This window comes from Anolis sagrei, chromosome 1, assembly GCF_037176765.1.
Source record: "Anolis sagrei isolate rAnoSag1 chromosome 1, rAnoSag1.mat, whole genome shotgun sequence".
NCBI lineage: Eukaryota > Metazoa > Chordata > Lepidosauria > Squamata > Dactyloidae > Anolis > Anolis sagrei.
The window spans coordinates 170,572,706-170,644,794 of record NC_090021.1 but is presented as its reverse complement, the minus strand read 5'-3'; the positions used below and the strand labels follow the sequence as shown (position 1 = coordinate 170,644,794).

The window sequence follows — 72,089 nt, the reverse complement described above, 5'->3', positions numbered from 1 at the left end:
GTCGGGCGGCTTACATGGGGACAAGCCCGAGAATCACAGATTAAACACAACAGCATTAAAAACATTCAGATAAAAACACAACACAATCACAACAACAACAACAACAACATGAAAACAATATCATGGCTGAAAAACAGAATCAGGATGGGTCTAGGCTCAGGTAGTGCCATGAATTCTTAAGGAGAGCTGAGGAAAGGTGCAAAATTCAAGATTCGGGGATTCCGAATCTTTTCATTCCAATCCAGGTGTGTCACTGATGCCTATGATGCCTAACACTTCTTGGCTATTCAAAAAGATCATTGCTTAAATTGATGACTTCAGTTGTGTATGAAAATTCTCCATGGGAAAAATTTTTAACACCTTTTACAAATTATCTTGTTTGTCAGCAAGACTCTAATGCAGTGGTATTGTTTTTCTTGATTTTCAGAACCCGTAACATTAAAGCAGGGTGAAGCTGAAATCCAGCTTAAAGGAACACTTGCTCCACCTGTAAGTAAAACCTACACTACAAAAAATACTTTGATACTAATATTGGTCAAAATGAACGCAGGTAAAGCATAAAGATACCTTACAGTTTTAGTTGATCTTTGTTGCTGGGCTTTCAATTGATTTATTCATTTGTTTGTGCAATTGTGAGTTTTAGTTTGTATTTTGTTTTTAAATGACTGCATGGTTTTAATGATGTTGATGGAAGCAAACAGTCGATATTCCAGTATGTTCTACTGACAACACAGAAGCTGAAGGGTTCTTTCAACAACCAGCAACTCCTTTTACCTCAAGCTGAGGTCCTCCTTCTACTGCAAGTAATCCATATACCTGTGGTTTGGAAGGAAGGGAATGTCAGGTTATCCCATGGAAAGGGCAGTGAAAATGCTTCTCTTTGTGATAAATAGGATGCAATGAGGCCTTCCTATACAACATTAGCAAAGCCTCCTTTGGCACAGCATCTGCTTGGAGGAGCCAAGAGAATTTCTGCAGCACCCCCTTTCTCCACAAGATTTTTCAACCCGTGTCAAATATATGCTAGCCTTCACCTAACCATTATGGTGGAATTCATGATGATTGCCGCCCCCCAAATACAATGTGTATTTTCTCAACATTTTAAAAATATCTTGTTCCCTATTGGCTTCTTGGGGTTGAGTGGAACATTTACACCATGTTTTGTGACCTCCTGGGTCAATTCATGCCCAAGAGAGCGACCCCCAGCCCCCCCCCCCCCATAATATAGAAGGGAACAAAAAGGGACTTCTGCCACTTCTCATTGTTGGAAAAGGGTCTCTCTAGGGTCTAAGATGGAAGAGAAAGGCCCCAAACTGCAAAGAGAGTGCTCCTCATGTCCCCTAGAGAGTATTTCAGTACACATCTAGTTTGTTTTCTTTGCTGGAGCTGTGAGACGTACCCGCTAAGGTCTCCTGGGTGTGAGGGCGTAGCCTTCCAGATGACAGACTAAAGTTGCTCAACCCTGTTTTACAAGATGGTTAGTTGGCTTCCGCTTTTCTGTTGTGTTGATTTGCCATAAAGCTCCTCTCAAAATGCAGTGAGAACTTATGGGATTTCTTTGTTCACTGTGATTCTCTGTATCCATATATTGCTACTAGAAGCAACCCAAATTAAATGTGAGCAAAAGTGAAAGTTCCTTCTCAGCCCCATTTTGGCATAGGTGAATCAATATGTTTTCCCTTCCCCTTCTCCCTTCCTTCCTTCCTTCCTTCCTTCCTTTTCTTTTAATATACCAGAGCTCTTTTTCACATTTCAAAAATCTAGGGAAAATGGCCAATAATATAGAAACCAAGCTCTACAAGGAATGGCTTAAGTACTTTGATATGTAGTTTAATGAGAAGATCGAGAGCTGATAATGATCGTCATGTTGAAATATCAGAAGGGATATAACATAGGAGGTGGAACATACTCACATGAAAAACAGCAGCTCCTCCTTCTCTATTTATTTATATTCCAGCTTTCCCCCAGTTCCTGAACCGAGGTAGTTTACAACAATTGATATGAATGTGAAAATAATCAAAACTGAAAAAATGAAAACCAGTGACAAACATAAACTATTAAGAAAGCAAGAAACAGAAAAACAAGCACATCCAGTAATAGGAGACCTGACTCCTTCCCCCATCGAAACAACCAATCCATTGAACCAAAAGATGGAAATAGCAAGACAAACTATTCCACTTAAGTATTAGAAATAACTTTCTCATAGTAAGGACTTGTTTTCCAGTGGAACGGAGTGCGTCAGAAAGCAGTGGAGTGTCCTTCACAGGATATCTTTAAGTAGAGCTTGATCGGCCATATTGGGGGTGATTCAATTGTGTGTTTATTTGTATCAGACATTCGGACCAGATAACCCTCGGAGTCCTTTCAGGCTCAATGATTCTATGTAATAAAATGGGGCAATTGCTTTTTACTTTATCCCACCTTCTATTTTTTAAAAGTCTTATTTGACATAGTCACCTAGACCCATCAAGGGTTTTTGACTGTCATGCTCAAAAAGAGCTTTAAGATATTCCTTTCTTTTTAAAACTCAATTTCACAGTGGACTTTGGCATATTTCTGCAGCATCTTGGAAACAAGTTCCATCTATCAAATCAGTCCACTTAGAAGTGAAGAATGGGAAATTTCAGTCCTGGCAGCATGTAAAAAAATGAAATTGCTAAGGATGCTTTAGATAAATCAGACCAAGATGAATCTTAGTACCTGTTGTTGTTGTTGTTTTTATTTTTTACTAAACAACATTGTTAGATGTGAGCCAAAATGATTCAGAACATGATCTAGGAATTCAGCCTACAGAGAATTACAGTAATCAATTGTAACCATAACAAAAGGACAAGGTCTCCAGTGGGTAATGTTCCAAAATAGAGAATACAGCTTTTGACATGGACCGTTTAATGTATTCCTTATAGGTTGTTAAAATCAACAACTACACTGAGATTCTTGACAGAACTGGTAGATAATAATCGGATATTGGCCATAGCATTCACAAGAATCAATAAGCAATTCTGACGGATATGTCAGTAGCATAATTCTGACACCGGAGTTCATTTTAGGATCGTTGGCGATACAAGGTGTAACACTTGCTTATGATACAACCTTTCAGTAGGGAATAATCTTGTTCTCATGCACTGCCTTTAGCTGTCTGGTACAAACATCTGGGAATGTATTTTGCTGCCTGTCATTCAGGAGACGTCAAACCGGATTTCATTATTGGCTCCTCCTCTAAGTACAGACAAACATATCTCTTTCTCTAAGAAGCTTTATCTGGGCAGCTGTCTGTCATTCATATTAACTATACATGCAAGCCCTGTGCTATTAGAGCAGTCCAATAGTGAGCAACAAGGGGGGAAACCCTGAACCATTACAACAATGTCCTTTAGTTTACACACGTTATGTTGTTATCCACATTTTGGCAAAGACATGTGTAAGCTGAAAAATTGTAATGTATGTAGACAAATTCATCAACTTTGCCCTTTAGATTTTCTGAGGCTAAAAGCATTTATCAGTCCTTTACAAAAGTGGAAAAATGATTAAACAATCTTAGCTATATTTTGCTATAGATAATATCAGAGTCTATAAGCATCTTCTCTTTATTACACTTCTAGGACAGATTTTTGTTTTTGTGGAGATAGGAATATTGAGAGCACTTCCCAAGTGATGCACAGATCATATTAGGATACATAAGAGGAATGTATTTTACGGTACATATTGCCTTCATATGTATAGCCATCTTGACCATGGAACAAAATACAAAAATTCAAAATGTTTGAATACCTTTATTAGCCAACCAAAAAAAACAATCAGAAAATACTTTATGCAAGCTTTTGAAGAAAGACAAATCTGAGTAATAAATAATATCTATGTACTTGCTAAAGGAAAAGGCTTGCATAGGCTGTGCTCTAACAATAAAAGCAGAACAATGAAAAAGGTGGTCAGTCGTTTTGCCTATGTCTTATCCATCTCAGCTTCTCCCCTTCCTTGTAATTCTTTTCTTCCTTAACTTTCTTCTCTATCGCCTGATAAAGTAGGGTGAACACAAATATATATATTCTCCTTGCAATATCAGTTCCCTTGTAGATTCAAGGAGATGATCACTATAAGTGAGTGTTTGGTCAAGATACTTAATGGGCAAAAATCGAACTTTTCTATGTCGTCTGCTGAATGAAGTGACCCTAGTTCTTCAGTCCCTACCCTGCAATGCTTGAGTTGCTATTCTAGGGCATAATTATTTGATGGTACCCATTGAGGTGAAGCCCATACCCAAGCAGGTTGTGTGCTTGGTCCAATCCCTGAAGCCCCTGGAGAAGTGCTGGCACCCGGCCCGTAGCCAGGATTTTGATTCGGGGGGAGCTGAGTTTGATTGGGGGATCTGAGTCTGTGTGAAAGAGGGTCTACCCTAGCAAACCTTTTGTTTTGTTACCCCAATACCCCCATACATATGAGATCACTATGCTCAAACCCCCAAGCCCCCCAAGCCCCCCCCCCCCCCCGGCTACATGCCTGGCTGGCACCCGACATATTAAGGTGCCTTACCCCAGCACTTCATGATCCCCAGGGCCTGCTATAATGAAGAACAGATCAGCAACATTATGTAAAGCCACTTGAGGTCTAAGTGGCTCTGTGCAGTCCTTTAATGAAACTACGATCACGGCATCATCATGATTAGGGTCCTGTGGGCTCCTTGTGTTGTCCCTGTCTCTCTAAGGTATCATAGCAGCCAAGATTTGATTATTGATCCTCTATTTGGTAGATACTCCGGGCGCCCTTTTGGGAAGAGGGAGTGATGGCTTTTGGAAAGCCTTGGATTTTTATAAGCTAGACCAGAATGGCCACTAAAGTCTAACAATCCCCGAACAACCTCAGATGATGGATACCTCCAAGTCAGGAATTTCAGCAGCTGTTGCTTTTTGAAACCCTTTGCTTTTGATTCCATGCTGCCTTTTGGGGAATGAGATGAAATGGCAGGACGCAAGTCAGCCAAGAGCTATTCGTTTACACGTAACTTCAGGTGATGGGGGAGGCCGACTGAACTACTGGAGTTCCAAAGGCCAACCCACAATGCTCTAAAGAGGCCTCGTGCCGTAATGAGGGCATACACTTTCCCTTAGCTCTCTCTAGGAATTTGCACAAACCCAGAGCCCTCTGAACTCAGCACTTTTATCGTTCTGTATGGTACTGTTTTTACGATGTTATATTTTATTGTGATATGTTTTTATTTGGGTTGGTTTTGATGCTATCTTATTGTGCTGTCCCTTTCTAAGCCATCCCAAGTTCCTTAGAGGAGATGGAGGCAGGGTATAAAATTATTATTATTATTATTATTATTATTATTATTTAGGTCAAATATCCCCTCCCCCCAAAATAATGATAAACTGGACACTGGGCCTTATAATATCCAAACTGGGTCTGCTTCAAAGCTATGACTCAACAGCTTGATGTACTCCCAAGTCTGATCCCAATAAAAATGGCAGGTATCAGCAGGATGGCTGACATCTCCCCATCCTATGAATGCCCACTGTGGTCTCTCCGGGCTTATAGGTCTGTGGAGGGGCATGGCCTTTGACTATTCAGATATCTGAACACACTTCTAGATGTCATGCCAGAAATCTTCCCATTCCCAAACTGGGACACTGAATGTCAGCCAATCACCCCATGGTGAAATCTGTAAAACGTCACCGCAGCATCACCATGTCCCCATTTTATAGCTAGCCAGCCAGCCTTCAAGCTATTCATTGCTTGTCTGCTCACTGGTACGGCATGTTTTCTGACCCAGCAGGGCTCTTATGTTTGCCGTCATGTCAGAGAGCAGACATGGGCTACGACATGAGACAGAGTGTGTTTGATTCTATAAAGTGAATCTGAAAGCTTTTATCTAGAAAATACAGGTCTGTTTGTGAAGATATTTCAGAGACAATCAAGTCTTTCAAAGAGTGCCAAGAAAGTCAGGTGTCCAGTATGACAGAAAAATCAGGCAGCTATGAATGGGAACTAGAAAAGTAGAAACCAGGGGGAGAGCTTGCATAAGCTTGGCTCCTACAGCAGGAGCCCTGCCCAGGCTCAAAGTAGAGATCTGCTAAAGTCCACTGATGATGACCAGTTCTAGTATATGAGGCCAATTCTCTGGGAGAGCTGAGCCAGACACAACTGCCTCCTGTTGAGCTGCTAGACCAGGGAATGGATAAGCTCTTACTCCTTTCTGAATCCCTGGAGACGATGGACAAGTGATAAGATATAAGGTAGAGCAAAACTATTTGGTGTAGGAGATGTGTACTTTTTATTAAAATAAAATGGTATGATATTGTGATCTGATCTATTAAAGTGTCTCCTATACCAAATATGACATGCATCTTAAAAAAGAAGGAATGAACATATTTGCTCGAGTCTAATGCTCACCTTTTTTGGCTAAATTATATCACTAAAATAGAAGTGCACATTAGATTTGATGGCATGTTAGAATTGCACACGTAAACCCACCTCTGTGAAAAGGCCAGGAACTCAGAGAGCCTGGATGGGGAGGCAGACAGGCCGTATATTCCATGATCTGATCCCAGATTTTCTGCTTTAGACTGGATTATTTGTCTCCGCACTGCCAGATAATCTGGGATAAACAGAAAACCTGGGATCAGATCCTGGGAGAGAGGGCCTGTCTGGAAGGGCCCTAAGAGGCTGTTTCTGGTGATGGTGGCAGCCTCAGGGCTCCTTGGCACCCAGAGGAGGAACTCCTGGTTGGTGACCCAATCATTCCTGCACTTAGCCGCTTTCACCAGGAAGACTTTCAGCTCTTTCTGGTCAAAGGAGCATTAAACATCAGCCTTGCCACATCCCTCTAGACCAGGGCTTGGCCACTCATCTTGCTTTCATTGTGGTTCCCAAGTAGCCTAATTCACAAGGCCTTCAAAAACTCCCATTCAGGTTTGATGGCCTCATGAAAGAGGCCAGTTGGGAACTGCATGAGACCCTTGTGTTTGTCAGCCTCAGCCTGACGGAAGGGCATGCTTCCCAACTGGCCTCATTTATGCTGCCAGCCTCCCTGATGCACTATGCCTACATCATTGGCCACATTACGTTTCCTTTTTTTGTAATCACACCTTCAAAATTGGAATGTGTATTACATTTGTTGGCACATTAAATATGATATATAAACAAATTTCAACAAGCTGCTAAAAACTTATGTTGTTGGGGTTTTTTTTGGGGGGGGGGGTCAAAAGACACATAGCAAGTTGAGTTCCTGATCTATAGTTGGCATCTACATGAGCTAAAATGACTAATATGACTATAAAGACATTGAGTAAACAAACACGGACAGCTAGCAGAAAGACACCACCATGCCTGCGTGACACATCCCTTCTTCCCTTTAATAATGTGAGCTCCCATTGGGCTGTTACGGTGTGGTAGAGGTTAGTGAAAAGCAGGTATCAATAGGAGGGCAAAGGCACGGATTACTCCTGGAGTCAGATCTCCACCGCTTTATGATTAACCAAGCTCTCCCCCAGCCTTGCTTTACATCTTTTTCTCTTTTTGTACTTCTAAGAAAGTAACAACATAGTAGATACTTCAAGGTTTCTGTACAGATTTATCAGGCATGGTGAACATGTTATGGAAACCTACTTGAAGTTGTAACAGAAACAGATAAAAACCAAGTAAAATGGAATCATTTAGATCATATTGGTTTGTTTTGTCAATGTGCAACAGAGAGGTGTGGATCTCTTTCCACTCTCAACCCCTGTGGCAGCCCTTCTTAGCCTTGGGTGGTATAGGTCTTCTAAATACATAAATCAAGGTGATTTGGAAGTAATTCTTCTCACTGCTTCCACTGGGACATATTTCCACGCAAGGATGCCTGGGCTTACAGTCTGATATTCACATCTATTTTGCATAAATTGAAAGATTTCCATGACAGACGGCAGCAAATGCTTCAGGAGAGTAACAAAACCTCTAAGTGTCTTTTGAATATTCTTCTATTGTCTGCTTTGTGTCTTGCATTGATGCGTGTCAGTGGCATTCCCCAAACTAGAAGTGACAATTAGCACGGAGCATTTCCAATGTTATAAAGTGATGTCCTGGATGGCATAACATGAAAGGCATTACACAGGATATAAATGGCCTTGCAATAATCGAATATAGAACTGACAGATCCTCTTGTAACTGATATCCCAAAATGCTTTCTGGGTTGACAGTTTTGGCAGAATCATCTGCCAGCTTTTGCTGCTATTGCTGCATGGATGTATATATGCCTTCAAGGCACCTGGCAACTTATGGTGATCCCTTGATTCATAGGGTTTTCTTAGTCAAGGAATACTCTGAGGTGGTTTTGCCTGTTCCTCCCACTGAATCAAAGCATGAAATACCTGGTGTTCATGGTTGGTCTTTTGTCCCAATATTAATGAGGGCTAACTTTGCTTCACTTCCAAGTTCAGATGGATCTGGTTCCTTCATGGTATTTAGGCTTTGGTGCTCACATTTAGTTATATTTTGGAATGTACCTGTGTTGGGAATAAGGGTAAACAATTAATCTGGTTCCTTGAGTATACTAATCAGGAAAGAAATTAAGTTTAAAGATTTACCAATGAGACTGTAAAGAAAATTATTAAGATGTGCTAAATAGGCTTTTTTCAACTTTAATAAGGAAAAAAGTTCCATTTTGTAAAGTACTCACAAAAATCAAATTACTGTAATATTAATTTTATTCAGTATGCACTTGTAATGGGAATTTCAATTGCTTTAGCAAGAAAGTTAATTTGATTTTTAAAAGAAAGCCACTAAAAAGAACATGTATGGATGTTCAGATGGATTATTTAGCGGCATGATAAATAATGCCAGGCATTTTTTCTTTTTTTTTTAGCCAGTAGTGCCTGTTTCAAGGGGAGTGAGCAACATCATGGACAGTAAGTACAATGCACTAGCTGTTTTGGGATACACTGTTATTAAATACTAGCTGTACCCGCCACGCGTTGCTGTGGCCAACCTTTCCTCCCTTCTTCTTTCTCTCTTTCCTTCCCTCTTTTTCTTTTCCTTCTTCTTTCTTCCTTCTCTACCTGTTTCTTTCCTCCTTTCCTTTGCTCTTTGGTTCCATCTTTCCTTGTCTCTTTCCTTCCTCATTCCCTCCCTCTTTCTCTCTTTCGTTCCTTCTGTCCTTTCTTCCCTCTCTCTTTCTTTCCTTCTTTCACTTTTTTCCTTCTTCCTTCCTTCTCTACCTTTCTTTCTTTCCTTCATTCTCTCCCTCCTTCTCTACTTCCTTGCTTTCTGTGTATATGGTGTATATATGCATATACATGTGTATATATTTCTGTATATGTGTGTTTGTGTATATATGTAGTTTGTGCATGCGTTGTAATGTTTTGTTTTGTTTTTTACTTTTATAGTCTCTTCTGCTGCGTTTTTCAATATTTTAATGAGTGGTGGTCACTCATTGGCCTGATAGGTGTATAGTGTCCAAATTTGGTGTGCAGTGTTTTTGAGTTACGTTAATCCCACAAACGAACATGAGATTTTTATTTAGAGAGCGGGCCAGGGGACAGTTCCATCTTGTCTCCTGCATATGTCATCGTTGGGGACATATGCAACTGCTGCTCTGGGCCAGAATGAAAGGGGGGGGGGGAGAAGACAGTTCCACCTTGTCTCCTGTGGCACGTGTTGCTGTGGCCTCGGGAAACAGGAATCGCAGACATGAAGCAATCCGGGCTAGGGACGACCACCCCACAAAGATTTCCTGTATGTATGTGTGCATGTGTATATATGTGTATAGTTGTGTGTGCTTGTGTATATGTATATATGTGTGGTTTGCATGTGTATATATATGTATGTGTATATGTTTATGTATGTGCATATGTATATGTGTGTGCATGTGTATATATGTGTTATGTATGTGTATGTATATATGAGTGGATATGTGTTTGTGTAGATATGTGCATGTGTGTGTTGTTTGTATATGTGTGTAGGCCTGGGCTTACTTGGGCCCTCCAGACGTTTTGGACTGCAGTTCCCACAATTCCTAACAGCCAGAACAGCATGGCTGTTAGGAATTATGGGAGTTGAAGTCCAAAATGCCTGGAGGGCCAAGTAGGCCCAGGCTTGTTATAATCTCAATTGCCACCTTCTTTCTGTGAAACTAAACTTGATCAATTCCATGTGTTAATCCAGAGTTTCAGTGAGTTACAATAATAATAATAATAATAATAATAATAATAATAATAATAACAACTTTATTTTTATACCCCACCATCTTCTCCCCAAAGGGACTGGGGGGGGGGGCTTAAATGGGGACAAGCCCGAGAATCACAGATTAAAAACAACAGCATTAAAAACATTCAGATAAAAACACAACCCAATCACAACAACAACAACATGACAACGATATCATGGCTGAAAAACAGAATCAGGATGGGTCTACGCTCAGGTAGTGCAATGAATTCTTAAGTAGAGCTGAGGAAAGGTGCAAAATTCATGTGTGCCCATCTAGACAGAATACAAGTCAAAAATTTGAAATATTGCCACCTTGCATTCTAAATGCAGGTGCAAATGATGATGGTGGTGATGATGATGACGACGACGATGATGATGTACCAGCATAGTACTTGATGCTTTAAGAGAACAAGAAAATAGTCCCCCTATCTACAGGCTTACAGTCTAATTTAGACATGAAACAAAAGGCAAAGGTAGAGAATTGAGTTCAGTAGGTACTGCCGCCTTCTCTCCTTCTGAGGTCATGGCAGCAGAAACTGAAATGGATGGAGGACTTTTCATCTGCTTCTGGTACATAACATAATGGTTCTTGTCTTCCTCTGAGTCTAGAACAATGACAGTTGGGATATGGGAAAGATTTTCATCAGCTTCTTGGCCTAGGCATGATAGAGCTGTGTCTGCTTTCTTCTGTCCCTCTGAGGCCTGGCCAGCCATATTAGCATCTTCTAACTGATTAAGGAAGGAGGACTGATTAATAGGCCTGGGTAACAAAGGAAAAATTTGTTTCTAAAATCGATTTGTATTTGGGGTTTTTTTTTGTTTCGATATTTAAAATAATTACAAAATTTTCCTTTTAAAAAGTTCGATATTTTCGAAATTTCGTAAATGGTAAAAAATTAACGAATCGATTTCCGAAACAATAACGAATCGATTCGTTAATGGCGGACGCGACCGAGAAATACGCTAAAAAACCTCCAAAACCTTCTGAAGCTTCCCTCTCCCTCTGTTGTTGACTGTTGGTGTGATATTATAATTTTTTTTCACTAATTAAACCATAAAACTGACCCAGACATGCGGAAATAATCACGAAACGACCTCTAAACAATAACGAAACGAATACAATATCGAAATACGAAGCATTTACAAAACGTTTTTGAAAATTCGTTTTTTTTAATAATTGCTCCAGAATGGTTCGTTATCGTTTTGTAATTGAAAAAATTAACGAATTATTAACGAATTATGAATTAACGAAACGAAACCACCCAGCCCTACTGATTAAGAGCTGTGTCTGCTTTCTTCTGTCCCTCTGAGACCTGGCCAGCCATATTAGCTTCTTCTTACTGATTAAGGAAGGAGGACTGATTAAGTCAAGGGAACTCCAAATGCAGTGATATTGTTTTTCTTGATTTTCAGAACCTACAAAACCAAAGCCGGCCCCGGAGCCAGAAGTCAAGGAAGAAAGAATCATCCCACCAGTAAGTAAAACTATACACTAGAAGAAATAATTCCATACCAATATTGGTCAAAATGAACTCACATAAAGCATAAAGATACCTTACAGTTTTATTTGAGCTTTGTTGCTGGGCTTTCAATTCCTTCATTTTCTTGTGGAGTAAAGAATATTGAATTTGCAATTCCGGTTTTACTAGAACCTACTGCCCATGTTTTAATTGAGTTATCCCATTTCTTTATTATTTTAGGTGGAATGCTATATGGGAGGCATTGCAATAAGTACAAAAATTTGGGCAGTATCATTATTTTATATGGCTTTACCCTTGTTGTTATATCCCAATTCCATTTTTTCCAATTCTTGATTTGTTTGCTTGTTTCCTTCCTTACTTTGTTATAATTGTGGAACTCATTGCCTCCATATATATTGAGCAATGTCGGAGTTGTGACCTTTTGCAAAGGTGCTCAAGACTTGGCTGTTTGTTTGTGCATTTAAGTAACCGGATCAAATTTTGCCATAGTCACTGCTGAATGTTTTTATGTTGAATGTTTTTATATTGAATCTTTTATATTGTGTATAAACTGTTTCAAATTGTAAGTCGCTCAGAGCACCTTGGTGGAGAACGACTAATTAAGAAATAAAGTGATGATGATGATGATAATAATTTATCTGAATTATATTATTTAAAATTTTAGGTATATACACCCCTAAGTATTTTATGGAAACCTACTTCAAGTTGTAACAGAAACAGATAAAAACCAAGTAAAATAGAATCGTTTAGACCATATTTGGTGTGGATCTCTTTCCACTCTCAACCCCTGTGGCAGCAGAGATGCAGTCGGGAAACAGTATAAAAGAGGCATGCCCATCGGTTTCATTAACAAGGACGGCTAACTGTATTTTTCGCGAGAAAAAGATGGATCTCTTTCTTGTGGATAGAGCATCCTACCAGAACCGATGGAGAGTTTCTATTTTGATATGATGCTTTTGCATTTTTCTGTCTTATTCCTCTGAGAATCAAAGAAATTACATGAAAATTGTTTCGCACTAATTTGCAGCCGGATTACACAGAAATCTTATGGTAACTACTTAGCTGAAATCTCAGGGCTGAAATCTGCCTCATATCCTTCAGGGCTGCTGTTGAAAGTCTTCCTGAAATATTTCACTCATCATTAAGATGTGCTAAATAGGCTCCCCCCCCCCCCAACTTTAATAAGGAAAAAGTCCCATTTTGTAAAGTACTCACAAAATTCAAATTAATATTAATTTTATTCAGTATGCACTTGCAAAGGGAATTTCAACCACTTTAGCAAGAAAGTTAATTTCATTTTTAAAGGAAAGTGACTAAAAAGAACATGTAGGGGTCATTTATTTATTCAGATGGATTATTTAGCGGCATGATAAATAATGTCATGCATTTTTTCCTTTTCAGTCCACACAAGGTCCAAAGTGGGTCACCTATTATAGGGCACAATATGGAGGTAAGTACAATGCACTAGCTGTTTTGGGGTACACTGTTATTAATTATAAAGGAGGGGTGATTGCCCATTATTGTGTCTAAGGGAAGGATCTTGTTTCTTGCCCAGTTTGATGCTCTAATAATCCTTCATAACCAGGGCATCCTGTCAAAAGGTTTCCTACTGAAATTACCACAAGGTCTTCCAGGGATAGGAAAAAATATTCTTGGGCTGTGCGGATTAACGCTGCAGTTTGGGAGGTCGCATTTAAAATGCTCCCTGCACAGACTTTGACTTATCATGCAATTGTGCCCTCCCTTCACCAACTTGTCTTCTACAAATAGATGTTTCTGCCAGTGGTAGTCTACTAGGACAGTGGAAACCTCTTACATGTTAACATAAATATAAAGAGGGTTCCTGATCCCATGGAATATCTACAACCAGTTGGATATTGTTGTTGTTGATAAAAATTCTCCATGGGAATCAATTTTAACATCTTTCTTCACAATATTTTTACAAATTTTACAATAATTTTACAAATTATGTTGTTTGTCAGCAAGACTCAATTACAGTGATATTGTTTTTCTTGATTTTCAGAAGCTACAACATCAACAGAAGCTCCCAGGCCACAAAGGGCAGTTCCATCAGTAAGTACAACTATACACTACAAGATATACTTCCATACCAATATTGATCAAAATGAACGGAGGTGAAGCATAAAGATACCTTACAGTTTTAGTTGAGCTTTGTTGCTGGGCTTTTATGTTGACATAATAGCTGGACATAGCTATGTAAAAAGAGTGTATTGTGGTCCGAAACTGCTCAGAATACACTTGGTGCTGTTTTATTTCACTCGGGAACTTTCATACTAGACTGTTCTAGCACTAAGATGCTACTTTCATTGCCGTGTCAACATCCTATGAAATGTGGCATTCCAGGGCAGGATCCCCTCTGGCTCTCTACATCATACAGTTGAGTTACAAATAGCAAGCAGTTCATTGAAAATAGTAAAAGCCACAGCAAATAAAGTAATCCACAGCAAAAAGGTAAATCCAATAGATTTGGAAGTAAAAAGAGCAATGAATCCACAAAGAAAGAGTCCCGGAAAATACAATGAACCGGAGGCAAAAAACAACAGCAAAGGTATTTAAACAGGAATCAATCAAATAACAAGGTCCAGGAGCATAACATACAGAACTATCCCTAGAATCCAACGATGCTTTGTCTGAAGTTAAGCTCCGTACTTGACACTATATATTTACTTTGTTTCCCAAACAGCAAGAAATGGATTTTTTCTTAGTTTGGTTTGTCTACTAGCGTCTGTCGCAATCTGGCTGAGCGCCATAGATTCTCATTTGTTTGTCTCTGCTGTCTGAAAGCTCTTTGTCTATTCAAGGCCTCATTAAATTTTACACCTGGTGATAACTGACCCTGTGACTGTCGCTCAGAGCTTCTCCCAGGCTCAAGACCTTGAGATTCCCTTTGCCGCAACACAGGCCTGTCTAAGACATCAACTGAACTCTATTCAGGCCCCACACCCTGAAAACCAGGCCCAGGAGAGTGACTATCATCCCCGTTCCCATCACATTCCCTTCAGGAACATCTACATGAACAGCATCCCCATTCCCATCACAGGAATCAACTTGAGCATGAACATCATTGTCATTCCCATCAATCACAGGCTGAACAGGCTGACATACAACATGAAATCATTTTCAAACCCCTAAGCTGATCTGAGAGTGCCTTGGACAGCGAGAAGATCCAACCAGTCCATACTTCAAGAAATAAAGCCTGACTGCTCATTGGAGGGAAGAATAGTAGAGGCCAAGATGAAGTACTTTGGCCACATAATGAGAAGGAAGGAAAGCTTAGAGAAGACAATTATGCTGTGGAAAACTGAAGGAAAAAAGGAAGAGGGGCCGACCAAGGGCAAGATGGATGGATGGGATCCTTGAATTGACTGAATTGACCTTGAAGGAGCTGGGAGTGGTGACGACCAAGGACTGAATTGACCTTGAAGGAGATGGGAGTGGTGACGACCAACAGGGAGCTCTGGCGTGGACTGGTCCCTGAAGTCACAAAGAGTCGGAAACGACTGAACGAATGAACAACAACAACAAGCTGATCATGGAGTTTTCTGGACAAGAATTATTCAGAAGAGGTTCACCACTGCGTAAACAGATGAACCGTACCTCTCAATAAGAATTATATACAAAGGATGATACGTTTATAGTAGAGTACTAATGTTTTCCAATAAACTAAAAAGCAGAGACATCACTCATGGCATATCCAAAAATATGTATTTATTTTATTTACATCATTTATATTCTGCCCTTCGCACCCTGAAGGGGACTCAGAGCGGATCACAGAACACTTACATGGCAAACATCAATGCCGTTAAACAGGACAGACAACAGATAGAGGCATTTTTCCCAACTTTGGCCTCTTGGAGGCTGTGCTCTACTCTGTCAAAAGGGGGGTGCTGTCACTCCATCCTCTATGATGAAGAGCCTTAATCACAGACTTCCTCCTTCCTTTGGCCACCCGCATTTTTCTGGTATTTCCTTTATAAAATACCTCCCTGCTCAAGCAGTGCCTAATTTCTCTACTCACAGCTCACAGCTGTTTTTGAACTGCTTAGGTGAACAGTAAGCTGGGTTGAAGGTCAGGTACTCACCCTGACTTGGACTTCGAACTGGCAACAAGGGATGGACACCACTATATCTCCTGTGGCGGTGTCACATAGTGAAAATGGCCAAAGAGATGTATGGGTAGATAAGGCTGTTTCTTAATAAGAGTCCTTTTAGAGAAATATAGGTTACAGCCCTGTAACACTTCTCCAGGGGAGATCAAGTTATACCCAAAAAGTTACTTTTCCAAGGTCTGTTTCACAGGCCTTCTTGAAATCAACTTTTCATATCAAGGGAGATGAAGATTTCCTTCAAATCAAGGAAATATTACAGGGCATGACCTGTTGTTTATTCTGGGAAGACTATGCCATCAAACACCTCCCCCCCCCCCCCTCTTTGATGAGCATGCTGTTTCTCAGGCACCTGAATTTTCATTAGCATTTTCAGGAATAAAATATCATTATGTTATATAATACATTATTAGTATTAATATTGTTGTAGTAGTTATAGTTACCTTTATTTTATCATTTTATTATAGATGATTTAAGATAACACAATATATTATAAATAATACATCATTTTGAGTAAAAATAAACACTTAAAATTAGAAATGTGGACCAAAAATATCCTCCAACAATTCTTCCCCATTAACTTTGGGAATTAGTGGATAAATGTGATTTGTTACACTTTAGAAATACAGCTAGCTGTCACTGTATTAATTCACAGAAGGAAATGTGATAAGTAACCTAAGAAATAAATTGTTGCTTCAAAGCTGTGTTGTAGAGAAGAAAGAGATGAGAATATTAATCATGGAGTCTGAGAACTAGTATTTACATCTAGGAGTAGAAGCATGATGTAGCATGGATATAAGGGAAGCAGGATTAAGTACTATATATCGCATTGGTGAGAAAGTTTCCTTTCCTTTCCTGTCCTTTCTAAAATCTATAATGACTGCTCAGTATTCACTCATTTAGTTCCAGGATTGAATCAGTGAATCCACTGAAAACTGAATTAATTCTTATTTTGCGTTTTTTTAGTTGTAGTTTTAATAGTTTGTAGTTTGTAACATAACTAAGTAATACTACTAGTAGTAATGTGATATATCTCTGCATCACATGTATTGTTTTCATTTTTGTATGTAATTTTAGCTTTTAAAAGTTTTAGAAAGCTATAATGCAGACATAGAAGGATTTCTAGATGTATTTGGTGGGGGCATTTGTAACAGATCTTCTCTCTAGGCTGGCCCTACAGCTCCACTCCTTGGACTCCTATCCCTCTCCTTGGATCCCTATCCCACCCTCTTAAGATCACATGTTGGATCAGACAATTGTGCCTCAAGGTGATCTCAGCATGAACCAATGGAAGTGTTGTTCTGTGGGTTTACTGTTGTAATTGATAGATTCCTCGATCCAAACTTAAAACAGAAACAGACAGACACAATTTTAAATAAAATAAAATAAACAGAGAATTCTATAAATATGCAGTTAAATCACGAATTAGCCCTAGAACTATTTAATCATTCACAGCTTCTCCAAAAACAATTCAGTTCTTCCTCTGATTGATTTTCCTACGTGATGTTCCCTGGGCTCTCCAGGGATATCAAAATCCAAGGATGCCCAAGTTCTGCTAGATCCAATGGCATAGTAAAATGGTGAGCAATTCAAACAAGTGCATCTGATCATTGCCTTCACCCCATCTCTGTCCAAGTCTTTTGGGAGCATGACACGGCAGGCTCTGAACTTGTGGGCCTTGCAGTAGCTGAGATCATGTAACGTCCCTATCTCCTTTCTTTGTAAGCATAGTAGAAAATGCCATCGTAATAGCTTATAAATTAGTTGAAAGGTTTCTGAATAGATTAATTAATAAGCCTTGGATGGGACAAAGCTTGTGTTGTTTCCTAATACAACAAAAGCGAGTTAACAGGAGCCATTATTGCAAGAGCGGAGGAGAGGGTTCTAATATATTAGCGAACACGGCAATGCAAAATTACTGCTTCTTATTTGACCTCCAGATATACATTAAGTAGTAGGTTGGACTCCCAAGTACAGTGAATAATTTATCAGTAGATTAAATATGAGGCTTCTGCATAATCTGCTGGTGGTTTGTGGCTTGGGATATTTTTACTGTCCATGCATCTGTATTAATCTTCACTTCACTTTATTTCTTAATTAGTCGCTCTCCACCAAGGTGCTCCGAGCGACTTACAATTTGAAATAGCATTTCACAATATAAAAACATTCAACAGTGACTATTTGGCAAATTAGATCTGATTACTTAAATGAACAACCAAACAGCCAAGTCTTGAGCGCTTTTACAAAAGGTCGCAACTCCGAAATTGCTCTAACATTTGGAGGCAACATTTGGAGGCAACATTTGGAGTTCCACAGAATTGGAGCATAGGTAAAAAAAGCTCTACACCTTGTAGCTTCCAGGTGTACCTCCCTAGGGCCCAGTATGTATAGGAGATTTTCCTGGGCAGATCGAGGTAACCACTGATGGAAAAAAGGAATGAGGCGGTCCCTAAGATATAAAGGTCCTTGGCCATTTTGAGCTCTAAATGTCAGGATCAGTATCTTGTAAGAGATCCGATGTTCTATTGGTAACCAATGCAGTTGTTGCAGAATCGGTGTAATATGGGATCTTATAGATGATCCTGCTTCAGAAGGTTGGCATATAAGGCGTTACAGTAGTCCAACCTAGTGGTGACTGTTGCGTGGATTACCTTTGCCAATGCTTCTACCAGAAGGTAGGATGCCAATTTCCTTGCCTAGCGAAGTTGAAAAAAGGCCTGCTTAATCTGACTTCTAAACAAGGTGAAAGAAGAAAGCGCAAAAGCTGGGTTGCAGCTAAACATCAAAAAAACCAAGATTATGGCAACAAGAATGATTGACAACTGGAAAATAGGGGGAGAAAATGTGGATGCCACGACAGACTTTGTATTTCTAGTTGCAAAGATTTCTGCAGATGCAGACTGTGGCCAGGAAATCAGAAGACGCTTACTTCTTGGGAGGAGAGCAATGTCCAATCTCGATAAAATAGTAAAGAGTAGAGACATCACACGTAACCTACGGATGTGAGAGCTGGACCTTAGGGAAGGCTGAGCGAAGGAAGATAGATGCTTTTGAGATGTGGTGCTGGAGGAAACTGCTGAGAGTGCCCTGGGCTGCGAGAAGATCCATCCAGTCCATCCTCCAGGAAATAAAGCCCGACTGCTCATAGGAGGGAAGGATACTAGAGACAAAGTTGAAGTACTTTGGTCACATCATGAGGAGACAGCAAAGCCTAGAGAAGAAAATTATGCTGGGGAAAGTGGAAGGTAAAAGGAAGAGGGGCCGACCAAGGGCAAGATGGATGGATGGCATCCTTGAAGTGACTGAACTGACCTTGAAGGAGTTGGGGGTGGCGACGGCCGACAGGGAGCACTGGTGTGGGCTGGTCCATGAGGTCATGAAGAGTCGGAGACGACTGAACGAATGAACAACACCAACAAATCTGACTGATGGAGGCAGTTCAGATCATTGGTATTCAGCTAAGCATCTTGAATAAGTAAATAAAGTTAGAATTACAACTTCACTGCCAAATATTCACAACTATGTAAAGCCATATGAAGAAATTATTTATTCCATTCTGAATCTTGATGAGATTGCATAGCTAATGTTGATGTTTCTAAGATACTCTATACACTGGCACATAAATTGACCTCCTGTATAAGTCGAGGACAGGCCTGCTAGCCACATTTATGAAATTTGATATAACTTGTGGATATAAGTCAAAGGCCATTTCATACAGAAGGAAAAGCTTCAGGAGTCTAGTTGTTTCTGGTGGCAATGGCCACCATTCTCCTGCCCAGTGGAAAGAAGAGAGGGAATCGGTGCTTCTTTTAGATGATTCCAGGATACACTAAGACCTCGCCTTTCGACATTCTGCTCAGAGAAATTTCCTTCTTAAATAAAAATTGAGGAATGGTACTTACAAAGACCTATGGCTAAGTCGACCCAGTTCTTGAGCCATTTTTTTGAGTAAAAAATTTAGATTTGTGCCATTGTGTAGTAGCAGTAACCTTTATCTGTATCCCGCCTTTTTTCTTACAAAGGGGCCCAAAGTGGCTTCCAACATCTAAAATACATTGAAATACAATACAAAATCAGCACCAATCAAAATACAAACACAAAACATAATAAGCAATCAATAAAACAAACATAAATAAACATTTTAAACGTTGGGACCTATAAAACCTAACTAAAACCATGTTCAATGTATTGTCGAAGGCTTTCATGGCTGGAATCACTCAGTTCTTGTGGGGTTTTTTCGGGCTATATGGCCATGTTCTAGAAGCATTTCTCCTGACGTTTCGCCTGCATCTATGGCAAGCTTCCTCAGAGGTGAGGTCATCACCTCTGAGGAAGCTTGCCATAGATGCAGGCGAAACGTCAGGAGAAATGCTTCTAGAACATGGCCATATAGCCCGAAAAAACCCACAAGAACTGAGTAAAACCATGTTCTTCTCACATTTTACTGCAGACTTACCTAATTTCACACTTTTCTAAATTTTGCAACTAAGTTTTCAAAATTAGAAAAGAACATTTATATTCACTACTTCAGGGGAAAATATTCAGGAGAAATGACTTGCCCAAGTGTGTATTTTAGGCAAAATTACAAAAAAAAAATTCAATATGAGAAAAGCATAAAAACACTTCCTCCCTTTCATGCAAACCAAGCAGGTTTCCCCCCAAAGCATTTAGTACAGTTCCACAAGTGGAGGTTATGCATCCCTTCTCCAAAATACTTGGGACCAGAAGTGTTTGAAATTTTAGGAGATTTTGGAATTACAATATTTGCATAATATGATATCTTGGAGATGAGATCTAAGTCTCAACCAAAAATTCATTTATGTTTCATATGCACCTTATAAACATAGCTGGAAGTTATTGTAGACAATATTTTTTTAACAATTTTGTGCATGAAACAAAGTTTATGTACATTGGTACCATCATAGAGCAAAGGTGTCACTATGTGAGTTGCCCATGTAGAAAAAAATGCATTTCAGAGTATTTTGGAATTAAGAATTACAGATAAATGATGTTTAACCTGTATAGGCAGCTGCCAGTCATACAGAATAGAGCTTCAGTTCTGATCTCAGGTGAGATGGAAACAATAAATATGTTCCTTTTCTTCTTTATTTTCAGCGCTCTAAGTGGCATTTCCCTCCTGTGGTTACAAAAGAAGAGATAGAAATGCAGGAAAGAAAAAAAATGGAGCTTCTGGAGCTTATCAAAACGGAAGTAAGTTGGATCTATATATGTTTAGGTAATAAATGCTTACCATGCGTGGCTATCAGAATATGCATACTATGATATTATGATAGCCTATGCACACTATGGAAATTTCTGGTCCTTAATTAGTCTCAAGGATACAGTTGATATATTTTAAAAATAGATAGAAGACACTATCAACTGAGCCTAATTTTGTATAGAAGAATTTCACCATTCCAGAAAAACTTCCTTACCGTGGAGAAACCCCATTTGCAAGAATTCTAGTCACACAAATATTTATTTATTTTATTTTATTTTATTTATTTACTTTACTTATATACCGCTGTTCTCAGCCCGAAAGCGACGCACAGCGGTTCACAACAGATAAGAATACACACACACAAAATCCAATATTCAAATGTTTTGATAGTAAAGCAATATCTTGGACAAATAAACACAAAATTCAAAATCAACATTTTGATTTCAAAAAGATTGATATCATAACTATGTCCTACTAAATTTAATTAAGCTTATTTTCTGGAGTGTACCTTAAGCCTTCTATGTTCAGTGGGACATTCTGCTAAGGAAATACATTGCATTTTTAGATGGCAGTCTAAGAAGAAGTGCCATTGAATCCCATCGGGATGACTCTTATGTACGCTACTTTGGGTTGCAATTGAAAACTGCAGAGCTGCATCCCGATGGTTAACTGGGGCTGGTGACAGGGAGTATATGGCTCTATGGTTGCAGTATCTCCACTGCCTGGTCCATTTCTGGGTATGATTCAAAGTGATCATACCCAGCTTGATGACCTATCAAGCTATTTCAAGAATTGAATCTCCTTTTTTTGAGCCCACTAGAGACCTAAGATCTTGTGGAGAGGCTCTTCTCTCTATCCTGCCATTTTCTGAGGTTTGTTAGTTGGGAACAAGGGAGGGGGCCTCCTTGGTTGGTGTCCCCATTCCCTCCCAAGGGAGACCCTGTCCTTGATCTCCTTCCATCAGCAAATTAAAACATTTATTACCACCATGATTTTAGAAACTGACTGAGATAGGCTGTAATGTTGTATGGTGCTGTTTTAAAGATGTATATATAGTCTTTGAATTTGTTTATTGATTTATTTACCTTATTTATACCCTGCCTTTCTCAGCCCTGTAGGGGACTCAAGGGAGCTTACATATAGGGCAACGATTCAATGCCATGTTGGTATAACTAATTTAAGTGGTGTAGTTTTCAGTGTTTTTAACTATATAATTTTTATTTGTTTTTTTAAATATGGTACATTTATATTTCATTGAAACTTTTGTACAGTTTTAAACCATTGTTTTAAATATATTGTTGAATTTCATTATTGAGATGATGATGATGATGATGATGATTATTATTATTGAGTCTTGTAAATGAATAAAACAACAACTCAAGGGAATCCGCATCACATAAGAATGCTGTCAGCCAACAACAATTGGAAACTCTTCTTTCCTTTAGGAATAAATAGACAAAAACAAAGACCAGTACATCATAAATATTGTTCAAAGTCTATATTTAAAACAGTCTTCTTTCACCCCAATCAAAACAATTAAGCCCTCATATTTAAAACAGTCCAGCTGAATGTTTTCTGAAAAACCTACATAATGACATTACAAAGTCCATACAATCCTATTCTCATTAATGTAATATCCTGTAGCTTTAAAACAGTCCCTTGGAAACCTTTTACCTTCTCTCTGCACTATTGGCCGATATGACAGGCCTTAATTAGCACAGATTTTTCACGTTCATGGATAGATTGAAATTTGGAAGCACTTAATGAGAAAGGTCTATTACCTTGACCAGGCTAAAATTACAGTTAGAGGACATTTCCTTGCTCTAAAGCCTGACTGCATACAAATATTTGATTATTAACATACTGCATGCAAAAAAAGAAAAAGAAAACACGTGATCTTAAACAATGAAGGGCCAGATGCTCAGTGTCAGTTAATCTGTGTTTAGTTTGTCTCCTTCATTATTGGTGTCGTAAAGCAATGGCAGGCTCTTAAGCAAAAGGACTTTGTGTTTCGTAGGGACCATAACATACACCCCAACTCCCTTGTTCCTTCTGACCTTATCTGCAGTCTTATAATAGCTAAAGGGAAAAATATTTTTCCCACACCAATTTGTCATAATACAAAGCATTTTTTGGCATCTAGGTCTTGATCTGATAAGACCTTCAACCCTCAGGAACATCTAGTGGTCTTTCTAAGATATGAACACTCCTAGAAATTGTTGATGATTTCCATAGCTGACGGCAGTTTTGGAGACGGTGTAGAAATGTGCCTCATGGCTCTTGTTGCTCTGTGCCTTCAAATTGATGCTGTCGTAGAAGTGATCTTTGACTGAACGTTTCTGGCAAGATTTATCAAGGGGAGGTTTACCGTTCCCTTTCTCTGAAGCTGAGAGAGAATGATTTACCAAAGGTTACTCAGCAGGTTTCTATGGCTGAGCAAGGATTTGACCCCAGTCACATATCAATGCTACTCAACGTGGTTGTTTTTGGACTGTTGTTGGTCCTTGAGCAATTGATAGTCAGTCCCTGGATATCAGGATTTCAGTAAGGCCTTCAACAAGGTCCCCCATGACCTTCTGGCAAATAAACTAGTCCAATGTGGGCTAGGCAAAACTACGGTTAGGTGGATCTGTAATTGGTTAAATGGACGAACCCAGAGGGTGATTCTCACCAATGCTTTCTCTTCATCCTGGAAAGGAGTGACGAGTGGAGTGCCACAAGCAGGGCTCCGTCCTGGGCCCGGTCCTGTTCAACATCTTAATTAATGACTTAGACGAAGGGTTAGAAGACAGGATCAAGTTTTGAGATGACACCAAATTGGGAGGGAGAGCCAATACTCTAGAGGACAGGAGCAGAATTCAATACAATCTTAACAGATTAGAGAGATGGGCCAAAACTAACAAAATGAGATTCAACAGGGACAAATGCAAGATACTCCACTTAGGCAGGAAAAAAAATGAAATGCAAAGATACAGAATGGGGGACACCTGGCTCGAGAGCAGTACGTGTGAAAAAGATCTTGGAGTCCTCATGGACAACAAGTTAAACATGAGCCAACAATGTGATGTGGCGGCAAAAAAAAAAAAACCAATGGGATTTTGGCTTGCATCAATAGGAGCATAGTGTTTAGATCCAGGGAAGTCATGCTACCCGTGCTCTATTCTACCTTGGTTAGACCACACCTGGAATATTGTGTCCAATTTAGGGCACCACAATTGAAGAGAGATATTGACAAGCTGGAATGTGTCCAGAGGAGGGCAGCTAAAATGATCAGGGGTCTGGAGAACAAGCCCTATGAAGAGTGGCTTAAAGAGCTGGGCATGTTTAGGCTTCAGAAGAGAAGGCTGAGAGGAGATATGATAGCCATATATGAATATGTGACAGGAAGTCATAGAGAGGAAGGAGCAAGCTTGTTTTCTGCTGCCCTGGAGACTAGGATGCAATGGAGCAATGGCTTCAAACTACAAGAAAGGAGATTCCATCTGAGCATGAGGAAGAACTTCCTGACTGTGAGAGCCGTTCAGCAGTGGAACTCTCTGCCCCAGAGTGTGGTGGAGGCTCCTTCTTTGGAGGCTTTTAAGCAGAGGCTGGATGGCCATATGTTGGGGGTGCTTTGAATGCAATATTCCTGCTTCTTGGCAGGGGGTTGGACTGGATGGCCCATGAGCTCTCTTCCAACTCTTTGATTCTATGATGCTTGGGAAGTGTGACTTGTGATTTTGTGATGTGAAATCCAGCATATAGAGCTCATTTGCTGTGACATGCTGTGTTTTTGTGTCAGTGAAATAATAATAATAATCCAACATATAGATCTCATTTGCTGTGACATAAAGTGTTTTTTTTTTTGGTCAGTCAAATAATAATGTTGTATGATACAACTTTGACTGGCATGGCTCATTCCTGTGGAATCACGAGAGTTCTTGTTCAGTCAGCTATCACTGCTATTTGGCAGAGAAGGCCAAAAAGTCTTGTAAAAAGTATAGCTCCCACGATTCCATAACATTAAACCATGGCAGTTCGTGGTGTCAATCTACCTTCTTTGCATAGTGTAGATGTATCCAAATTTAAAGGAGTCAACTCTCTCCACCTGGAAAGTTTGCCACGTTTGATGTTTGACATCTTTCCCAAAATCTTCCTTGAAAAGGAAGATGAGGTGATCGAAAAGCTATTCCATGGTGAAGAGAGCCAAGATAGAAATATTTTAACTCAATAGAAGTTGAAGTGTGTAATAGGAGGAGGAGGAGGAGGAGGGGAAAAGAGAGAGGGGGCGGGGGCAGAGAGATCTCTATTACTGACTGAGTCATGGAAATCTCTTCATTGTCCCACAGCTAAGACCAGAACCTTAACAATAGTGTCTCTGCACATTTCCCTTATTAAGAATTAGTAGCAGTAACACCGAGGCTTTCAGTTTGTCTAATCCCAGTATTCTTGCTTACAGGGCATCAGAGCCCAGATGAGATGGGAGCGGCTTCTGGAGGAGAATTTTAAAAAAGCCACACTTCCTCCAATAACCCCTCCAGGTACAGTATCACTTTTTTTTTTTAAGGCAGTGCCAGTAGCTAACACACTTACATAAACCTTACATTATGTTTTAGTAGAAAAGGGGATGTTTATTACACATATGTTAATTATATATTGGCAGTTAAATTTATATTACATTGCTACACTAAACGGTAAAGTTGATGAATCCTTTCTGTTCTGCTATCCTCCCTGTTTTCAGGCTGGGGATAAAAGTAAGCAGATCCATGAATCACTGAGAATTCCCTTTCTCATCCGTCTAACCTACTGGAAGGGAATGAGTGAAGTTCCCAATTTGATCAATACTGCATGACTCATACATTTGATTGAAAAATATTATTTTTGAAAAACAACAACAACCGCCAGTATTCTCTTATTCACAGTACCAAATACTCTGGAGAAATAGCAACTGAAAATTTAAATTTCTCAGTTTCTGCTGTTTTACTGGTGGGCTATCACGCGACTCTTGCTCAACTCCAGTCCTGTATTCCCCTTTCCTCCTGAGACCCTGATTTTCTCCAAAAATCAGAAAGAAAGAAAATCTGACAATACATTGAAAGGAAACTTACTGTATATACTCGAGTATAAGCCTAGTTTTTCATCCCTTTTATTAGGCTGAAAAAGTCCGTCTTGGTTTATACTTGAGTCAAGGTTATTTATTATTTTACTCTGTTATTGTTATTATTATTTTACATTTATTATTTTACTCTTTTATTATTACTTTTATTATTTTACTTTATTATTGTTATTATTACATATATTATTTTACTCTATTATTACTGTTATTATGTTTCCCTTATTTTACTCTATTATTATTAATTTTATAACATTTATGATTTTCCTCTCTTTATTATTATTATTATTATGAGTCGCCTTCGGGCTGATATGGGCGGGATACATATGTTGTAAATAAATAAAATGAATAATTGGAAGGATACTTAAGCAGATTTACATCGGAGAAGCTTAGAATAATGGTTTAATGAGAGTTGGACAGTCTTATCTTAAATTCCAGTTTTATGTAAATATTCAAAAACATTTCACTTCCTGATGTCTCAATTAATATAATTTTATTGGTATCTATTTTTATTTTTAAATTTGCCGGTAGCTGCTGCCTTTCCCACCCTTGGCTTATACTTGAGTCAATCAGTTTTCCCAGTTTTTAGTGGTAAAATTGGATGCATCAGCTTATATTCGGGTCGGCTTATACTTGAGTATATACGGTAATTCACATTTACACATTTAAAATACCAAATTCATTTTTCATTGTCACATATGAAATCCAGAAGCAACCTAGAGGAAGGCCATCGCTCTAAGACTTAGGCCCCTTCTACACAGCTGTATAAAATCCACACTGAACTGGATTATATGGCAGTGTGGACTCAGATATCCCAGTTCAAAGCAAATATTGTGCCTTATTTGCCTTGATATTCTGGGTTAATTGGCTGTGTAGAAGGGCCCTAAATTAAAAAAAACGGCTCCACCTTGAGTGATGTACCTACCATTGCACGAATGGCCATTTATTTATACTGGGTGATAGGGAAAGCCACATTTCATTAGCAGTTCTCCCATCTTCTGGTTTATCAAGGTGATCGCTGCTCCATATGTGCATCAGATATGAGAGAATGATTATGACCTCTTCTTTTCTCAATTGATGCCTGGAATGACAGCAGCAACAACATCTGGAAAAGAAATTAGACAAATTGACTTTTCTACATCAAGGCATTTATTTTTCACAATAATAAATAATCACAGTACGATCAGGTCCTAAAATAAAGATTATTATACCAAACAGCATTTTAAAAATGACTTATGTTTAAAAATAACTTGTGTTTTAATCCCCATCTGGATGGAGTGAACTATCCTTGAAATAAATTAATACAGCATCCAAATTTTCCTTAACTCCCTGGAAAAACACAGTTTCATAATAATATTAGCACTTCCATCCCTTAAAAAATTGTTTTAAACCTCCAAAGTGGACATATCTGTAACTGTAATTTTTTTAAAAAAAAATGTAATCTGTGTTTCTGGGAGGAAATACACTTGCTAAAATATTGGAAATCAGTTACATTAACAAGATTTCAGGGAGTTGTAGGCCAAAACACTTGGGGACCCACAGGTTGAGAACCACTGCTCTAGAGTCAGATATGCGGCTCCCCCGGGTCTATGGTGTGAACTACCTCTTGTGTGAGCTAAATTCCCCGTCTGACTGTCCATGCATTCCAACTATTTGTAGTCCAACTTTCGCTAGTCACCTCTTCTCCATTTTCCTCAATTCCTTAAGCTGTCTCTACGCTTTGTGTATTTGTTTAGGTATGGCCATATTCAAAATTCATTGAAATGTCCGAAATGCATTCTGAATTTTCATATTTGGAGTATGTTTTCACATTCTGAGTAGCATTTTCCAAGCTAGTTGCATGAGGATATTATTGCACAAAGTTGATTTGGTGCATGTGTGTTAGCAGATTCTTAACAATGAGTGTTAACACTGTTTATCCCATGATACCATTTCAAAGCAATGGCTTTCTAGTTTTCCCTTGTCGTTTGGCCATATCTTTGAATGCAAAGGGAAACCCATGAAAAGTCTTATTCCAGTTTTTTCAGAGGAATCAGAAGCCCTGCTGCAGCAACATTGGAAAAATAGATATTGTTTTGAGTATGTTGTGGGCATTACTTTTCTCTGCTCCACTTTCTTGATCCCAAGCAGGGGACTCCCAGAAATCCTAACACCAGGTAAACAGACTGGGATTTCTGAGAGTTGTAAGTTAAAACATCTGGGGACCCACAGGTTGAGAACAACTGCCCTATCTGAACAGCAAGCTTCTTGGTTCCCATAGAAAGGTAGAGCTTCCTTTCAATACAAGGCTTTGTAAATTATGTCACACTACCTGGAATGCAGGACTCACCACCTATATGTTATGGCATACCACAATCCCCTTGGCAATCAAACAGGCCAAAAGGCAGAAAAATGTGAGCTTATGTAATTTGAAAGGTTCGTTATACATATTGGTTAGTAAAGTATAGGGTGCTTCAAAAAGATAGACCCAGTTTGAAATCACTATATTTCTGCAACCCCAAACTGTCCATGAATGGCACCTTTACCACTTGTCATGTTTTGTGTAATTCTAACATATGTCCATCATGAAATAGACTGCTTTGAAACTGGGTCCATCATTTTGAAATACCCTTTACATTTGGCATGCTAAACCACTACAATTAAGGGACAATGGTAGTTTGCTTTTAAGTTCAACTATATGGAAGTCCCCCTCTCTCCTTCTGCAAATACCAGAGGAAAGGATTGCAACTCTTGCGGTCGGTCGTGTTAAAGTAGCACGCCCAGTTCAATCTTCTTCTTTTCCTGTCGACAGGTGACTTAGTCTGCAGGAGAGCTTGCTTTGTATTTGTTGACTGAATACAGTTTGCAATTGTCGTGGGGAAGGATAAGAGGGGCTTGGCAAGCAGAGATCCAAAGGTCTTCTCTACTGCCTTGAACCATTCACATTGTCTGACCCTTGCCTCTCCCTGCAGTGGATTCCCTGCACAGCTAAGCTGGCCAGCTGTCTGTTTTTTCCACCTTCATTTCAATTCTGCCCAGAGGCTTTTGAAAGACTAGCAGCTGCCTTGATTTAAGTTAGTTTGTGCATGAGGTGGTGCAATACCAATTCTGTTGGTCTTTTTACAAACAAACTTTCTGACATTTGAAGAAATGTCAGAATTGTAGTGGCACTGGAGTCATGGGGCCATGTCCCTAAAACAAGTCAGCATTGTGTCGAAGTGTAGCAAAACAAAGTGGATTATTTTTTGCCATTATGTCTCCAATAGAACCCCCTGCTCCGAAAGTGACGAAGAAGAAATGGTGCTCGTCACGGTTAGAAGAGCTAGCAAAACCAAGACAAAGGTGAGAATAAAACAGGTGATACAAATCAAGGTTATGGTTGGCTCAGCCTTTCCACTACTCTCCTCCATCTTTATTTATTTATTTACTATAATTATACAGTACATGGAGAGAGAGTTGCCAGATGTACAAGCTGGGTTTAGAAAAGGCAGAAGAACGAGAGACCAAATTGCAAATATTTGCAGGATAATGGAGAAAGGCAGGGAGTTTCAGAAAAACGTCTATTTCTGTTTTATTGACTATTCTAAAGCCTTTGACTGTGTGGATCATAATAAATTGTGGCAAGTTCTTGGTGGTATGGGCATACCAAATCACCTTTTCTCTCTCCTGAGGAATCTGTATAAGGACCGAGTAGCAACAGTCAGAACTGACTATGGAACAACAGACTGGTTCAAGATTGGGAAAGGTGTCCAGCAAGGCTGTATACTCTCACCAACCTATTCAACTTGTATGCAGAACACATCGTGCGATGTGCGGGGCTTAAGGAATGCAAGGCTGGGGTGAAAATTGCTGGAAGAAACATTAACAACCTTAGCTATGCAGATGACACCACTTTGATGGCTGAAAGTGAGGAGGAGTGGAGGAGCCTTCTAATCAAGGTGAAAGAAGAAAGCACAAAAGCTGGGTTGCAGTTAAACATAAAAAAACCAAGGTTAGGCAACAAGACTGATTGACAACTGGGAAATCAAGGGAGAAAACGTGGAGGCAATGACAGACTTTGTATTTCTAGGTGCAAAGATTACTGCATACGCAAACTGCAGCCAGGAAATCAGGAGACACTTACTTCTTGGAAGGAGAGCAATGACCAATCTTGATAAAATAGTAAAGAGTAGAGACATCACACTGGCAACAAAGATCCGCATAGTTAAAGCAATGGTATTCCCTGTAGTCACCTACAGATGTGAGAGCTGGACCTTAGGGAAGGCTGAGCGAAGGAAGATAGAGACTTTTGAGCTGTGGTGTTGGAGGAAAGTTCTGAGAGTGCCTTGGACAGCGAGAAGATGCAACCAGTCCATACTTCAAGAAATAAAGCCCAACTGCTCATTGGAGAGAAGAATAGTAGAATAGTAGAGGCCAAGATGAAGTACATCATGAGAAGGAAGGAAAGCTTAGAGAAAAGTATGACGCTGGGGAAAGTGGAAGGAAAAAGGAAGAGGGGCCGACCAAAGGCAAGATGGATGGATGGTATCCTTGAAATGACTGGATTGACCTTGAAGGAGCTGGGGGTGGCGACAACCAACAGGGAGCTCTGGCGTGGACTGGTCCATGAAGTCACAAAGAGTTGTGACTTCATGGACCAGTCTGAACAAATGAACAACATTCGAAATGACTGAACAACAAAATATTTATATACCGTCCCTCTCAGTCCGCAGGCGACTCGGGGCAGTTTACTAAGTTGGACTATGTGAATAAGGGTTTCCTTTTGCAAGCTTTAGGAGAAGGGAACTACATAAGACTCCCAGTTAAGTGGAACTCAGGCAACCCAAATTCCTAATCAATCAACAAAAACACAGATTCAAGTGTATTGCTGGTACCATTTATAAAGGAGAACTAACACTGGGGCATATGTCTTCTATGTTTTTCTCCTTGTGCTTTCTCCTCAGTTTGCCCACTCAGCCATGAAAATCCACTGGGTGACCTTGGGTTAATCACCAACCCTGTCATCACTTTGTCTTACAGTTACCTTAAGTCAGAAAGAACTTGAAAGCACAGAAGTGATTGAATCTCATTTAGTTGTACTCAACTATCATGCCCTTTTAAACAGTTTATCATTTCCCTGGTGCAGTGCAATTCGGGGAATATTTTCTTCAACGTGGGTGCAGTTGAGTTCATTGGAGCTTGCTTCTCTATGTATGGGTATTACAGCCAAAGCATCTTAACTAGATAAGGCGTGGGAGATCCCATATTTTTGTATATTTTTTTAACAAATCGTGTTCATAACCTTAATCTAAACCCATGGTGGTGGTTTATCACCCTAAATCCACTTTCTTATCCAGCTGGAATAGATCTACTGAATCAGTTGCTTAAGGATAAATCGGTGCCTCTTTAAATCCCACTGATTCAAGGAAGAGATAGACAACACACCCAGCCTCATACTCTCAAACATCTGAGATTTAATTCAGGTTAGAACCTACATGTTTGTACCAGTTGGTATTCTCCAATTTCTTCAACGTATGAGCAAGATATTTTCTCTACTTGTAAAAGTACCACTTATGTATAGACTGACATGATTTGCGTGTTTCTCTGCCATTGGCTATAACATACTAAATGTCTTCATCTGTTTATTTTATTTCAGAACTGAAATAGGAAAAACAAGATATCCAGGAAGTGAGAGGAAGAGAGAGGAAGGAAGGAAGAGGGCGCTGTGAGCAGAAGGGGATCCCTTCTGCAAGGATCCTTCTGCAAGGATCCCCATCTTTGGTTTACTAATGTTTTGGGTCTTTTATATTCTTCTTTCTTTTTTTACCCATGCACCTAGGGAGGGCACAACTAATGAAACGATGAAAACTCACCGGGAGTGATGACGACGGTGACAGAAACTGGCTCCTGCTGCTCCAGGAGCATAAAGGATGCTGATGTCCGCCTGCTCGCCACTCACCTGCCCAGAGGCCTTGCTCTTTTCAGTGCTGAGGAAGTTGCAGCCATGGTTGCCCTTTCTCCCACCCTATGGCCTGGTTGCTGGCCAACATTGGTGCTGTGAGGACTGCTTCTACCTATCTGTCCAGTTATCAAGCACTGACTCTCAGGATTGCTCTCTCTCAGGTTGGAGAAGCTGCAGTTTCTCCTCTTCATTTAAGCAGTCTGATCTGCTTTTTTTTTCTTTTTGCAAATCATAGACTGGTCCCAAGCCTGCCTCTCTTTAAGTCTACAACTCCATGTTATATGGAGCCCATTTCCTTCTGCAGCAGTGCTTGAGTTCCCTTTGCCCTGAACCAGCACCAGTGTGAGTGGAAAATTATTTCTACGGTTTAGCTAAAAATGCCCTTTGCTGACATTTGCTAAGCACCGCACCTTGCTGTTGGAAAGGTGCAGAAGGTGGGAGTTGCAGCATGCCGGCCGTCAGATAAGTCGCATCTGGTGGTAGCTCCGCACAAGGAATGTGAGTAATATAGATATCTTTATCAGAATTACGAAGACTCCTTGCTAATAACGGACTGTATGCAGCTTTGTAAGAAGAATTTTCTATCTCACAACATTTTATGAAGGAACTTTATAATTAAACAGCTAACTGGCTTTAAAGGAAGGCAGCTGTGGCAGGCAGTTTGCTATCTAACTTCTGCAACAGAGAGCTCAGGAGCCGTTGATAGCTCTAAAGAAGTTCAAGTTGCAGTTAAGAAGAATTGAAAACAATAACACTGGTATTTCAGTGGATATAAGAGAATATAATCACGATGGCAACAAAGCCTAAAGATAAGACTGCGTCTACATCACCCAGCAATTCACCCAGTAAATCAATAGAAACAAAAATCGACCAGCTGTTGCTGGCGTTTGAGTCCATGCAGGCATCGCAAACTCGGGTCGAAACATCAGTAAATGTTTTAGTGGTGGAGGTGGCTCAAATACAAACAAAAATGTCAGAAATGGACCAGCGCATGACAGTGACAGAAACCAGAAGCAAGGAAACCAAGAAAGACTTACATGCTGTTCATCAGGACATGGCAGACTTGAAAGCTGAATTATTAAATCTTCAAAACAGATCAAGAAGAAAGAATATCAGAATTAAGGGTCTGCCCAATGACCTGTCTAATACTGATTTACTAAACAAACTGATTGCCTGGGGAAGAACTTATGGCATCAAACTGCAGCCATCCCAAATTGAAAGAGCCCACAGAGTTTACAGTTCACAAAAATACAACTCCCAGGATGTTTTGGTTGCTTTTGTGAAGGAATCCCAAAGAGACTTGGTCTTAAAACAATTCAGGCACATCAAAGATTTGCAATATGAAGGGAGAAAAATTTTGGTATTTCCAGATTTGGCAAAGGAGACGATCAAACAAAGGACAGATTTGCGCCCTATTACCCAAAGTTTGATAGCTGCATACATCAGATTTTCCTGGGGCTTTCCAGCCATTATAAGGATTTACAAGGATGGGAAACTTCTAACTGCCAAGTCAATAGATCAAGGAAAAATGTTACTGCGAAAATTAGGACTGGAACAATTAGCGGCCAAAGAAGATAATGAAGAAAATCATCAAAATGAAGACTCCGAGGATTAAGAGACATTAACAAAAGGACTCACAGTTAAAATTCTGGAGTGTTTGTTTTTGGGTTTTTTTTCCCTTTTGCTTGCTTCTGAGTGGGGAAAGGGAGGTTTGGTCTAGTTGATGTAAACTCCAGGTGCACAAGATTGTGGAGAGAAGTTTGGCAGCATGCCTGGCTGCCAAGGTTATATAAACACTGATAACTTCAGTCAAAGAAGAGTTAGAGAAAAATATTAAGTTGATTTAAAACAAAATATAACATAAAATAAAAATGAAGGAAGTTAAAATGAGAATGGTTGTAATTATGATAAGTGTATAAGGGGTCAAAGGAATGTATTTTGTAATAAATATTACTCGGTATTATATATATATAAGGGTAGAAGGGTTAGGATATAATTAAGTGCGGGCCATCTATTGTGGTTTCTCCTCCCGATTGTCAAGACACATGTCAGTGTCCAAGCTAGCTGTAGATACAGTCAAAGCAGAATCGGGAAATGCATATGTATGTGGGGGTATAGGGGAAGTAGGGCAAGTGGGGCATTCTGTTATGTTTTTTTGTGTGCCAAATGGGGTGTATGTAAGGCCTGTAATGAGGAATTCATTTATTATGTTTATTACTTTTGTTGATAATGCATAGTTATAAATGTATTACCCTTAACGTTAGGGGTATCTCATCAAAACTTAAATCTCAGAGATTGAGAGCGTATTTAAAAAGGTCAAGACCAGACTTTATTTTTCTGCAGGAGATCCACCGGGGAGGGAGCCATAGTGATATTCATTTGAATTGGGTAGAGCATTATATAAAGGGATCTGGAAGTGCTAGGGCCAGGGGGGTTGCAGTGTTGATTTCACAAAATGTGGGATTTAAGATTGATTCAATTGATAAAGATGATGAAGGGCGAATCTTGATTATAAAGGGTACAGTAAATAATGAGGATTATGTACTGGTGAATATCTATGCCCCAAATAGTGGTCAAAGGGATTTTTTTAGAGGGGTTGACGAAAGGATGAGAAAAGTACAAACAGACAATATGATAGTGGCAGGGGATTTGAATGCAACATTTAATCAGGAACTGGATTCATCATCACAAAAGAGAGGGGATTTACAAGCGAGGCGTGCTTTTGTTCAGTTGATTAATAATTATAACTTAAAGGATGTACTGAGATTAATGAGAGGGAATGAAAAGATATACACATATTATTCAGCAGTGCACAAGGTGTTTACTATTTGATTATATTTTCATAACACCACCCCTGGCAAAATATGTTAAAGATGTCTATGTAAATTTAAATTCTATAAGTGGCCATCGAGATGTGAATATGATATTAGATTACCAAATTGACTATGAGCCTCTAAAAAGAATGTGGATGGATATAAATATTATTAACAACAAATCTATAAGGGAAAATATTTTAAGAGAATGGGCAGAAATTTGGGAGTTGAATGCAAGGGAACCCCCTTCATATGAGGTGCTCTGGGATGCAATGAAAGCAGTCTTGAGTGGACTGTTTAGTAAATATGCGGCTATACGGAAGAAACAGGAAAGGGAACGAGAGAACCAACTGATAGGAGAAATACAAAAAACTTAATCTCTCATGGTTTGGTAGAATCGCAATCTTTAAAATGAAAATATTATCCAAATTTAACTTCCTATGTAACTGCCATAGGTTGATCTTAAAAAATGGCAGAAAATAGTAAATGAATTTTGTAATGGATCTAGAAGATCTAGGCTACCGAGAGGCCTATGGTATATTTCTCAGAAATTAGGGGGATTAGGAATACCAGACCTAAAAACCTACCATCAGACACATATAATAAAGGGAGTGTTTAGGCTGCTTTCGGAACCTAAATTAATTTGGCGGGAAGTGGAAGGAAAATGCTGGCACAGAGATTATGGGGAAATGTTTTTTAGGTCAAAAATAGGCAAGGAAATTAAGGGGTGTAAAAATAACCTGGCTAAAGATGTCATGGAGACATGGGTTAAATTAAAAAATAAGATATTTCCAGGAGTTTTCCCCCTAACTCAAATAGTTCTACTGGAAATTTTTCCAGAAGACCTGAGAATTAAACTTAAACATAAAAAATTAGTGGAGGGGGAAACTGCTCTCTCCTGGAAGGAATGGACACAAAACTCAAAGGGCAAGTTTAGTAAGTTAGAAGAACAAGGTGCCCTGAATTGGTTTGAGAGACAATAGCTGTATAATTGGAGAAAGGATTGGTTAAGCAAAAATCCCAGATGTAGAGCACTGAATAAATATGAGGAATGGTTAAGTAAGCTCAAAAACCAAGAAATAATGGGGAAAGGATTAATTGGGAAAATATATAATGGACTAATTGGTGAAGAAATAGGGCTGAAGCTGTTAGAAAACGTATGGGAGGGAGACCTAGGGCCTCTGATAGATTTTGATTGGAAAAGGGTCCTGAAGTGGAGAGTGGCTAAGAACCTATCAATAAGATTAAAAGAAAATGTATACAAAGTTATATGGAGATGGTATACTACGCCAGTCAAACAACATCAGATGGATAGCAAGCAAAGTAACCTCTGCTGGAGATGTGGCAAACACAAAGGGACATATTTTCATCTATGGTGGGAATGCCCCCAAGTGAAGAATTTTTGGAAGGATATATTTACCGAAATAAACAACATTATAGGATCAAATATTATGCCGGATGCTAGGTTAGCATTATTAATGGACACCACGAAGCTGAATGTAGAAATAACTAAGAAAGAATTGGTGACTATTTTGCTCACAGTGGGAAGAATTTTAATAGCAAAGAACTGGAAAATAATAACCAATCTAACACTGGATGCATGGTATGGGGAAGTTTGGAATGTAGCTTTAAATGATAAACTAACAATGGAAATGAGGGTATTCAGGGGGGTAATTAACAGGTCAGATTTTGAGACATACTGGTCGGTCTTTATTAAATATGTCTTAGAGAGCGAAAATGGAAAACAACAGAATTTGGTTAGTCAGGAATTTTGGAGATGACATTTGATTAATGGCTGATTTATAAATACACTAGCTGTACCCGCCACGCGTTGCAGTGGCCAACCTTCCCTCCCTCTTTCTCTCCTTCTTTCCCTCTTTCCTTCCTTTCTTCTTTTTCTTTCCCTATCTCTTATCTTTCTTCCGTCTCTACCTGTTTCTTTCCTCTCTTTCTTTGCTCTTTGGTTACATCTTTCCTTCCCTATCTTTTGTTCCTTCTCTCCTTTCTTGCTTCTCTTTCTTTCTTTCCATCTTTCCCTCCCTGCTTCTCTCCTTCCTTCCTTCCCATTTTCTCTCCTCTTGTTACTTCTTGACTGTCCCTTCCATTTAATATTGTATTTATCTCTTAGAAAGAAGGAAAGAAAGAAGGAAGGAAGGAGGGACAGGAAGGAAGGAAAAGAAAGGAGAGGCAGGAAGGGAGTGAGGCAGGAAGGAGGGGATGAAGAAAGGAGGGGGGGAAGGAAATGAGGGGGAAGGTAATGAAAGGGAAAGGAGGAAAGGGAGGGAGGAAAAGAAGGAAATGAAGAAGGAAGGAGGGTTAGGAAGGAAGAAAAAGGAAGGGAGGGAGGGAAAGAAGGGAAGGAGGGGAAAAAAAGGAGGGACAGGAAGGGAGGAAGGAAGGAGAGGAGAAAGGAGGGGGATGAAGGAAGGAGGGAGGGAAGGAAATGAAGGGGAAGGAAATGAAGAAAGGGAAAGGAGGAAAAGGAGGGAGGTAAAGAAGGAAAGGAAGAAGGGACAGGAAGGAAGGAAATGGGGAGGGAGGGAGGAGAAGGAAGGAAGGAGGAAGGAAGGAGGGGAAGAAAGGAGGGAGGGAAGGAAATGAAGCAAGGGAAAGAAGGAGGAAGGAAAAGAAGGAAAAGGAAGGATGGACAGGAAGGAAGGGAAGGAGGGAAAGAAGGAAAGGAAGGAGAAGGAAGGAAGAAAAGGAAAGAAAGGAAGGAAGGAAAGGGAGGAAAGAAGGGAAGGGAGGGAGAGAAGAAGGTCCTTCATTCAAGCACCGTGGACCTTCCTCCTCCCCCTCCCCCCTCCTTGTGTGGATGCTCCGTGGATGCTCCGTTGCTGCTGCTTTCCCAGCAGGCTTTGAGGCGGCGTGCGACGCGGCGGGGCTTGGAGTGGGCGGGGCTTCGGCTTTGGGGAGGAGGAGTGAAGGATCATGGAGGATGGGGGCGTGGCCTGTCCCCCTCCTCTCCCCCCCCTGCCTTTCCGTTCCCTTCCCAGCACTCGCCTCTTTTGCTGCTCTCTCCTCCCGTCGGCTGGGGCTTTTTTCCCTGCCGAGGGAAGGCTGCATGGGCAAAGGGCTCCACGTAAGCTAACTTGGGCTCTCCGGCTTTGCGTGGCGAGGGAGGATGGGGGCGGGGCTTCGTGGAGGGAGCGTTGACCGGCAGGCCTTGTGCGCGCGCACGGGGGAACTGGCGGCTGGCCGCCATTGCGCATGCTCAGTTGTTTTGTTGTTTTGTGGATGTGTTGTTTTGTTGGTCTTAATTCTGATTCTGTGTGTTTGTACCTAGTGGGTTAAGGAAGGTGCATGGGAATTTTGGTTGATTTCTGTTGGGAGGTTTTTGAGTTTTGCTTCCTCGTAGGACGCCACTTCGGATTTTATATATATAGATGGTGAAGGAAATTATACTTGTTCAGGCCTTGGTGGTGGGGTTATGTGTTTGTAAAATGTTCACTGTTTTGGGTTTTGTCTATTTTGTAAGTTGTTATTGTATTTAAATAAAACCTTTTTAAAAAAAAGAGGAAAGGTGCAGAAGGTTAGCCTAAATAATTCATACTCTTGCTGGCTTTCTACCTAGGTAAACGTCTGTGTTCTGTGCCAATGACTACTTTTGAGCTTACTTGTTTTCGAAAACAAACCATTGTCTATGGTGCTCATGCTTTGGAGCCGCAAGATGAAGAAGCTCTCCGCACCTCCATAGTGCCACAGGTGCCAACTTGATATTGAGCCATCCCTTTGTTTCTGCCCCCTGTGTCATTGTGTGCAAGGAATGGACTATAAAGAAGTAACAGGAAACACAAGTGCAGTCTGAGTCTCATTGCATTTACTCTTGTGTGCTTTCTTGATCACCTGAGGGCCAAACTACAGATGGTGCAGAAGCTGTAGGGCTCTGTAATTTGCTGAGCTAAAACTCCCATGATTTTTCACCATCGGCCTATGCTGCCAGGGATGTCTGAAAACTGCAATCCAGTAACCTCTAAGGCAGTGGTTCTCAACCTGGGGTCCCCAGATGTTTTGGCCTTCAGCTCCCAGAAATCCTAACAGCTGGTAAACTGACTGGGATTTCTGGGAGTTGTAGGCCAAAACACTTGGGGACCCACAGGTTGAGAATTACTGCTCTAAGGCAACAGAGGTGTAGCAAGTAGGAGGTTTTGAATTTTAAAAGAACGGTCCTCTTGGGGAGCACATGTCCCTCTTTCCCCTGTATTCGCTACCCAGCCTGAATTGCCTGAATTGCTCCACCTAAAAAACTTGTCAATCTCAAAGGATATTGGTAAAAGTGAAGGAGTAAAGCCTCAATAGCTTATACATTTTTGTTCTATATATGTTAATGGATGGAGTTGATGTTAGTTTATGTATTAGACTACTAGATATTTCCTTGAGAAAGTAGAATGGGAACTTGGGTTTTGTTCACATTTTAATAAGCAAATCTACTTTTTTCAAAAGGTTATCGAGGTCTTCCCCCTTGTACCACAAGGAAAACATTTACCCCTATTATCTAAGAAGGTAAAGGGGCCGTAAAAATGCTGGTAAGGCTTAAGTCATGTCTACATACATGAGTTAGAGTAAACATTTTGTTTTCTCAAAGGAATGAACTGTCAGGGGTTTACAACCCACAAAGAGAATGCAGTAGTACATATAGTTCCTTGGGTGTGCTTTTGGAGCCAGGTATCTTCACAGTTATTAAGGTCTTGGGAGGCTTCTCTTAATCAGTAGCCTGAAGTAGTTTTCGGTTTTTCTCTCAGTAGGCACTGAGCTATATGTTCAGAAACAAGGATTTTTGTTCCAGCAGAAGCTCGTGATTCTTTCATTGTAATACAAATCATATAAAAAAACAAAGCCTGTCCTAACTACAGCTCATTTTCCTGAGTAGTAATGGGTGGGAACAAAGGGCATCTTGGTGACTTGAGCTGGGCAGTTCTTCTTCCTCACTTCTACTGTGAGGTTTGTACCCACTTTGCTGTATTGACTCTCCACATAGCCCATGGCAACATTCTTCTGCAGGCAAGGGGAGGGGCAGCCGCTGGTAATCTCTCCTAGGGCAAGAGGAACAGGCAAGAGTACAGGTCAATAAGGAACATACACATTCTCCCCATTTGTTGTAAACAAAGGGACACAGTGCTGGAGATGGGCATCTTGCCACCACCTGTGGCCCAAACATTTCCAAAGACAAATGGACAAGGATGTTCCTTTACTGACCAAGGAAAAGAGAATCTGAACAAACTATGAAATGTAGTATGCCAAACATAAATAATTTCTGCAGGACTCTTCAACTTGGTTCCACTAGTGGAATATACTACTTTTACAGTCTTCATAGAATAGGGCAGTAGTGGCGAACCTATGGCACGAGTGCTAGAAGACACACTGCGCCCTCTCTCCACCTCCCCCGCTTACTCACCCCTTACTCCCCCCTCCTCCGCTTCTCCCTGTGTCCACTGTGTCATCCCCATCCCCCCCCCCATACACACACAGTTTGGGCACTTGGTCTCTAAAAGGTTCACCATCACTGGTATAGGGAATCATGTGGCAATGAGTTGCCCCTGGGGCTGAGAATTGTGGTATATAAGCAAAGTAAATAGTAAATAAATAAATAATTGTTGGGCTGCAAATTGCAGGCAGCAAAGCTTAGCCAGTCCAGCAACATCTGGAGGATCATACAATTTCAACTACTGTTGTGAACACTGGCCTAAATCTCCAGCTTAGACTCAGTGAACCAAAGAGATGTACTTATGTAATGGTTTGCCATTCATTGGTTGATTAAGTCAGCTAAACTCTATTCTGGATTAACTTTGTGTATCAGGCCGCAGATTTAGTGGCGTTTCCACCAATCTGAGCAGCACCAAATTGAGAAAGGGTGGCCTAAATGCATGTTTGTGGGTGCTATAGGTACAGATTTTGTTATGGAGCATTCCTATTCATTCATGTCTGGGTGGGGAGGAGTCTGCCTGATGTCAGGTGCTTCTGTTGTGGCCAGGAGATTGTGGAAGTTGTACTCTAGCACATCTAAAGGAGCCAAGGTTCAGGAAGACTGACTCTGTAAGAAATGTTAATCTGAACAGGCACATTGGATGACAAACCAATGATGACAGATGCCCTGCCTGCAGAATTATAGAACACCATCCATTTTCTATGAAGCCATGAATAGCATTAGGATTGGAGCTGGGAGTGCTGTCACCTTCCTACACTTTCAGTCCCACAGCCACATTCCTACAGACAGTGATGGGAAGGGGTTGTAGACCCACAGACACACTTACCAATAGCCTTGTCCTCTGGGCCAAGAATGGGCATATGCTGCCTAATGGGAGGCCCTGTGGAAGTCAGCCCCACTCGTTTCCTCTTCGGCTTCTCTTTGATTTGGGCCAAAATGATTGAGGCACCAGGGAAATCCATGGCTACACGACGCCGTTTCCCTGGGAAGCAGTTTAAAAAAAAAGTATGTTTGTATGAAGGCAACAGGAATCTGCTTCCTACAGTGCTCTATGAGACCCTTCATATGCTTGATGGGACTGCACATCAGGCAATCTCTGGTCCCCAGGCATAACACTACTATAGCCTCCATAATATTGTAGATACTTTGATGATAGCACACAGAGAACAATGAGTGAGACTCTGTGTAGGAGTGGGTTTTTGCTCCCTGCCCCCAATCTGAAACTTTATTTATTTATTTACGACATTTATATGCTGCTCTTCTCACCCCAAAGGGGACTCAGAGCGGCTTAAAAGATAAGATAGATAGATAGATGCAATATATTATATTATTAGCATAGCACAATATCAGTATTATATATTACTGGAGGACTTGGGACATGGCAGGACCTAGTGGAAGAGGAAGAAGAAAGGGGGTAACCAGAATCACAGCTGAAAGACTAACCCATACTTTGAATGGGTCTTAGTCCTCCATCCTCTCTCAAGGCATTCAGAAATGTCTTGTTAAATAGGCAAGAATCAGGCACTTCAGATGAAGGATATAGCTGGATCAAAGTTACAGTAATATAATGATATAGTACAATATAGTACTGTAACTATACAGCTGGATCAAAGTTACAGTAATTTTTTCCCCTTTCTTAGCTGCAATCTTTGAGAAATAACTTGCTGCCATTTCTTACTGTAACAATGAAATAACAATTCATTGCATTACTAGCTGCATTGCTTGATACCATTATCCATCATTTTGTTTTGTTTATTTGTTTGTTTTGAAGAGGACAATCCCTTAGAACTGGTAGAAATAGCATAAAATTTGGAGGGAAAATCTCCCAAAAGGCCATTTAAAATCAAGCACTACTAACGGAAATTTTTCAATATATATAAATCACACTAGCTAAATGCCTCTTCTGAATATTAATGCAAAGAGAAACAAGAAGGAAACACTGCCACTATGCCCTGCTTTCTATAACTCTTTAACATCTGGGTCATCTATTAATCAAAACAGGGTACTGGATTATACTGATGCTATGATCCAGGAGGGCTCTTTTATGTGTGGACAGCACAATGTAAAGTGAGCACTGCCGCTCTAAAGACTGCAACTAGTTGGTGTTATATCAGTCAATGGTCTGACCTTACTGATCAAAGCAAACACAACAATTTAATCTGTTGGCTGTGGCAAACAAAACAGGGTGATAGAAAGCAATGTTAACCTATCGCCAAAAGATAATCAAAGAAGTTGTGACTTAGACCGAGAGATACAATTCCATCAGAGCCATTGATACATCAGTGCATCTTCTCACAAACCAAATGCCTGATCTTGGTATCAGCACATTATGCTCCTCATAGTCCCTGCAACAGTGGTGGAGCAACCACTGCAGAAAGTATATTTACCTTGGAGAGCAAGCAGACCATTCTCTGAAACCTCCAATTCAACATCACAGCCAGATGCTTTCATTTCCTTTGCTTTGTTCTGCAAGAGGGAACAGACATTATAATAACAGCTAGGTCTTGATACATTGGAGGGGCAACTGGTGTCACCTAAGCATTTCCCTCAATAGCAAGGATGGGTATTATGTGTTGCTACAGATGCTCTTTGACAACAGTTCCTTCACCTCTTGTCAGTGGGAATGCTGTTTTGGGCTGATAAGAGTTGCAATCCAGTAACACTGTCTACCATTTGCCCACCACTGGTGTAACGGGGCCCAACAATGGATGGAAAAGGGATACATTCAACTCCACCCTGGAATGGCATACTTCTCATCTGCTCTTGCTATTATCCCCTTTTGGGATGGGGAACATGTACCTGCATGAGAGCAAAATCCTTCTCCATGCAACCTGCATTAGAGACCACATAGAGGTGATCCTCTGACGTACTGGTCACAATCAAGTCATCGATGATGCATCCTTTTTCATTGGTGAACAGAGAGAGAGTCCCCTGAAAGAAGATTAAGCTCAGTCTGACTCTGTTACAAACAACAGTAGTTAGACTGTGTCAACAGGTTTTATTCTAGACTCTTTAAGAGCCGCCGCAAACTAGCGTCCTGCGAGAGCAAACTGTGCCAGCACGTCCGATGACGTTATAAGACTCCGCCTCTCTCTCCGCCTCTTTCTCCGCCTCTTTCTCCGTGCCAGCGTGGTTTTTCCTTTGCTAGGGCAGCATTGCCAGTGTACTCTCGTTGTTGACAGAATTCAACAACGAGAGTACGCTAGCAATGCTGCCCTAGCAAAGGAAAAACCACGCTGGCACGGAGAAAGAGGCGGAGAGAGAGGCGGAGTCTTCGACGTCATCGGACGTGCTGGCACAGTTTGCTCTCGCAGGACGCTAGTTTGCGGTGGCTCTAAGTATTGTGTCACTTTCTTCTGGTCAAGTTCTGGTAGTACCTAGAAACATGCAGTACTCCAGATCTGACCTGACCAGGGCAGAACAGTGAGATATTTTAATCCCTGTTACTTGCACACAATGCTTCTATTTGTAGGGCCTAAGATTGCATTAGGTCCCTTAACAGTTGGATCACACTTTTAGGGCATACTCTGCTGGCTTGTAATTAAATAAGATATCAAGATCTTGGCCATAACTGCAATGGTGTTGCTCAGCCAAGCTTCTCCTGTTTCATGTTTGTGTCTTTCATTTTTAATCATCTAGAAGGGGGGAACCCACACTTGGGCAGCAGGTCATAGGCAAAACTGATTGACGCTCCCGGTGACCATGGCTGTCTACAGTTATAACCTCTTCCGTGCTGTTGCAAGGTCCAGGGGACCTCATCTGCTTGTCCACTCCAACTGCTCTCCATTACCCCCATTAGTTGCATTTGTCCATTTGGTGGATTCCCACCTTAACTGCACACCTCGGAGGGACTCTGAAAGCCAACAGCCTTTCTGCAGAATACGACCGGGCGTTGGGCTGCCTCACTTGGGGAATAAGTCTCTGCAAATGCTTCACATGTCCACTTACTGGCAGCAAGAACTCCAGGACAAGCCTCCGCCTGATCAAAGCACTCCAAAAACAGACAGTGAGGTGACCAAGGTCCCCGTTGACCAAGCCACCACCATTGCCAAGAAATCACTCCGACAGAGGATTGTAGATGAACTGAAACACTATTACAATGGATTCCACTTGCTTTGGATAGATACCAAAGTTGCTGCTAGGATGGTGTGGAGACTGTTACATCAGCAGGTGCTCACGCGGAGGAAAAGGCGAAGGCTGATGAGAACGTCTGCTGATCTCTTCCGCCTGGTCCCTTTCCTGGTGTTCATCATCGTACCCTTTATGGAATTCCTTTTGCCAGTGTTTTTTTTAAAATATGTCATATTTATTAATAGTCTTGGCTAATGTTGAGGGTACAGTAAACCAATTTTATGTTAATATTGTCTAATACAAAATTAGCCCTTTTAAGTATCCCAATACAAAACAGTAAAAGTGTTAATAATATACTCTTAAAATTGTAAGTATGTTAACTTTTATTCAAGAAAAGTGTTTGGAATGCTCTATAGACTGGCAAGTATCCTGAGGGAGGACAGAAGCTATTCTGATGCCAACTATATTTCCAAAGGTTGAAGACTGCCTGATAATAACTTTAGTTATTACTACTTTTCTTCAACACTAAACATTGGAATACGGCTCACTTTTGCCAGTGTTTTTGAAACTCTTCCCTGAAATGCTTCCCTCAACCTGTGAAACCGAATCCAAAAAGGAATTAAAACAAAGGAAGAAACTGAGTGCCAAGCTGGAGCTAGCCAAGTTCTTACAGGAGACCATTGCGGAGTTGGCCAGAAGGAACAAAGCCAGTACAGGAGAAGCCACACAGCAATTCTATTCCTATGTTCAAAAGGTCTGGCACAGCGGCCAGCAGCCCAGCACCCAGGAGATTATTCCGTTTTTCAAGCTTTTTGAGGACGAACCGACCCTGGATCACCTGGAGAGGCTGCAGTTGATCATCCTCTGCAAACTGCTGGACCTGTAGCCCATTGGCACCAACAACCTCCTCCGCTTCCAGCTTCTGATGAAGCTCAGGTCTATCAAAGCAGACGAGGAAATTATTTCCAGGGAAGGTGTCAATGGGCTGAGTGCGTCTGAGCTCCAGGCCGCATGCTGGGCAAGAGGCATGAGGTCCTTGGGCATTTCGAAGGAGCAGCTGAAGGAGCAACTCAACCCGTGGCTGGACCTGAATCTTAGAGAGAATGTGCCCCCTTCTTTGTTGGTGCTCTCCTGCACCTTGTATTTGACGGAGGTGAAGCCCATACCGATTCCTGTGACTCCAGCACCTGAGCCTTTCAAGAGCAAGAAAGTACAAATTTCCACAAGAGCCAGAGACATATTTGCTAAGAATTGTGAATACGAAATTAGACAAGAGTCAGGAAAGAATACTGTTCCTGCTTAGTACAGCGGCAAGGATAATACTTGCTAGATCCTGAAAACATAAAGAAGTCCCAAGCTTGGATGAATGGGTTCTCAAAGTCTTTGACATTATTCAAATGGACTGTCTTTCACAAAGATTAAAAGGAACGCATATAAGGGCAAACTGGACCGGGTTTAAAGACTATATTAGAAATAGGGGTCCCTGTAAAAAAAAGAAAAAAGAAAAAGAAATAGGGGGATTCCAATACAGATAGATCTGTCTCCCCTCCCCCTTCCTCCCCCTGTTCACCCGATTGTATTGTATTGTATCATATTGTATGTTAATATATGTCTATATATGTTTATATATGCAAAATTTAATAAAAATCTATTTTAAAAAAAAAGAGCGAGAAAGTACGTGCTGATGACCGTGAAACCTTGTTGGATCCCGCTCCCAAAGTCCAGGAAAGAAAGAATGAAGAATTTATTTTGCAGCCAAAAGAGGCCTCAATGGTCCCTGAGGTGTCATTCAGGCCACCTGGAAGTGAGATGGAATTGGAAGTCTCCCAGAGCTTCCAGACTCACTTTTTCCGGTTCTTGTTTTAAATTCCCGAACCCCCTTCCCACCACTCCACTCCCACACACCCCTTCCCCTTCCCTACATCTCCTCCCCTTTTATTTCATTTTTCTTTCTTTTTCTCTCTCCCTAACAAGTGCTTTTCTCTATTATGTACTATGAAAACTTGATAAACAATATTTAAAACAGAAAAAGAAAAAATGATTTGCCACTTCCGGGTTGGCGTGACGGCTGCAGGACGGTTTCCGCAGAGCCCGCAGGGCGACCTGCCGACGGTCCTAAGAGACACTCTCCCCTCAAGGGTGGTGTCCAAAGGACCCGGCAAAGGTGGTCCACAGGGCATAGCGGATCGTGCCGGGGCGAGCTAGGGTCCAAAGATAGCCTAACAAAGGAGACAGAAAATCATTGACTCCATAACAGAGGGGGGAAAGATAGAAAGAAGATAGTTTAGGCATAATAAAACACCAAATAAGACACCACATTAACACCCTAAGGGAAATAAAGGAAGTGTTTAACAGAGCTGCTGAAGCAAGAAACAAAGAAGAGAACAAAACAAAATAATAAATAGAACAAATACAATAAAGAATATAATAAAGAAGTGATAAGGGGGAAAAATAAATTAAAAAGAATAAATAATAATAATAAATATAAATAATATAAATATATTTATATTATATATATATAATAAAAAATAAAATATATAATAATAAAAAATAAAAATATTGATTGATTGATAGATAAAAATGAAATAAATAAATAAATAAAAATAAAACAAATACATATATAAGTATACTAAACAAACTGCAGAGTAACTTAAAGTGAAGACCAGAGAATAGTAATTTTTAGAATTAAAGGGAAGAAAAGAATCTATTTAAAAGGCAAACATGGCTACATCTAAATCTAGAGTAGATAAAGAAAGCAGAGACCCTATGACACTCAACCTCCCCCCCAAGTGAACCGAATATGAAAGACATCCAGGCCTGTAGCGAGGGGGGGGGGTAGGGGTTCAACCCCCCCCCCCCCCCGAAATTTTTCAGGTTTTTTTTTTTAAAAAAAAAACTGGTTTCCTCATGAATTTTAACTGGTTAACCAAATCCCCATGCTAAGTCTATGAGACTCTAAAATTGCAACAGCACAACAACAGAGAGGAAGCAGGCAGGGACATCTAATTACCTCTCAACAAAAGTTTTCCCCAGGCACAGTCAGCCCATGGTATGCTAATCAAGGTGCTCAGTTGAAACATTCACACCCAGCTCCAGCAGAGAAGAGTCCTTTGTCTCACCATGCTCATTCCACAGATATATAAACCCTTTTGCCTAGTTCCAACAGACCTCACTACCTCTGAGGATGCTTGCCATAGATGCAGGCAAAACGTCAGGAGTGAATGCCTATAGACCATGGGCATATAGCATGAACATTCATTAGTACTGCATGTCTCATCAGATAAACTCACAGCATTTGACACGTTACATTTGGACAGGTAAATTGGGCTGGAGCCATTTAGCGCTTTATAGGCCAAAGCCAGCACTTTGAATTGTGCCCGATAGCAAACAGGCAGCCTGTTGAGAGGATGTAACATGGAAGTTATTAATCTGGCTGCCTCTCATTGGACCTTTTGAAGCTTCCAAACCTCCTTCAAAGGCAACCCCACAAAGAGCGCATTGCAGTAGTCTATCCAGGATGTAAAGTGTGCGTGGACTACTGTGGCCAAGTCTTGCTTCCCAAGGTACAGGTGCAGCTAGCGCACAAATTTTAATTGTGCAAAAGCCCCCCCAGCCACCGCCTGAGGTTCCACCGCCTGAGATTCCAGGAGGACTCCTAAGCTGAGAACCTGCACCTTCAAGGGGAGTGTAACCAGGCACTGGTTCACGACCTGGACAGACTTCTTAGCATGTGGTGGGAAGGAGTATTAGAGTTGGACATCATCTGCATAGAGATGGCATCAAACTCCAAAACTCTGGATAATCTCACCCAATGGCTTCATGTAGATGTTAAACGGCATGGGGGACAATACCGAGCCTTGTGGGACACAACGGGGCAATGGCTGTGGGGCCGAGCAGGTGTCCTCCAACAACACCTTCTGGGTATGATCCTTAAGGAAGGACCAGAGCCACTGCAGAACAGTATCCCCAAAGCCCATCCTCATAGGGCGACCCAGAAGGATACAGTGGTCTATGGTATCGAAGGCCGCTGAGAGATCCAGGAGAACCAACAGGGACATACTTCCCCTCTTGAGCTCTCTGCAATCATGGCTGTCTCAGTTCCATGTCCTGGTATGAAACCAGACTGCGACGGATCCAGATAATCAGTTTCGTCCAAGAACCCCTGGAGCTGCGAGGTGACCACACGTTCCAAAACATTGCGCAAAAAGGGGAGATTGGAAATTGGCCAAAAGGTGATCAAATCAGTGGGGTCCAGTGATAGTCACCACCTTTACCCACTCTGCCAAACCCCTTCTGACTTCCTTTATCATCCAGGATGGGCAGGGGTCCAGGATGCATGTGGTTGCCTTCTCTTCTCCAAGAATCTTGCCAATGTCCTTGGGTTGCACAAAGTGAAATGAATCCCTTAAAACCAGACAAGCAGGTCTTCTCGCTACATCTTGAGAGACTTCAGTATCTGTGGCGTCCAGGTCGGAGCAAATGACATATTACATTCTAAAGTGCTCCACTGAAAAATGATAGGTTGATCCCAGTGCAATCAAAATATCATTTTGCACTGGAATATTTTCCCCATTATGAAAACCTAATAACATAGCAACATATTATTTCTAAACTAGCTAGGTTGCTGGAAATACAGCACAGGTTCTGTTGCAAAAACATACAGATATTGCTTAACTTGAAACACTAGAGATCTATTCTGGGAATGGCTAAAATATTCTGCCTTGCCTAATGGTCTAGTACAACTGCACTATGATGTACAATGTGAAGATATTGATTAGCCATTACTCGGGGCTTCTTCTTCCACTTTCTCTGACCTCCACAACTAGGCATGAAGGTAAATCATTTTTAGCAAAGGCAAGACTTGCTCAAGGGAAGATCTCAGGGGCTCACATGTCTTACTCTTTACACTAATGCACAGAGTATGGGAAATAAACAAGATGAACTCCAACTTTTAGCACAACACCACAAATATGATATCATAGGGATCACTGAAATCTGGTGGGATGACTCCTATCGCTGGAATGTAGATATCGAGGGGTATAACCTCTTTCACAGAAACCGAACAAAGGGGAGAGGAGGCGGAGTAGCCTTATATGTCAAAAACTCTTATGCTGCAGAAGAGATTCAAGACAGCAATCTGGGAAACCAGCTTGAAATCATCTGGATAAGAATCAAGGGAACTGGGACTCAAAAAGATGTCGTTGTAGGTGTCTACTACAGACCCCCAAGCCAGGAGGAAGAACTTGATGAAGTCTTCTGCCAACAGTTGACCAAACAGGCACAGAGAAGAGATGTAGTAGTCATGGGCGATTTCAACTATCCCGATATTTGCTGGAAAACAAACTCGGCCAAGAGTACAAGGTCCAACAAATTCCTTGCTTGCCTTGCAGACAATTTCATGGTCCAGAAGGTAAAAGAGGCAACAAGGGGATTGGCTACTCTTGATCTCATCCTAACAAATGCGGAGGACCTGATCGATGCGGTCGAAGTGGTAGGATCCTTAGGGGCAAGTTACCATGTGCTCCTGCAATTTGAGGTACAAAGGAAGGCCGAAACTAAGACAAGTCAAACCCGCATTTTGGACTTTAGGAGAGCTGATTTCCAAAAAATGAAGGAAACGCTGAGCAGCATTCCGTGGACACAGATACTAAAAGACAAGGGAGTTACGGATGGATGGGAATTTCTCAAGAGTGAAATACTCAAGGCGCAATTGCAAACCGTGCCAACAAAGAGAAAAAATAGGACAAGCGCAAAGAAGCCAGAATGGATGTCCAAAGAACTTCTAACTGTGCTAAGACACAAAAGAGACATGCAAAAGAAGTGGAAAAAGGGAGAAATCACCAAAGAAGAATTCAAACAAATAGCCAACACCTGTAGGGAAAAGGTCCGCAAGGCTAAAGCAAAAAACGAGCTCAGACTTGCCAGGGGCATTAAAAACAATAAAAAGGGCTTCTATTCTTATGTCAGTAGAAAAAGGAAAAACAAGGAGGCGATAGGACCTCTTCGAGGAGAAGATGGGGCAATGCTGACAGGGGATAGGGAAAAGGCAGAACTACTTAATGCCTTCTTTGCCTCGGTCTTCTCACAAAAAGAGAGTCTTCAACCTCAGCAAGATGGAGTGGATGAGGGATTTGAGGACATCCAACCCCAAATTGGGAAAGAAGTTGTCCAGGAATACCTGGCCGCTCTTAATGAGTTCAAGTCCCCAGGGCCAGATCAACTACACCCCAGAGTATTGAAGGAACTAGCGGAAGTCATTTCGGAACCATTGGCAACCATCTTTGAGAGTTCTTGGAGAACGGGAGACGTTCCAGCAGATTGGAAGAGGGCCAATGTGGTCCCAATCTTCAAGAAGGGAAAAAAGGATGACCCAAACAACTACCGTCCGGTCAGCCTCACGTCGATACCGGGCAAGATTCTGGAAAAGATTGTTAAAGAAGCGGTCTGCAAACACTTAGAAACAAATGCAGTCATCACTAATAGTCAACATGGATTTATCAAAAACAAGTCATGCCAGACTAATCTGATCTCTTTCTTCGATAGAGCTACAAGCTGGGTAGATGCGGGGAATGCCGTGGATGTAGCGTACCTGGATTTCAGTAAGGCCTTCGACAAGGTCCCCCATGACCTTCTGGCAAGGAAACTAGTCCAATGTGGGCTAGGCAAAACTACGGTGAGGTGGATCTGTAAGTGGTTAAGTGGACGAACACAGAGAGTGCTCACTAATGCTTCCTCTTCATCTTGGAAAGAAGTGACAAGTGGAGTGCCGCAGGGTTCCGTCCTGGGCCCGGTCCTGTTCAACATCTTTATTAATGACTTAGATGAAGGGCTAGAAGGCATGATCATCAAGTTTGCAGACGACACCAAATTGGGAGGGATAGCCAATAGTCCAGAGGACAGGAGCAGAATTCAAAACGATCTTGACAGATTAGAGAGATGGGCCAAAACTAACAAAATGAAGTTCAACAGTGACAAATGCAAGATACTCCACTTTGGCAGAAAAAATGAAATGCAAAGATACAGAATGGGTGACGTCTGGCTCGAGAGCAGTACGTGTGAAAAAGATCTTGGAGTCCACGTGGACAACAAGTTAAACATGAGTCAACAATGTGATGTGGCGGCAAAAAAAAAAAAAAAGCCAATGGGATTTTGGCCTGCATCAATAGGAGCATAGTGTCTAGATCTAAGGAAGTAATGCTACCCCTTTATTCTGCTTTGGTTAGACCACATCTGGAATATTGTGTCCAATTCTGGGCACCACAATTCAAGAGAGATATTGACAAGCTGGAATGTGTCCAGAGGAGGGCGACTAAAATGATCAAGGGTCTGGAGAACAAGCTCTATGAGGAGCGGCTTAAGGAGCTTGGCATGTTTAGCCTGAAGAAGAGAAGGCTGAGAGGAGATATGGTAGCCATGTATCAATATGTGAGAGGAAGCCACAGGGAAGAGGGAGCAAGCTTGTTTTCTGCTTCCTTGGAGACTAGGACGCGGAACAATGGCTTCAAACTACAAGAGAGGAGATTCCGTCTGAACATGAGGAAGAACTTTCTGACTGTGAGAGCCGTTCAGCAGTGGAACTCTCTGCCCCGGAGTGTGGTGGAGGCCCCTTCTTTGGAAGCTTTTAAGCAGGGGTGATTTGAATGCAATATTCCTGCTTCTTGGCAGGGGGTTGGACTGGATGGCCCATGAGGTCTCTTCCAACTCTTTGATTCTATGATTCTATGATTCTATTATCCCAGTCCTTCATGTTTTCCACATGAATGATGGGATACAATGCTGCCCAAATTCTGGTCAATTCTGCCCAATATCTGAAAACTGTTGACTTGGAAAGGATCTACTTGCTGAGCTGCAGAACCAAGAAAAGAGATATTGTGAAGGTTGGTATATATTAATGGAAAGCCATGGTGCAATGGGGGGAATCCCAGTTACAGACTGTACTTCAGGGAAAGTCCTCCAGCAAGATGACTAGCAGAAGAGATGCTCAGCAGAGCCCCAATGAGATAGGAAGGCCTCAAAGAACCACTGAGGCTCTTTCTACACTGCTATATAATCCAAATTATCAAATTAGATAATCCACGTTACATGTTTGGACTAGATTTGATGAATCTACACTGTCCTATAACCTAGTTCAAAGCAGATAATCTGGATTTTATATGGCAGTGTAGAAGGCACCAGAGGTATGTGTTCTGAGACTGGATCTACACTGCCATATAATCAAAGCAGATAATCTGGATTCATAAACAGGATTATCTGGCAGTGTAGATGGGGCCAGTGTAGATTGGAAGAAGGGAAGGAGTTCTTTCTCCTTCCCTTCTTCCAATTGTGATTGGTAGGAAGCAGGAAAATTGTGATTGGTAGGAAGCAGGAAAATCACATTCAAAGCACCCCTGACAGATGGCCATCCAGCCTCTCCTTAAAGGCCTCCAAAGAAGGAGCCTCCACCACACTCCAGGGCAGAGAATTCCACTGCTCAACAGCTCTCACAGTTAGGAAGTTCTTCAGGCTGCCTGAGCCCAAGGGGCACGGGATAGGCTGTCAAGACACTCACTTCCTGGTTCCGCATAGGAATTGAGGGTGGATGTCTGCACTGCCTGAACACAAAGGAAAGCCCATATCTTGCTGCAGGATTTGGACTTCCACAAGTGTTTTTAAGTTGAGACGCAGCCACATTCAGTGGCTTCCCCCAGGTTCAGTTGCAAGTGTTGTGTGGATGCTCACCTAAAAGGCTAGTGTTGATGCACCCTAAGTCTTCTTTATGAAGGCTTCAAGAGGGGTGCTGAAGTTTTCATGGACCTTGCTGATTGGGACCTCTCTCATTTGCAGCTTCTTCGGAAACATGCAACGACGACGGAGCGAGAGGTTGGCTACCCTCCAGCCAGTTTCCTACAGAAAAACAGGTCAAGAGGTAAGATTTGTTTATGTATTTATCATATCAGAAGCAAACTGAGGGTACAGTAATGTATTTTTAAAAAACAGAGTTTCAAAACTTGACATTATTCTAAATGTCCTTTGACCAGTAGCTGTCCACTTGGAGTGCCTCCGCTGTCGCTGTGAGAAGGTCCTCCATTGTGCATGTGGCAAGGCTCAGTCTGCATTGGAAGAGGTGGTTTGTCAGGTGGCTTTGTTTCCCCCTGCTTAGGGTTCAGACATTTGCCATTACTGTTGCCATTGTTATTCTTGGCACTGCCCAAAGGGGGATTATGGGTCTTTGATGGACTCTTTGACATATTTGGCATATTTAATTGTCCTTGATCTATAGTCTCAGAGTCTTTTTCCTGTTCTTGTTGTATTCTTTGCAATCTGTGATCAGATGGTCTAACCCACTTTTTTTTCTGCAACCCTTTTTTCATGTGGTTGCCAGCCTCTTTATTAGTTAATTGGAGAGAAGGGAGCCTAATCTGCTGCCCGTTTTAGCTTCAAAAGTTTGCTTACTTACTTTGATGTTCTTAATCTCCTCCGTGTTCCATAATAATTCTTAACGGCAGCGTCTTAATGGCGTTTTGCTTGTATTTTGCTTGGGAGTATCTTCCCTCTGAATATCTGGTTTGTTTTGATCACCAGCCGCTGTTTTGCCTTCTCCTTTCTCCCTTCGATTCTTCAGAACTTTAGTTGCAAAACCTCTATTTAAATGGAGCTGAATTATCATTTGTTTGCTTTATTAATCCACAATATTTATGTCACACTCCGGAGCTCCGGGGGAATGCTGTCAACCGGCCATTCTCCTTGGCCACGCCCCCAATACTATTTGCAACCATAATAGAAATATTAGCAAATGTAATCAGGAATGATGATAAATTAATAGGGATAGGACAAGAAACAGACAAAATTAGCCTGTTTGCCGACGACACAATTTTGACTTTAAAAGGCATAACAGATAAAATGAAGATAATAGGAGAACATCTAAAGAAATTTGGAGAAATAACAGGTCTGAAAATAAATTGGAGAAAATCAGAAATGATTTTATTTAACTATACAAAAGAAGAAGAGGAAGATTTCAAAAGTCAGAGGGAGATAAAAATAACTCTAAAAGAAGATATAAAATACCTAGGAGTAGTGGTAACTAAGAATCTAAGTGAGATGGAAAGGAAAAATTTAGCGGTATTAAGGAAAGAAACAGAGAAAAGATTAGTTGAATATAACAATGCACACCTATCTTGGTTTGGCAGAATAGCCTTATTTAAAATGAAAATCCTGCCCAAAGTAAACTTCATATTTAGAATGATACCCCTCAAAATTTCGGAAATTGAATTGAATAAATGGCAGCAATTAACAAATACATTTTGTAACAACAGGAAAAAGAATAGAATAAATAAATGCTACTGGTACAAACTACAGAAAGAAGGAGGACTAGGACTACCCGAAATCAAAAGTTATTATGAGGCGAACCAATTGAGACATGTGGTGGAAGGGATGCTAAACAAAGCTGACATAGACTGGATGGAAATAAATAATAAAGATATAGAAATGAGATTAGAAAATATATTTTTTAAGGAATACTCAAAAAAGGAAATTAATCAAATGGGAAATGTACCATTGGGAAATATACTATCAATATGGAACAAATATAAGAAAAACCTAATCAAAGGGAATTCTAAAATAATGCCAGTTATAATGGAGGGGAAATTTCCTAAAAATCTGAAAAATATGATGGATAAGGAGTTGAAAAACAAGAAACTAGATAAAATTGGAAGCTGGATGGAACAAATAAAGGAGAAGAGCACTATTAAGGAAATCCTAGGTGAATTAAATATATCATGGCTCCATTGGGTCCAACTAGACCAATGGTTCAAAAAGTGGAAAGGAAAGAGCTCAGGAGAAAGTGAATCAACAAAATTTGAAAATATAATATTAAAGGAACTGGCTAAAGAAGGAAATGAGCATCAAAAAGGGATAACAAGTATTATATACAAAATATTAATAGAGATTAAAGGGGAGAAAAAAGGGATACAAACAAGGGAACTATGGGAAGAAGAACTGGGAATAAAAATAGGAGAAAGGAATTGGGAAAAATTATGGAGAGCAAGACACCTCAAGAATTTATCAATTAGGATAAAAGAAAACTATTATAAGATGGTATGGAAATGGTACCTGATCCCAATAAAGATCCATAATATGGATAAGAGTTGTTCAGAAAAATGTTGGAGGGGTTGCCAAGAAAGGGGTACGTATATCCACATGTGGTGGCAATGCAAATATGTACAGAGTTTCTGGGGGAAAGTTATAGTAGAAATAGAAAGTATTATGAAGAAAAAAATTAATAGAAATCCAGCAACTATATTATTATCTATCTACAATACAGATGAATGGAAGGAAAATGAAAAGAATCTGATAACAATGTTGTTAACGGCTGCAAGGCTACTAATAGCAAAATATTGGAAAGGAGAGGTGGAAATTAAGATAGAAGAATGGTACAAGGAAATTTGGAAATTAGCAATAAATGACAAATTAACATGCAATTTAAAAGTTAAAAAAGGCCTAAGGAAGGATAATGATTTTGAAAATATATGGAAAATATTTATTGAGGAAACATTAAGGAAAGAAGATGGGAGCCAACCCCCACCAGAAGAAATGAGGTTCTGGTGGGAGTATAAAGAAAAGAACTCCGGAGATGGGGAGCACAAGGGGTAGCACAACTGGGGAAAGGGAAAAAAGTAATTATATGAATTATAGAGATTGTTTTTGTAATAAAAGGAATATAAATGCAATAAAAAAATTATTAGATGTTTAGAAAAAAAGAGAACAAATTGAATTGCTGTAAAGAATCTGGCTTAAAGAAAAGAACGAAGTAGTTATTGTTAAGACTTATACATCTTTATTTCCTACTTTTCTTTCACTATATTGTTCCACCTCTTTTTTATGTATATAGCATTTCTTTTGTGGTTAATAAAAATTAATTATGTTAGAAGCTAAAAAAAAAAAAAAAGAAGAGGTGGTTTGCTCTTCTCCACACTCGCATGTCGTGGATTCCACTTTGTGGCCCCAATTCTTAAGGTTGGCTCTGCATCTCGTGGTGCCAGAGCGCAGCCTGTTCAGTGCCTTCCAAGTCGCCCGGGAGGGGGGAGGGAGGAGTATCTTCATCCAGTCTCAACCATGGCTTGAAGTTCCGGGTTTTAGTCTGCCAATTTTGGACTCTCATTTGCTGAGGTGTTCCTGCAAGTATCTCTGTAGATCTTAAAAAATTATTTCTTGATTTGAGGCATGCTGGCTGATATCCGAACAGAGGATGGGCCACTGCCTTGGTCCTTTCATTATTGGCTGCTACTTCCCAGCAGATGTCAGGTGGCGCAATACCGGCTGAACAGTATAATTTCTCCAGTGGTGTTGGGCATATACATCCTGTGATAATGCGGCATGTCTCATTAAGAGCCACATCCACTGTTTTAGCGTGTTTGACACTGAGCATGCATACTCAGCAGCAGAGTAGCGAAGCGTAAGGACAGATGTCTTCAATATATCAGGTTGCGATCCCCGGGTTGTGGCAGTCTGCTTTTGTATGATATTGTTTCCAGTCCCCACTTTTTGCTTGATAGTCGAGCAGCGCTTCTTGTATGTCAGAATACGGTCCAGGATAACTCTCAGGTATCTGTGTGTGCTGCAATGCTTCAGTGGGACTCCTTCCCAGGTCATCCTCAAAGCTTGAGATGCTTGTCTGTTCTGAAGACAAAAAGCACACGTCTGTGTTTTAGATGGATTAGGAATCAGCTGGTTTTCCCTGTAATAGGCAGTAACCTAAGATAATCCATTAGGCTGATTTCTGTAAGACTCACATGGAAGGCCAGCTTTTATTTGAATGTATGTAGAACCTAACCATCATGCTTGGGCAACAAGGGATCGTCTAAGTAAGCAGTTCTCAGTGTCTATGCCACAGTTTTCAAGGTAGCGGAAATGGTCAACATTTTCTAATATTATACCATTAAGCTGTATTTCTGGCATTGCAGCGGGATTGGCTGGTGACTGCTGGAAGAGCACCTTGGTTTTCTCAAAGTTTAATGAGTGGCCAAGCTTCTCATATGCTTCTCCAGCATCTCCACAATGGTGGAGAGAATAGAGGGGTTGGTGCTTCTTTTGGGTCTTCCGGCACAGTTTAAGCTCTTACCTTTCACCAAATGCCCAATCACTATCTCCCAAAGCAGTTACTATATTCCCAACTCAAGAATGGAAAACAGAATGTTGGTGGACAGGAAAAGAGTTGAGGAACAGTCATGTAAGCACAGTACTTCCATTGATCTGTGAAGTCCACATACATGTGGCAAAGCAACAGTGTGGTCAAGATGGCAAAAGGTATTAATGCGGAAGAACCAATGAGTTAGGAGAGGTTGCAGCAGTTTGCTTTTGCCTGAACCTTTTGCAAAGGGCAAGATTTCACCCTCCTCTCCTCTCTGTGGAGAAAATGGAGTGCAAACTAGTTTTGGACTTTGAAGTCAGTTGGCAGCAATTGAAGTCATCTGAGAAGCAAAAGGGACAATGGGAGGAAGAGAGGAAAAAGTGGGAGTGACAAGAGGATGATTTGGGGTGGTGTCTGCCAAATTAGGGCAGCAGGAGGGTATGGGAAGGGAAGCAGAATAAAACCTCGAGGTTCTTTTGAGCATACAAACCAGGATCTTCTTTTTCAGGGTCTTCAAAAAGATCCGCAGGAGAAGCCAGTCTTCTGCTGCTATGAGAAGAGTCTTTGAAGAGTATGACATGACGGACAGCATCCCCTGCTGTAGTAAGTGTATATCTGATGGCCTTGGGTGAACTTTCCCATTCAAACCTTCAGCAAGGTTTGCTTTTTTGCAATTGGCCACTGGTGGGGTGGGAGAGAGTGGCTCCTCTGTCACTTGGAGGGAGAACCCACTCTGGGTTTTATCTCAACTTTAAAAGATACACCAAATCCATTTGGCCTTTTCAATAAGGAATTTAATGTATTGTCGAAGGCTTTCATGGCTGGAATCACTAGATTCTTGTGGGTTTTTTTCAGGCTATAGAGCCATGTTCTAGAAGCATTTCTCCTGACGTTTCGCCTGCATCTATGGCAAGCATCCTCAGAGGTAGTGAGGTGAGGATGCTTGCCATAGATGCAGGCGAAACGTCAGGAGAAATGCCTCTAGAACATGGCTCTATAGCCCAAAAAAACCCACAAGAACCTAAGGAATTTAATGTTATCTACTTTAAAAAATCTTGATAATAACTGTTTGCTGTCAATAAATCTAAAAATAAACAAATATCTAAAAATATACAAACATTCCACAGATATATAAACCCAATTTTCCTAGTTTCCAACAGACCTCACAACCTCTGAGAATGCCTGCCATAGATGCAGGCAAAATGTCTGGAGATAATGCTTCTGGAACATGGTCATACAGCCTGGAAAACTCATAACAACCCAGTGAGTCTGGCCATGAAAGCCTTCAACAATACATAAACAAATAAACTTTTCCATGTATGTTTTGTAGTATGTTTTGTATTCACTTTGACATTGAATGTCCGCCTTCTTATGTGTAAGCCACCCTGAGAGAAAGCGGCAGAGAAATAAATTATTATTATTATTATTATTATTATTATTATTATTATTATTATTTCCCTTGGACCTGCCAGAGGGGCGCAAGGGCTGTGCTGATCATGTGGTCTGTTGCCTCTATTTAGAATCTCGGGAGATAAATGGATATAATCCCCCTCTGGGAGCACAAAACATGAACATCAGCATCTAACCAATCTTTTCTTTTCACAGCCCCCACTTGGACCACTCCAAGCAAGCGCCCAAGGAAGTCGCTCTGGATGGGGCTGCTTCTCCTGGCACTGCTATTCATTTTTGTGATCTGCTTACGTGAGTGCCATAGTTTGTACTCAGGCCCCAAGGCTCCTGTTATAATCTGGCTTTATAGATTTGCTGTTTTCTGCTGGGGTGTCATTTTCTTTCTTGAAATAACATGAGGAATACATTTGTACAAGATCCCTGTATAAAATAAATATATATACAGGTATTTCATATTGGAGATCACATGTTCAGATTTTATATTTATTTATCGTGTCAGGAGCGAAACAAAGAGTTGTATTGTATTTTTTTTAAAAAAACCACAAAGTTTGAAAACTTGTCATTTTTGACCAGTATTTGGCAACTTGGTGTGCCTCTGGTGTTGCTATAAGAAGGTCCTTCATTGTGCATGTGGCAGGGCTCAGACTGCATTGTAGCAGGTGGTCTGTGGCTTGCTCTTCTCCACACTCGCATGTCGTGGATTCCACTTTGTAGCCCCATTTGTTAAGGTTGGCTCTGCATCTCGTGGTGCCAGAGCGCACTCTGTTCAGCGCCTTCCAACTTGCCCAGTTTTCTGTGTGCTCATTTTCTATCAGCCATTGATTGAGGTTCTGGGTTTTTGCCTGCCACTTTTGGACTCTCGCTTGCTGAGGTGTTCCAGTGAGTGTCTCTGTAGACTTTAGAAAACTATTTCTTGATTTAAGTTGTTGGCATGCTGGTTGATATCCAAACAGGGGATGGGCCAGAGATGTCATTGCCTTGGTCCTTTCACTATTGATTGCTATTTCCCGGCAAGTGTCAGATGAGATGTATTCATATGATTTGCAACTGTGTTGCATCCACCTTAAAAGTGGACCACTCAGCTGGTTAGGTTAGTGTTAGAACTATCTGTTTTGATGTCTGTCCAGGAAGGTGTTGGCCAAGAAGAAGATGGATGTATCATCTTCTTTCACGGTATACATTCACAGGCCAGGTGTAATTCCTTTAGTTTGTTGTATTCAGTTCTACGGTGTTTGCCCACACCGAAACTGCTTCTGTCATGTTTGGATATTACATTGTTATAACAAATTCTTTATTTGTGATTTTGTTTCATACTCTTAATAACTGCAAATACTATATTGCAATAGTAACATTTTGCCTGCAACTTTATCTATCCTTCCAATTACAGTAATCTGTTTAGCTACACAATATATGTGTGCAATCTGTATTATGTAGGACATAGTATCTGCAGTATCTTAAACAGGATGATTTTTAGGAAGAACATAGGAACTGGGGATGACACTGAAGGGCTGTCAATCCAGCATCCTGTTCTGCACAGTTTATTTATCGAGTCATCAGCAACCAGTCAATTATATTACATTTCTAACAGAACAGAACAAAGCAAACAAAGAGACAAAATACAAAAATACAAAATACAGAATACAACATTTGTGAGCTTGGTAGTTGATTAGATGTCCTTTGACCAGTATCTGGCCACTTGGAGTGCTTCTGGTGTTGCTGCAAGAAGGTCCTCCATTGTGCATGTGGCAGGGCTCAGGTTGCATTGCAGCAGGTGGTCTGTGGTTTGCTCTTCTCCACACTCGCATGTCGAGGATTCCACTTTGTAGCCCCATTTCTGAAGGTTGGCTCTGCATCTTGTGGTGCCAAAACGCAGTCTGTTCAGTGCCTTCCAAGTCGCCCAGTCCTCTGTGTGCCCAGGGGGGTATCCCTCATTTGGTATCAGCCATTGGTTGAGGTTCTGGGTTTGAGCCTGCCACTTCTGGACTCTCGCTTGCTGAGGTGTTCCAGCGAGTGTCTCTGTAGATCTTAGAAAACTATTTCTAGATTCTGCACAGTTAATAACAAGATACTCTATGAAACCCGCATGAGCAACTGAAAGTCTTGGCTGTCTTTTCACAATCCTTTTGTTTTTCCAGAAGTGAACATGTGCTCTGAGAGCGAAACTTTTGATTTTACATCATGTCCTGGGGAAGAAGAGAGCGGGATTGAAAGTGCTTTTGAGAAAGCAATGCTGGCCAGACTGAGGATGATGCCTGCTCTCCCCAACAAATTAATGCCAGTGAATAAACTGAAGCAACATGTTCCTGTGAGTGTGGATGCAGTTCAGCTTATGAACAAGAAAAGTATAAGAAATCATGTCATGTAAAAATGTATTCAAGTATAGTTATGTTACTTACGCAGCAAAATGCAATACATTAAGATGGTACCTTTATTAGGTTAGCCAGAAGATCCAAAAGACATGACGTTAGCTTTCAAATTTCACTGTCTGCTTAGACCTGCATCTTGTTTCAGATGTTTGTTTCAGTTGGTATTTTAGGAGGGTTTGTGCAGGCAGAATTCCCATTTCTTCTTGGGATCGGGGTCTCTGTCTCTGAGAGAAAACATTGATGATAAAAGTTCTGGTAGAAACTTCCTCCAAACTCGCTTTGACATTCTAGAATTTAATTCTGGAGTCCAATGTTTCATGGACTTTTAAAATACAATTTCTGCTGCATTTCCTCTGGCTTTCCAAAACATTGCTAAATATGATGTGTATTTGTGTATAAATCAGCCTCATGTATAAGTTGAGGACAGGTTTTGGGCGCAAAATATGACCCATGGATTATAATCATCATCATCAACAACAACATCCTTATTATGTTTGTTTATACCTCACTTTCCCCCTCTACAAGGAAATTCAAAGCTGCTAACATTGAAGGCATTTCAATACAATTTAAAATCTATAAGACGCTGGGAACCTAAAAGAAAGATTCGCCCCTGTTCTTCTCTCTTCGGTGGCCCGGCTTCTGGCCTTCTGGAATGCCTGATCAAGAAAAGTGTTGCATTTCGAAGACCAGATGGAAAGAGATATACTTCCATTGACCTATATCAACTTTCCTGATCAAAAATTCTTTGGTCCATTTTAACTTTGACACAAATCATTTGTAATTTAAAAATGGATGGTTCTTGTGTCTGTTTCTTTTATCAGAGCGATTTGGTACCATGTGAAATCCTATATATATATATATACACACACACACACACACACACACACACACACACACACACACATATATATATATAATTTAAGTGGGTCTTATAAGAGCTTATGTTCTCTTGTAATATCAACGTTTCTGATATTTTCAGACTGTTAGAACATTTACTTTAACATATCTGCATATCTGCATAAACTTAACTAGACATAGAAGGTCTATGTCTCCCTTTGGTAGCAGAAGCCTCCACTGAATTAAAAAGAAGAGCACCACTGGATGCAACCTGTTGTAATTATGTACTTCATGGGTATATTAAATTATTTCATTCAGCCTAGCATACAGTCTAAAGCCTGTTTCTTCCTTTCTTATCTAGGAATTCCTGAAAAACATATTTGGTAAAGTACCAGTTGCTCTTGTGAAGCAATACAAGACCTTTTTTGCAAATGGATGTTGCAATTGCAGTAAGTGCCCCATTTGTTCCTGTAACCATATTTGTTTTTACAGAACTACAGTCATTTTAGCACAACACTTACAATTCAATCATTGTTTCATAGACCTTCGGAACTGTTGTCATTGCAACCCCCAATTTTCTTGACAGAAGATTATTCAAAGCTAATGTATTTGGTTGAAATCAGCTTTGCATAAGTGGGTGCCCCCTTTTCATGGACAACCTTGGAGATTGTTAATGTGTTAGAACATACAAATACCTTCTCAAGGCTTTGAGTTACAGTTTCGTGTTTCTGTTTAGCAGAAGTCCACGCTGTATGAAATAGATCCTCAGTAGTAAAGGACCACATATAGAATGAGTCTAAATTGCTTAGCAATTGATGTTTTATTATTGATTTCAGAAAGCTTACATGATGAACAATATTAATATGGTAGATTGACAGGAATCAGTCTGAAGCCAATATCTCGACTAAAAGTCACCTGACCTCATGGAATTCATCATTATAACTTGTATCAAATAATAGCTTAGATTAAAGCCTGCATAAGCGTCCCATGTTTCAGAGTGAAAGCACGTTCAGCTTTCAATTTCACAGACCCATTACATTTCTGATCCCAAGTAAGCTATAGCCATATTGTAACATTTCAGCTTCAGAGGAGAAAGAGAGAAGTACGTGTAAAACATCTTTTGCCTGTTCAGGATGCACATTAGTTCCTACTTAGTGGCTCTTTGCATGGATTGGAGAGATTGCACATTGATTCCTCTGACCTATTCTCTTCTGTTCAAGGGTACGTGAAGGCGGAGGGTCGTATAAAAGTAAAAGAAGAAACCAGCATACGTGGCTTTCCAGTCATAAATCCATGGATTGGGGATTATGGAACTGGGATGCGAGGACGCCCATACATTCCTATTAATGTTGTTATTTTGAGTTTCATGTGGGTGGGAAGCAAGGGTTTGGTTTTATTTTTATTTCTATTTTGGAATTGTTAAAATAATTTAAAAGTTTCCATATTATTTGGGGAGACTTAATTCTGAACCTTGTGACCAAAAACGAGGTTCCTGACAGAGTAACTTGAAAGGAATGAGTGAGATCCTGTTGTATCTGTGGATGACAGAATGGCCCTCCTCCACTCTTCAGTCCTTGTGTAATCTGTCATGGAAAGTTAGGCAGATGTTGGGAAAGTATATGAGAGCTTGGAAAGATCACTATACCGTAGGAAGCCCAATAACTGTTCTAGATTAGAAAGTTGGGTTTCTGTGTCAATATATGAGGTTTTTGCTGAGGCATAAAACTGCAGGAAATATCGTATGCGAAGCCATATACATATAGGTGGTATGGACTTAATATATACAGAGGGAAACATACGACCCTCAACTGTTGTAGATATTGTTTACTTGTATGTGTGTTTGTTTGTTTGTCTTGCTTAACTTTCAATAAAAATGACTTATTCTAAAAAAAACCCGCTGCTGGACTTTGTTTTTCTAAATAAACACTTTGGGGTTTGTTTGTATGCTTGTTTGTTTTTTGTTTTTGTTTTTTGCAATAGGTGGTTTAAAGTGGTTCCTCTGTTGTTTTCCCCCCACTAGATAAGCTAGCTTCTTATTGTTGTTTCTTGAAATTATTCATGAGCTCTTGGGCTCGGCTTCTTTTCATTACAAAATCTGCAAAATATGCTGAAAATGTTATAAGGAAAATCACTATAACTGTAGATGAAATGCAAATTGTTCCATAATATACTGTTGACATTGGTCAGACTGGAGTCCATTGTGTGATGACAACTTATGAGCAAAATATTCTTTCTGAACTAGCTAGTTTGCTACAAATACAGCACAAGTTCTTTTGCAAAAACATACAGATATTGCTTAACTTGAAACACTAGAGATCTATTCTGGGAATGGTTAAAATATTCTGCCTTGCCGAATGGTCTAGTACAACTATAGTATGATGCAAAATGTGAAGATATTGCTTAGCCATTACTCGGGCCTTCTTATTCCATTTTCTATGATATCCCCGACTGGGCATGAAGGTAAATCATCTTTAGCAAAGACTTGATCCCAGTCCTTCATATTTTCCATCTGAATGATGGGATACAATGGTGCCCAAATTCTGATCAATTCTACACAGTATCTGAAAAATGTTGACTTGGAACGGATCTACTTGCTGAGCTGCAGACCCCAAGAAAATGGGATCTTGTGAAGGTTGGTATATATTAATGGAAAGCCGTGGTCCCATGGGGGAATCCCAGTTACAGACTGAACTTCACTGAAAGTCCTCCAGGAAGCGACTAGCAGAAGAGATGCTCAGCTGAGCCCCAAAGAGATAGGAAGGCCTCAAAGAAGTAACTGAGGCTCTTTCTACACTGCCATATAATCCCAATTATCAAAGTAGATAATCCATGTTACATGTTTTGAACTGGATTAAATTAATCTACACTCACATAATCCAGTTGAAAGCAGATAATCAGGATTTTATATGGTAGTGTAGAAGGCACCAGAGGTATGTGTTCTGAGACTGGATCTACACTGTCATATAATCAAAGCAGATAATCTGGATTCATACACTCAATTATATGGCAGTGTAGATGGGACCAAAGAAAGTTCTTTCTCTTTCCCTTATAGTCTCCATCGTTTACAAACATGAGATGCCCGATTCCTTTGATCTACAAAATTGCAGAGTGTGAAGATGTTCCTAAGACAAGGCCTTCCAGGGAGGGAACAGGATGCCCCAAATGTGAATTTGCCTTGATCCCCGAGGCCATGGGTCTACGAATGGACTCGGGGCTCCAGGTAAGTATTCCCTCCATCACTTTGAGACTCAGCCTGCTCCAGGTATCATCACATCAATACACCATGAGTCTTCTCAGTCTTTTCTGAGATCTTGAGTAAACAAATGCTTTCCTGGCCATTATTCTTTAATGGAGTATGTGGTACCACAAGAGGAAATAACATGGAAAGAGTATGAATAAGAACCTGCACTAAGAAAAAGATGAGCGTGCCAACATGTTTCAACAGCCCTTTATTGAAAGTGATCAGTAGACACATGGGAAGGGGAAACAGGGATGGCTTGCCTAGGTGGACACAAACATTGCGTGCCATCCTGAGAACACTTGGCACTCTTCCTGAATACATCCACTGCTGATCGATCTTTCTTTTGCCAGATTATAAACTGGTTAAGATTTAATAGTCAAATGTCAAGGCCTATACTTTTTGAAAATACGCTGGGGGTAGCTGATGAAGCTGGCATCTCGGCTTCCCTCCTCTTTTTTAGCCATTTACACATCTTCAGTCAGGTGTTTTTGCAGTTCCTTGATGTTTCCCTAATCAGTTGTAGACTGGCACACAGTTCACAGTAGGATCAACAAGAACAGAAGCCTATTTCTTCCAAGCCTGAGCCTTGCTGACTGCAGACACGCTGTAGCAATCCCACACTGAACATCTGCTTCTCCAGCCCTCTTTATGTCTTTCCCAATAATGCTGCAGGTAAAAAAAAAATCTCCAACTACCGTCTATTATGGGGTACAAGATGACTTTCTAAACCAGGAAAATCATCTCAAAAGTGGGGAGTCGTCTTGTACCCTGGTATAAAGTCCGTCGGATCATTGTTCCCTCGTCTCGTTTGTCCTTGGCATCCCCAAATGGTGTGGCCTGAGGAGGAGGAGGGCGGAGGGAGGGGGCAAGGTGGAGGAGCAACAGGCTTCGCTACTAGGCCGGCAGGATGGTAGCCTACTGGCCTGTCCTCACTGTCACCGGCATGGAGTTGGCTCCGCCTCTGCCCTCAAGCCCAGAACAGCTGCCGCAGGAGCCAAAGCCAGAACGGCAGGGGGGAGGGGGTGGGAGAGGTCACCTCTGGCTGCTCCAGAATCGCCCCCCCAGTGGAGGGCCTCGCCCCTCCTGGTACCGCCCTCCACTCCGGCTTCGACTCCTGCCGCGTTACCAGGCTGGCTGGGGGTGTTTGCCTGCTGGGCTCTCCCCTCTGCCACTGGTCTGCTGCTGTCCCCGCCACTGCCTCAAGGCCGGAGCAACCGCCGAGGGAGGCAAAGCTGGAGCGCGGGGCGGGCCCTCTTCTCCCACTGCCCCACCCCCGCTCCAGTTTCGGCTCCCACGGTAGCTGCTCCAGCCTTGAGGCCAGAGGCGGAGCCAGCAGCAGACCAGTGGCAGAGGGGACAGCGCAGCAGGGAAACAGCCCAGCCAGCCTGGTAACGCGGCCGGAGTCAAAGCCGGAGCGAGGGGGTGGTACTGGGAAGTGCGGGGCCCTCCGCGGGGGCCGGGGCTGGAGCAGCCAGAGGTGACCTCTCCCGCTCCCCTCCCCCTGCTGCTCCAGCTCCGCACCACTGCACAGGAAATAAGAACAAAGGAATAGTAAACCAGAGTTCCTGTGGGAATTGCTTTCCTCACACAAGAGGGTGATTCCAATTAGCCATCTATCTGTCCTTGGTCAAGGGTGTTTCCTTCCCATAGTTACCTGGTTCAGAGTATTTTGAATGCCATCAGCATTGCCTTCGAAAAATACTGCAAATTTATTGGAAAGACAGGCGGACAAACATCAGCGTTCTGAAAGAAGCAAAGACCAGCAGCAGTGAAGCCACGCATCTCCGCCATTAGTTTTGGTAGACTGGCCATGTTGTCTGAATACCCGATCACTGTTCCCAAAGCATATACTTTATTCTCAGCTCAAAAACAGGAAATGAAATGATGTGGCCAGCAAAAGAAATTTAAAAATGGGATTAGGGCTATAACCTTAATAACTGTGGCACAAACACAGAGAACCAGGAAGCCGTGGCTCTTGAGCATTCTGACTGGAGGTCAGCTGTTGTCAACAGTGCTATAGATTTTGAAGGGCATGAACAGAGAGCAAAAGGGAAATGTGCCAAGAGGAAGGCACTTGTCAGGATTGGCTTCCATCTGGAAATCTATGTCCTCACTGCGAAAGACCATGCAAATCCAGAATAGGTTTCTGCAGTCACTACAGACCCACCACCAAGACTCTACCCTTGGAAGACAATCATACTCATCCACAAGTGGTCACCTATGACGATGGTGATATGAACCTCAGCACTAGCACATCCATAACAGTGCTCCTCGTGGAATGGGTTGCTTCTCGGTGTGCCTGGGTATACAGTGCTCACATTTTTGCCGTATTTCGGACTTTGTGGCACTTTTTTTTAGCATGGTGTTTCCGGCTTAATGCATGTTGCAGTGTGCATTGGGAGTGTACCCCATCTTCAAGCTGGCTTCAACTTCATTATAGTGCCTGTGTTGAATTACTCTAAGCAGGATTTACTTTTGAATGCTCAACTGTTTTGTGAGCATATGAATAAACTAAGAGGGGCACGTATTTCACTAAAACTGGGGTAATGGTTCACTATTTTGCTGCTTTTCTTTTTGTATCTACAGGTATTAAAGTTCGGAAAACCAAGGTTCTGCCTACCCTAGATATAAAAACAATGGTGAAAGAAACAAAGGACGGCTCAGAAGAGGAGGATCCTGTCCCTTTTAAAGAGCAGGGCTATGTGTCTAACCTAGGGACGGACGTCCAAGGTACTGAAGAGAGAAGCTGTTTCGGAGAAATTCATCTCTGTCATAGTCAAAATCATTTAGAAGCTTGCTAAAAATATCTAATATTAATGTCAAAAGTGATTGTGTGGGTTGGCCTATTCAATTTAACTATCGAGTTTACACAGTCTTGATATTTAAAAAGACCCAATTGGTTCTTTAGTATACATTTTTGCAATATTTCCTGTTCCCAAAAAAACATGTTTCTGTGCTTTTTGTGTGTTTAGAATCTTTCTCGTGTCTACTCAGTTCTCAAAGGTTCTCAAATTGCTTAGCTTCAACGTTCTGTCATTGGAGATGTGGGAAAGTTTGATTCCACAATCCCCGCTATAATGAGCCCTCCTCTGCAAATAACCTGCTTCTCCTTTATCTCACACAAGTTTTTAATTAGTTTTTCTTTTAATCACTACATGTAGCCCACCCAGATCCATAGTAAATTGGGTTCTCAGTGCTTTCCAGATGTAGGTGAACTACATCTCCCGTAAATCACTGCCAATTCCTCCCAAACTCCTCCAGTATTTTCTGTTGGTCATGGCAGTTCTATGTGCCAAGTTTGGTCCAGGTCTGTAATTCGTGGGGGATACAGTGGTCTGTGGATGTCATAGCTGAATTGGTTGAAGGTACTGCAAATCCCATCATCCATTGTCCATACTCCCCTAAACATATTGTTTTTGTGATTAATCACTATGCTTTAATTATGTTCAATTTGTAACAATGAAAATACATCCTGCATATTAGATATTTGCATTAGAATTCATAAGAGTAGCAAAATTATTTATGAAGTAGCAACGAAAATATGGTTGGGGGTCACCACAACACGAGGAACTTTATTTGGGGATCACCGCATTAGAAAGGTTGAGAACCACTGATACATCACATGAGACAGTAAAACCATAAATAGAAGAAGCCAATGATTGCTGAAGATATGGCATTTCTGGCTTGAGAAACAACAGTAGTAGTAGATGGAGATGAGTAAACATATCATCATTCCAATACACCTGTACATTTTCCAGGAAACAGAGCAGTTGCGTATAACTTTATGTGACAGCATTACCCGATCAAGACTGAGATATCATGGGCAAAATCAGCAGCCTGGGAACAATGTCATGTCACATCACAATGTTTAGTCCTTGGATGCTTGACCTTCGTTGTTTCCTACCCAAGACACCTCTTAAGACAAAATCTGTTTTTCTGTAACGCCGGCTCAGGAAGGACAGATTTCTTGGGTTTGGGACAGTCTCTTTAGATAAAGATACCGAAGTTGCACTTTCTGAACCTTACATGAACTGGAAAGTTTAAATCTGAAAATTTAAACTTTTCTGATTTTTGCAATGGCTGTCAAATTCAAAATAATGCCATTGAAGTTTGTCTACCTTGTTGGATGACTTGTGCTGGGAACAGAATGGGATGTGTGTGTGGTTCTACTGGGCATGAGGGGGCGAGAGAGAGAAGCAGAGGGAGAGAACTGCCCCATGATTGGCATGGAGACACATCACTAAAGAGTGCGGGAGCTGGTGGATCAGTCCGCACATAGGGAGGAGGGCAGGCTGGCCTTGGTTGGAAAGGCGATGCCTCGGTTTGAGGTTTGGAAGCAGGGTCTGCTTGTCAGGTGCCTCTCCCTTTTGCCATGGCTCCGAAGCGTCCCAAGAGCGGAGGTGGTGGGGAGACCTCTACGACCCCAAACTGGCTCGAAAAACTGGGAAGCTGGGCTGGTGGCTGCCTGCTTGGAAGAGGTGCATTTTCTATAGGAACAGTCGTTAGGTCCATTTTAAATGCAGGCCTTCCACTGTTGAAAGGTCCATGAACTGCAGGCCTTGCTCAGGCACAGGTACAAGCAGGCTTCATGTCGCTCAGTCCACCTCCTCCCTTTTCCGTTTTGACTGGAAGGAGGGCTTCCTCTGATGCTGTTTTCTGCTCTCTTTCCTCTTCCCATCACAGCAAGACCTTCAGGGCCCTTCCACACAGCCATATAATCCACAATATCTGCTTTGAACTGGATTATCTGAGTCCACACTGCCATATAACTCAGTTCAAAGCAGATAAGTTATTATTATTATTATTATTATTATTATTATTATTATTATTATTATTATCTCTCATTCCAAACACAAGAGTTGTAATGGGAATGAGCCCTTTGCAAGACCCTGTTTAGTCCCCCAAAGTTGCTGTTGTTATAACTGTTAGAGACATTTTCTTTGGTCTTGCTCTTTGCTTTTTGTATTTTTTTTTCAACCTCAGTCCCCTCCCCTTCTTTTTTTACATGAGCATTAACAAAACCCATAGATAATAACACAGCCCAACACACACAAATATTATCGGTGTCTTCATTTTTAGGCCTGTTCCTGGGGTTATTTGGGGTGCTGATTCAGAAAAGAAGAGGTCTACATTGTTAATTGAAGCAATAACATGTTTCATGCTTATGTCTATACTTGATGTTTTTTTATAGTTTTAATGGTTATTTTCTATAGTTATATGTTATTGATTTGGATATGTGATATTTTTGTATTTATGTGAGGCAATGAATTTGCCATTTATTATGTTGTAAACTGCTTTGAGTCCCCCCAGGGGTGAGAAAAGCGGTATAGAAATGCAGTTAAAATAAATAAATAAACAAACAAATAAATAAACAAACTGGAAATGGCATAATCCAGCAAAAGCTTCAAGATGCTGTCTTCAGGAAGGCATCCACATCCCTCACCCATGACCATTAATCTCTTTGAGCTGTCTTATTTGGAGAACTCTGTCCTTGTCCAGGTCATTTAGGTCTTACCTTTGTGAACCTGAAGGAAAAGCCAGGTCTTACCAGAGTGGTTTAACTCCTTCCGGTTTCTTGCACATCATGTTCTCTGGGCTTCTTCTGAAGCATAAATATGCTCAGTGTGACCATCCAACTTGCAATGGAAAACTGAGAGGGGACACAAAGGTCACCCTGGTAAGCTGAGCTAATGAACTGATTATCACTAGAAGTCTAGTAGTTTGAATAACAATGAAGGAGAGAAACTGCTACTGAAATCGGGGGGGGGGGGGAGGGGGGAGGTGTGGATTAGGAAGTAGGACTTGGGATTTCCAGTGGGATTGCTGATGGCTGGCTGAAATTGTCCTCAAACTGTTCAGACAATCCAATTATTACAAGATTAGGAAACATTTTCCTATAGATAGTTTTGTGACTGTCTTTTGAGATGGTTCTGCAGTCTGTCAGATTAGCTGCTTTGTAGAAGGGAATCCAATAGCGTGTGAGAGAGGGTGAAGGCAAAGTTGGTATTGGATCATGTGGTTTGTGTTTCCTGGATTAGAATGTTCTTTGGTTTAAATTATAAACATCATTAATGGGTCTATTGACATTGGATTGCAGTTATTAGCACTTCCACAGATTATGATAGTAAAATTGGTTACATTTTATATAAAAAATAATATCATCTTCAATTTTTTTGCATGATACCTTTTCCTTGTAGAGCAGGTTTGGATGAAATGCCAAAATCAAAGCCAATTTCCTTCAAAGTGTTGTAATAAATTAATTTGAATTTAATTAAGTGTTGTCATTAATTGATCTGAATTAAGAAGGAAAAGTATAAACATGTTTTGCCACTTGAAAGCCAAGTGGCTGCTGTTGTGTTGTGAAAAATGTGCTCCAGATGAGGAGATTATGTACAGTGTTTGAAGTCCTCCAGTATAATCCAAGCCAGCACTCTCATATGAAATGCAAGGAAGGAGAATTAGTCAACATTATAAAGCTTTTAAAACATTCCAGGGAAAGATTTCTTTAAAGGGAGGTTGTAAAGGGAGGTTGGAAAAAGAGTGGTTGGAAGAGCAGGGCAAGCGGGGAAGGGCTGTTGCCTGGCTGGGCTGCCTGCCTTGCCGCTTGTGTGTTGTTGCTGTCGGGGTTTGGGATGGGTGGGTAATATTGGGGTGTGAGGGTGCGTGGCGTGGCGTGGTGTGGGTGGAAGGAAGGAACAGCACGGAGGAAACAAAGCACCAGCGTTGTGGCGGGTCTCTTTGGCCTGGCCTCTGTGTTGTACATTGCCTCAATAGAACTAGATCTCCCATCAATTCAAGCCA

At 41.0% G+C, this 72,089-nt stretch overlaps 1 protein-coding gene and 1 long non-coding RNA gene across 2 annotated transcripts; both read right to left on the bottom strand.

The window, feature by feature from the left end:
- Positions 1–39,229: 39,229 nt before the first annotated feature.
- LOC137097396 (aminomethyltransferase, mitochondrial-like) lies at positions 39,230–41,268 on the bottom strand. The gene is made up of 2 exons (XM_067470341.1): positions 41,085–41,268; positions 39,230–39,866 (listed from the first exon to the last, which is right to left on the bottom strand). Exons 1-2 carry the CDS (start codon positions 41,218–41,220, stop codon positions 39,688–39,690), a joined length of 315 nt encoding a protein of 104 aa, XP_067326442.1. The 5' UTR covers positions 41,221–41,268; the 3' UTR covers positions 39,230–39,687.
- A 352-nt stretch (positions 41,269–41,620) lies between these two features.
- On the bottom strand, positions 41,621–43,187 carry LOC137097397 (uncharacterized). Its single transcript, XR_010910202.1, has 3 exons — positions 43,058–43,187; positions 42,646–42,724; positions 41,621–41,646 (listed from the first exon to the last, which is right to left on the bottom strand). It is a non-coding gene; the product is annotated as an uncharacterized lncRNA (long non-coding RNA).
- Positions 43,188–72,089: the final 28,902 nt, after the last annotated feature.

What these genes read in the sequence shown, in the direction of transcription:
- LOC137097396 (XM_067470341.1), bottom strand. Translation starts at nt 41,220, where the DNA reads ATGGATTTCCCTGGTGCCTCAATCATTTTGGCCCAAATCAAAGAGAAG. An exon ending in CCCAGAGGACAAGGCTATTG is followed by an intron (nt 39,867 to 41,084) that starts GTAAGTGTGTCT and finishes CTCTTGCCCTAG; the next exon opens with GAGAGATTACCAGCGGCTGC.